This window comes from Triticum urartu, chromosome 7A, assembly GCF_056163025.1.
Source record: "Triticum urartu cultivar PI428250 chromosome 7A, HENAU_Tu73, whole genome shotgun sequence".
NCBI lineage: Eukaryota > Viridiplantae > Streptophyta > Magnoliopsida > Poales > Poaceae > Triticum > Triticum urartu.
The window spans coordinates 654331750-654403838 of NC_141879.1; the positions used below are offsets into that span (position 1 = coordinate 654331750).

Sequence of the window (72089 nt, forward strand, 5' to 3'; positions counted from 1 at the left end):
TAGTTCTATATAATAAAATGTTAATTAGATAATGAAATCTCATATAACTAAATTAAATATATACCTAAATTTTCTTACTAAAAATAAACTTGTTCTATTAATTTTCATACTAAAAATAAACTAGTTATATTAATTCAACTAGTTCAAATCTCATATATATACCTAATTAATATCTAGCTATACTAATTCAACTAGTTCAACTTGTTCTAATTCATCTAAAATTGACATTAATATTTAACATCTTTTCCATATAATTCATCTAACATTAATCTAAACAACAAAAAATAGAAAATAAGTAAAAAACAATGTGTGTGTGTGTATGTGTGTGTGTACGAGCGGGGGGCGGCGGCGTACGGCGGCGGCGGGCGATGCGACGAGGACAGGCAGCGGGCGAGGCGGCGGCGACGGGTGGCGGGGGCGACGGCGGTGACGGCAACGACGGGTGGCGGGGGCGACGACGGTGACGGCGACGACGGGCGACGGGGGCGGCGAGGGCGGCGCGTGATGGGCGACGGGCGCGGCGAAGAAGTTGGATCGAGAAGAAGTGGTGGTCGATGAAACTGATTTTTTTCATAAGTGCCATATATATAGGAGGGGTGTTTAGTACCGGTTGGAAATTTTCGCTAGGCCAAGGGGCGGGAAACGGCCCCTTTAGTACCGGTTCGTGCCACGAACCGGTACTAAAGGTCCAATCATTAGTACCGGTTGGAGCCACCAACCGGTACTAATGGTTGTGCGCTGCTACCGGCGGTGCACAATGTTTAGTCCCACCTTGCCGAGCGAAGGGCAGCCGCACTGGTTTATAAACCCAGCCGCGGCAGCTCTTTCGAGATTCTCTATATATCTGTCTTCTGGGCCTAACTAGGGCGCGCTGTCCTGTGAGTCTGCTGGCCCTTCTGGGCCTGCATTTGCACACCCTAGGTTTGGCAGGCCCACTGGGCAGCGCCCAAAAAAATTTTCTTATAGTTTTTTCTTTTCTGCATTATTTATTTTCTTCTATTTATTTTTGAGTAATTTTTTATATAGTTTTTCTTTTCTGCATTATTTATTTTCTTTATTTATTTTTGAGTAATTTTTATATAGTTTTTTTCTTTTCTGCTTTATTTATTTTCTTCTATTTATTTTTGAGTAGTTTTTTTGTGACTCTCTCTACTCTGATACTCCGAAATGATAATATCATTGCAAGTTTCAACATTTTCAGAATTCATTTTATAGTGATTTTCAATTTCACGGTCATTTAGCTCTCTAAACAATTAGGTAAATGACCGAAAAACAACAAATGATGTCAGAACATGTTGGAAATTGATGACGTCACTTTGAATGCTACATACTGAACACAAAAGAAGTCCGGAGTTCAAATAAGTTTAAAAAACATTGAAGTGCCCGTGTAACAGATGAGTTCTCGTCCGAAACCCTGATACTCCGAAAGAGTTTGTCCAGTTTGTACACGACGTGCGTCCAGTTTTTGCCGTGACCCTCTCTACTTTTTCGCACATGCTATGTGGGTAAAATGATGATACCATGCCAAGTTTCAACATTTTCAGAGTTCATTTTATAGTGATTTTCAATTTCACGGTCATTTAGCTCTCTAAACAATTAGGTAAATGACCGAAAAACAACAAATAATGTCAGAACATGTTGGAAATTGATGACGTAGTTTTGAATGCTGCATACTGAACACAAAAGAAGTCCGGAGTTCAAATAAGTTTAAAAAACATTGAAGTGCCCGTGTAACAGATGAGTTCTCGTCAGAAACCCTGATACTCCGAAAGAGTTTGTCCAGTTTGTACACGAAGTGCGTCCAGTTTTTGCCGTGACCCTCTCTACTCTTTCGCACATGCTATGCGGGTGAAATGATGATACCATGCCAAGTTTCAACATTTTTGGAGTTCATTTTGTAGTTGATTTTCAATTTCAGGTCATTTAGCTCTCTAAACAATTAGGTAAATGACCGAAAAACAACAAATGATGTCAGAACATGTTGGAAAATAATGACGTCATTTTGAATGCTGCATACTGAACACAAAAGAAGTCCGGAGTTCAAATAAGTTTAAAAAACATTGAAGTGCCCGTGTAACAGATGAGTTCTCGTCCGAAACCCTGATACTCTGAAAGAGTTTGTCCAGTTTGTATACGAAGTGCGTCCAGTTTTTGCCGTGACCCTCTCTACTCTTTCGCACATGCTATGCGGGTGAAATGATGATACCATGCAAAGTTTCAACATTTTCAGAGTTCATTTTGTAGTGATTTTCAATTTCACGGTCATTTAGCTCTCTAAACAATTAGGTAAATGACCAAAAAACAACAAATGATATCAGAACATGTTGGAAATTGATGACGTAGTTTTGAATGCTGCATACTGAACACAAAAGAAGTCCGGAGTTCAAATAAGTTATTAAAAATAAAAAAGTGGTGCAATGCTGGTTAATTTGCTTCAAGCCTTTCGGAATAGTGTAGACTGCACTGCACATAGCTCAGTGCAATTTATGCTATTCCAAAAGGCTTGAAGCTAATCAACGTGCAGGTGAGCATTGCGCCTCTTCGTCATTGTCTCTGCACTCACGGCTTATAAACCGCTCATATTGCCTCTCTCTTGGCGAGGTGGGACTAAAAATCAGCTTACTAAGAAACTCTAGTACCGGTTCATGCCATGAACCGGTACTAAAGGTCTTCGTGGGGGCCCCAGCCTGACCACAGCCGCACTGGCCTCATTAGTACCGGTTCGTGGCATGAACCGGTACTAAAGGTTGCCCACGGACTGGTACTAATGATGCCCGCCCGCCTAGCCGTTGGAACCGACACTAATGGTCACATTAGTGCCGGCTCAAATTCAAACCGGCACTAATATGCTTCACATTTGACCATTTTTCTACTAGTGACATGTATCATGTTTTCGATTAATACAATTCTAGCATGAATAATAAACATTTATCGTGATATAAGAAAATATAAATAACAACTTTATTATTGCCTTTAGGGCATATTTCCTTCAATAATTAAGCTTGCTCAGTAGAAAGTAATCTTTGCAACATTAACGGTCTAGTGGCTTGGAATTTATTTTGTTTGCATGTAGTAGTCCTTTTGGGAGCATGGATTTTTCCTAAATTCATATTTCCTTGCACTTTATGAATAAGCTGATATGCTTCTTTTATACTCTTGTTTAAATAAAGTATAATATGATCCTATTTAAAAACGCACACCACGCCCCGCATTGCTCTCATGGAGAGCTTGGGAGACAAACCTAGTTGCCGCAGACGACAGCCCACTATCCTCCTGATCCTCCCTCACAGCAGTCGGATGAAGCATGCGGGCCAAGTTCACACAGTCGGCGGTGGCAACAGGGCCTCCTCTCCTTGATAGTTGTAGTGGGTCGTGCGGCTGCAGCGATCTTCTGTCTGCAGTTGTAAAGGCATGGTGATGCGCTCGTGGTGGCAATGGCGACATGAGCGGCGTTACATGTAGACGACGTTTCCCATCCAGTCATCGGTACTTTTGTCCCTAAAGCATCTGACGGTGCAGATTATTTATCGGCTGTACGTCGGGCACAAAGTGTCGTGTGCACATCCATTCCATTCTCGGCAGTAGGGGTTGCTCGGGCAGGCCGACGCTCCTAGGTTGTGTCGTACTTGTAAATGAGAGCCTAATCCCCTGGATCTGGATGCTCTCCTCTGGCTGGCTGAGACTCTCACTACGTGTGTGGGCTGGATCCGGGCCTGCAGGGTGGTAGCCCAATTTGTTGGTGGGGCGCGTGGAAATGGAGCCGGCGTCATGTGGGTGGTGGCTCTAGCAGGTGACCAGGGTGTGTTGCGGCGGTGTGGCTGTAGGTCTTTCCTGAAGGTGCAGATGATGAACTCCGCCATGCAACATTTGTGGCTACGCTACATGGGGAGGCTGTAGTGGGCAAGTGTTCTGGCTGGAGTCACTATTGGTTGGAGGAAGTTCAACTGAATCCGGATAAAGGTCCAGCTCTAATCATGATACGAGCCTTTAACGGTGCCATCCGTGTATGTTGTGCCTTGTTGAAGGCATGGATAGGGTGCTACCTCATCCATTTCATGTGATAGCACCAGGGGAACCACTAGAACCGCGGGTCAGTTGTTGGCGGCACATTGGCGGCGTTCCCTTTTGAGGGCATTGATTTGGAGTTTGATCCAGCTTTTGAGACCAGTGGATGTGTTTAGAGGTTGGGTCTAGCATGGTATCTTGTGTGGCAACACTGACGATGCCAAGCGGTGTTTGGGTCATGATATGGTTTTGTAGTCGGCTTTCCAGCGTGTTTGCATTTCTCCTTGCTTTGTTCCGTTGCTAAGGAGTCGGAGCTTTGGTGGTGGGGTCCGAGCGGAGACAATGACGAGCGATGACTGTTGGCTGCAAAGATCCTCTCTGGCAAAATCGGAGCTGCCTTGCGACTTGTGCATGTGGTTGGTTGTTTGTCGTAGGCCGGCGAGGACTCGGGAGAACTGTTTCATTGGAATCCTTGTGGATGGTTCAATGCAGTGAAGTCGGAGTCGCTTGCTAGGGGACAAGCAATGATTACTACTCTTGCACACAACCTTGATGGTGGCCTTCCTTTTGAGAGTTTGTGTCGAGTGCATGTTGGTGAGGCCGTTCAGTTGTGCCTCGTGTTTTGAGGTGTGTTGTAATGGTTTTTGCCTGGTTATCAACTAATTAACCGGGCAACTGTTTTCTTTGTCTATGGATTGAGGCCAAAGGGCCCCGGTTTGAAAAAATGAGCCTAATTATAAAGTATACTTTTATATTTACTAGACAAATGGAACCCCTCCAGTCCATAACCATGATCCACCTTTTAGACATGGATGGTGCATGCGCGTACAGTTCATGGTGTGTCCATGTGTTTGACCTATTGGCGCGGTATGGAGGTTGTTTGTTGTGGACATGAGGGGCAATTGTCCTACTTATGAGGCTAGTGAATCTGCAAGGCGGTTGGAATGTTGGATTAATCCGTTCGTAACCTTACATATAGCATCCCTCCCTCTCCCGTTGACGACAGTCGAAGGAGGTGCAAAAGTGGCCGAAAGCGAGCAGATGATGCTCTAAAGATGCGTCTAGTATTTTCTCCTGTGGCGTGGGCAGGCTTGGCTCTCTCATCGCCGCCATCTAGCTAGTAAGAGGTTGTCAGCTAGTAGAGAGCCTGCCGATTGTGAGAGGTCGAATACAAATATGTATGCACTCTTGGGTGAAAACTCAACTAGATCAGGCAATCGCAACATGCGCGCCTCCTGTCCTTGTTGAGGATTTTGCTCAAAGTGCAACTTCGGAGATGAAAATCCCAAGTTCAGCCTTAGGTTGGACCCATGAAGATGAGCACAAGTACAATGGTCCCTTCCTGAAGACTTTGTCTAGTGTACCGTATCTCGGTTGTTTAGTTACATGCATGCCACTCATCTGTTTGGTATATGGTCTATGGTCATAGGACTTATGGTAGATAGCGGAGATACTTTCATGATGATGTTCGATCTAGATGGCCTTGAGGGTTTTTCTTTATTTGTTTTTGTAAGTCGATTTATTTGACATCGATATATGGTTTTGCGCCGAATAATTAATAATATATGATGCAGACATTAGGGATTATCCTCCTCATCGAAAAAACAACATTATTTACTCCTGGTGCATCTCAAGCTGCCTAATGGAGAAGCAATGAGCTTAGCAACCCAAGCATCACCATCTTGGTTGTCCACCTGTATAGTCTCAATTGGCATAAAATTGAAGTATATATGTTAGAACTTAGAACTACCATGTGTGGTTTAAGATTTGGTAGATGAAAAGGATGGTCAGCCGGCTTGCAGAAATAAAAAGGGTAAGTGGTTTTAGAAATTATGTAAGTAAAGAGGGGTAATTAATGAATACTTCCAGCAGTTTCTTTAAGCAAGTAAAAATTGATACTGGCAAAATTGAAGTGTAGTGAAACAAGAAGTGAGTGATAATGATAGTGGTAAAAACATGGAAGAAACTGCACGAAACAACATCGCTTGACTGACTGAACCAAAGTCTAACAACTAATCGAATTAACGGATATGAAAAGGTTTGGATATATATGATGTCGTTCATTAAAAAGGAGAAAGATAGATGAACTCCTATGTATGGTACTCAGTATACCGATAATATGTAAGACTACTGAGACAAGTAATTTGGGATGCAGGGAGTACACAACAAGAACGGTAGTATTGACTGAAGTGGGTTGCTAGAATTTCAAACTAGATATGGGTAATTCAAAGATATAAGCGCAAGGGAAGATAATGCTAGTACAAATGAACTGTGCATGTCTTTCGTCCTGACCAACCAACGCGCTTGGTCTAGAGCAGCTGACGATGCTGCCCATAACCATTTGCTCTTACCGGTCTACTAGCTAGCTCCTCAGTTCTCACCTAACAGACATCAACTATGCATCAATCCTGTAAGCATTTTCTTCTCGGCGAATATTAGTGACTGGAATCTTTCGCGCGATGAGAGAAAGCCAGAGATCAGAGCACTGGATGTCATGTCTCAATTTTCGCTCATCTGTTACAGGGACCGAACGGAGGCAGAGCAAGGTTGCGGAGAAGGGCTCAAGTCCGTCAGCATGGAGGCGGGGTCGGCTGAGACGAGAGTCCAGTCTTGAAAAGGTGCAAACCGCAACTGCACTGACTGGCTATAGGCACGTGTGCACACGCCACGCTGAGGACTTGCACGGCCAAGGAGATACATTGATGGACATCTTCTTGTCCCAATGCCTCTCAAGCCAACTAATGGACATGTCAACGAACTACCAAAAGAGAATATTGGTTTCATCATTTTGATTTTCAATCAAACTACCTATATCGATAGGCCGAAGCAACTGAAGTTCCTATTTTGGAACTGTCATATGGTTTCAGATAAGAGGGTCGGAGAGGATGGAGGGCTTACATAAATAAGAAGGCAAGTAGAGTTGTAGAGGGTAGGGAGGGGCATACAGTAGTTAATTCACGGTTAACATAAGACCCTAAAGCAAATAAAAATTGATATGTTAAATGGAAGCATACTGAAGAGAGAAGAAAGTAAAGGCAACAGTAGCGGGACTATGGAGAAAACGAATCACCTAATCTTTTTTTTTTACGAACAAGGCAGGAGCTCTGCCAATTTCATTAAGAGAGAAAAAGGCAAATACAGATTTAACCGGTTTATAAGGAAAACAAGGACGAAAACCGATGTAAGCCAACACTAACAACACAAACAGCCAAACACCACCTAACATGACCATGATCCGGAGCGATTTTGAGCAAGATCTTCGAAGACATCTTCATGAAGGAAAAAACGACGCCCCCGGGTGCCGCCGTCACAATCATCGAGCCCATCGATCAATAAGCTTTCGCCCAGACCCGCGCACGACCACCCCACCGAACATTGGGAAAGGTCCGGCCTAGCCATCAGCCTCCAACGCCACTCCTCTCTGACCGGCCACAGTTCAGTGTGAAGAAGTGCTCTTCGACAATGCCTCCAAGACGGTGAGAACGCCCACGGGCGCCAACATCATGGGCAACGACCCCCATCGAAGAACAAAGCTTTCGCCCAGAGCCTTATGCCTCGCCACCTCTAACCCAGGGTAGGAGCCAGGCCGCTGCGAACATCAACAGCGACAAACCAAACCAAAGGAAGAAGAACGACCATGGCCTCCACAACACCATGAAGGGCTGCCTGCATCAGCGCCGACACCACCACTGCAGCCACCACTGCCCAGAACGGGCCTGCAGCAATACCGCACAACCACCGTTCGAGGCCGCCGCCCCAACATCTAGCCGAGAGCCGCCCTCCTACGTCGTCATGACACACGCCTTGACACCGCAACTGCCGAAGATGGGGAGGTCAGGTCTGGCCAATAGGCCAAGCCCAGCCGCCACCCGCACAAACTCGGCATCGATGCTCTCGGATCACAACCTCCACCACCAGCACTGTGGACGGGGGAGGCCAGATCTAGCCATGTGCGGCCATATCCGGCCGCCACCCACTTGGAGACGCCCACCGCAGCACTCCGAGCGGCTCGCCGGCCCGTCGCCCACCGCTGGTGCCAACCGACCGCAGACCCACCAAGGAGTCGTCGTGCTCACCTGGCCAGGGCACCCCCCACCGCCCTCGAAGGCCTTGTTTGGCAGGAGAGTATAATTTGGGATTACAAGGGATTATCCCCTCAGGGATTTGATGAAACACCTGCTGTCACCCAATCCCCTTTTTTCCGCTTCAAACATCATGCACCTGCGGGGGCGTGCGAGCCGCGAGGTCTACCTCGATGCTCAGAAACCCCATGGGACCTAGGGAATAGTGAGGGGATTGTAGGGGCTGGCCCGTTCAAGCCCTTTGTACCAAACGCCACTCTAGGGATTTTTTGGGCTTTTTAGCACAACAGGGAATATCCTATCAAAGCCCCTCAAAGCCCTGTCTACCAAACAAGGCAAAAAGGGGAGGGGGCGCCGCCACCGCGTCACCTGCAGGCGACGGCAGCGGCCCGGGGAAATCTCCGAGAGAGGGGTAGTTGGGCGGCTGGATCCCATCGCCCCCGGTTCACCCAGGCAGCACAACTTAGGAAAGGAAGTTAGGGGAGCTAGAGTAACCTGGCATTTCTTCTCTGTTGTTTCATGATCTGTGCTCATTTCAAATTTTAAAAGAAAAAATTTAGTTTTTAAAAGATCCATTCTAATCATTTTGGAGATCCATTACAAAGTAAGTGTCGCTGATTCAGTAGTAAGTGTCGCTGATTTAGTACACAGTTGTACTAAATAAGATTTAGTAATAAGTGTCGATAATTTAGTACAAAGTTGTACCAAATCAGCAACATTTATTTTGAAAAGGAGGGAATATAATACTAATTTCAATTCTGAAAAGATCCATTTTGATTTGAGATTTCTATTTTCATGCCCTTCCTTTCTTAGTTGTGAACAGTTTTGCCTATGGCATCTAAATTTCCTCACTTATCCCCTCTACCACTCACTCCATTCTCACGAATCCCGAACGGAGCCTTGCCGTCGGTTCAAAGCAGTTGACTATTACTTGCTTAGTTACTAAAGACTGGGATCGGATATCATATGACATGTGAGTAGCGTATGACAGGTGGGTCGTGGCCTTCCCGCTTATGATGAGTGGGACCTAGGCTGGGTGAGCTATCACTTTCTGTTGCCTAAATTAGCCCGAGCACGAGCAACCGCATTACCCATGTAGCCCCACCAAACCGAATGCAGCCGCCGCCATAATGCCCCTAGCACCCCCCCCCCTCCGACCCATCTGCAGGAACCACCTGAGATCGTTGGTCGGCCGGTACGTTCTTAATCGAAACCCTAAGAATTAGGATTCCTTTATAAGTTGATTGAATGGGCGATTGACCATTTGAATTGTTGTTCACTGAGTTGCTCGAGTTTGCAAATAGGATCGACGCCAATTCAGGATTGGATTTGTGCCTGTGGTAGTCGTGGCAGCTAGTTTTGAAATAGAAAACCCTAGAAATTAGGATTCATTGACCCCATTTTAGACTATGTGATAATTTTCATCTGAATAATCGAGTTCTTTAACTCTTTGATTTGCAAATTTGGTCTTTGATTGATGGGTAGAAGGTCCTGGATGAAAGAGGGCGATGGAGGAGGAGGGGGGCGCCTAGCGGCGGCTAGGATTCCCTCCCATCGCGGGCGACTCTGGACGTCGGACTCAAACATCATCAGATGATAATGATCATATAATATGAGTTTGGTGTCCCCCAAAATAAGCATACAAAATCCATCTCATTTCTCATGAAATTATTGATTTCACCACTAGAAAATTTGGTCGAGTTGCTACAGATTTCAAGGGGTGTGAGAGTATTCATGCACGGCATGAGCATTTGTGCAAAGCCATGTAGCAATCCCCGTGCTTTTCTCCGTCTCTCGTCATGTCAGCCACACGGAACAAAAGCTTTTTCCAGAGCATTTTTCATGTGTGCATGCGTGTCTGATGTGACACTCATGCCACAAGCTTAACCAAGAACCCCAAAAAAAAGAAAAAAGGAAAAAGTACACATGAGAACATATAATACAAAAAATGTTAATCATTTGTTTAGAAAATGTTAAACATGTATAAAAACTGTTTCATATATATATGAGAAATGTACATGTACGAAAAAAGTAGAAATCAGAACGTCTAATCTAAAAAATTTAATCATGTATTTAGAAATGTTAAAACATGCATAATTGGTTTTGATACACATAAAAGATGTACATTATGTGTGAAAAAGGTAGAGATGTGTGGGACAACCTACAAATCAGAAGAAAACCATGAACCACAATGAAAAGCAAAGAAAAAATAAAAACAAGAAAAAAGAAACAAAACTAAAGAAAAGAAGAAAAAGGAAAACCCAACGAATACCTAGGAATAACTCCAAAGAAAAAAATTGGAAAATGAATATGAAGAAGAGAATCCAAATAAAACCGATAAAACCTAGAAAGAAAGAAATAATAACTGAAGAAAAACAAAAACAGAGAAAAATGAAAAACAAACCTGATGAAACTAGGCGAACGATGGAACTAGCAGCGAAGCGAAGGCCAGCGACAGTTAAGGCAATACCAGGCAAATCAAATTTTTTTTCTTTTGCTGGTTTTTTGGTTTTTCCTATTTTCCTGTTTCCCTTTTTATTTTTACTATTTTTTTATTTTTGCCTCTATTTCTATTTATTTTCCTTTTATTTATTTTACACATTTTATTTTCCATTTTTAAACTTTTTTTTCAAAAAATGTTTGGAATTCAAAATTTTGTTCACGATATCAAAATTTGTTCAGGGTTATCAAATTTTGCTCACTTTAAAAAAAATTACAGTGCAAAAATTGTTCAATGTATAAATTATTTTTTGCAATATGTATTTAAATATTGTTCAGTGCATATCACAGTATGTTTAATGTGTACTTAGAAATTGTTCATTGTATACCACAAAAATGTTCAGTGTGTATTTAAAAATTGTTCAGCATATATCACAAAAATGGACATTAAAGCTTCATTCTTACTGTGTTGTTAGATTGTTCATCTATTTAATATGTTTGTATTTCCATTATATTTGGTTGCTATGTTTAGGATTATATAAATAAATTTTGGTACTTTCGATGAAGAAGGACGTGGAGTTTCTACACCTAGGAGCAAATGCTCCTGGTGTGAACAATAAAATATAAAAAAACTGAAAACAAATTCAAAAAAATCTGAAACTGTTTTTGGCATACTTTCACAAATCTTTGTTATGCATGCAAAATTTCATCGCAAAATCACATTGGTGGAAGGCATGGTAAAAAAACAAAATTGATGCTCTAAAAATGTTACTTACAAAAGCATTTTGGAGCTCCAATTTTGTTTTTTTGGAACGGCTTCCACCAATGTGATTTCGCCGCGAAATTTTTCGTGCACGACAGACATTTGTGAAAGTATGTCACAATTTTTTTTAGAATTTTTTAATTTTTTTCTATTTTTTTTATTTTCCTGTTCACAACAGGAGCATTTGCTCCTGGGTGTAGATTGGCACTTTCGATGAAGCATGTGCTATTCTTGCAGAAGGGGACCTGTCGGAGGAACAAAATGTGTTTTTCGTCAAAGAGAATTCAGAATGACAATGATCATATAAAATGAGCTTGGTATCCCCCAAAATAAGCATGCAAAATCCAGCTCACTCCTCGTGAAATGATTGATTTCATGACTAGAAAATTTGGTCGAGTTGCTGTAGGTTTCAAGGGGTGTGAGAGTATTCATGCGCAACCCAAGCATCTGTACAAAGCCATGTGCAATCACCGTGCTTTTTTTCTGTCTATCGTCATGTCATCCACACAAAACAAAAGCTTTTTCCAGAGCATTTTTCACACGTGCACGCGTGTGTGATGTGATGCTCATGCCACAAGCTTAACCAAAAACCAACGAGTCATCCATGCTCTAACCGTGTAGAATACCGCTTAGGAAAATTGTTTGTGTCGTGTCGGTACTGTCGACTGCCCTTCATTTTCCTCTAGGTCTACCATGAGATTGTTGATTGCAACTTCAAAGGCTGAGACCAAGCTGGGTTGCTTCATATCAAGGCGGACCATGTAAAGCGACGGGGTTGCCTTTATTCTGCAAAGAAAGCGCCCACGAGATGCTATTCCCTCACTAGTCCTGACAAGGAGACCGTGCTAATTGAACTGCCAAATTAATCTTACCCTGTGCGATACAAAGAACGTGCAGCATATTCACTTTGTTTCCCTAAAGTAGGTTTTCCGTCCATCAGCTACACTGCAACTAGAAAAGAACTAGTAACTGAACTGCATACTCCTGAAACATCTCCTCTCTTGAATGCATATAAATCTGCTGTACTACCTCTCTCTCAGTTTATAGGGCGTGCGCGTACCCCTGGGTCGTCAATTTGATCAACCTAATACAAGTCATATGTTACGAAAAATATACCAACATAAACTTTGGAGTTTCTACTTTCAAAAGGTATAATTTTTGTGTTATATAGTTTATATTAGGGTGATAAAATTGGCAACCTAGGTATACGCGTAGGACTTGTAAACTGAAACGGAGGTATACGCGTAGTACTTCATCTAGTTCTTCTATAGGAAATAACAGGCCATCCTCTTCAAAGTAACTCCATACATTAATGATTCTTGAGCTTATAACTTTTAGAAAACTTCCGATGTTACAAAAAGAAATACTTATGCGATGCATTAAGTGTTCATTACAAACGTCATGACGCCAAAACTCCGAGAAGTAAAACATAATGGTAGCATCCCTAACATAAAGCCAAATTATTTATCCTTTTAGAAGTTTTCACACAAAATTGTTTTATCCTTCTAAAAGAAAAAGAGATGTTGATATTTGTAGAGGATGCCGTGGAGATTTCATGTCGCTCGTTCCTTCACGGAACTTATGTGACGCATGCAACAGATATATAAACCTAGTGATGCGCACTTCTCTGGTGTCCAATCCTCTCTGTGTTTTCTCTCGTCGCATCCACAAGACGTTGGACAGTGGCAGTGAAAGGGAGATGTGGGACAAAGGGTATTTTCGGTTGGTGATATCCGTGCTAATCTCAGTTGTGTTATCGTAGCCTGTAGCCATAAGCTGTCTTTTGCTTTGGGGAGAATCTGCAAAAGAGACTTTTCCTGCTGATTAGACGGCTAAAGATGTGATTGCTGTGGGTCAAGAAAAAATGGGGCGGTTAAATTCAAAATCATATCAAAACTTGAAGAGAACAATTCTTATATTTAATTATTAAGCAGAGTATACAAAATAAAGACAATAACTATTGAACTATTACAAGATATGAAATTAACAAATATGACTAAGTCGACCTTCTCTGTAGCAACGCTTTGAAGAAAAGATAAACATCCTCACGCCATCGTCGCCACGTCCGGCCGCAGGCGGCCTAGACAAGGATTTTCATCCTGATTGTTAAGATCAGCCAATGAAGACACAACAAGAAGTAGACAACATCTTCAACAGGGTAATAGCGCAGGGTTTGAGTCCAACCAATAAAGATCACGACAAGAGTTTTCACTCCGAACATGAAGTGCTCCAGTTAGCATCTTGAAAACGGATTGTTACATAGTCACTTTTGCTAGTACTCCATATGAGAGCCAAAAGGCACTAGTCGACAGGTGGATGCCCATGTTTCGGTGTGGAATTGGCTATGGCCACTTGCCACGCAATCACCACCATGACTGCCATGGATACAAAGTCCCATCTCATTTCTCGTGAAATTCGGTGGAGGTCTTGTCGAGCATTTGTCGACCCAAATTGGCACAAAGCCATGTTGCAATAACCATGCCCTATTTGTCTCTAGTCATACCATTCACACAAAACTAAAACTCTGTTCAGAGCATGTTTAACCAAGAATTATGCTTGAATTGGAAAGAATAATATCAAAGCTACCTTTTTCAAGAATATATCAATAGTGTTTTCAAGAATCGGGGAAAAATATCGAAGCTACCTTCATTGGTTGCAACTTGAAAAGTCGAGACAAAGATGGATTCATGTCAAGACGGTCCTTGCAAAAGCAATGTTGTCACCTTTATTCTCGAAAACACCTTCTAGTTGCTATTCCCTTGTTAGTCCTGACAAGGAGAACGTGTCGATTGATCCTGTTGCTCGATGTTTCTTTGTGAAAATCTTACCCTGCACGACACAAAGAAAGTGCAGCAGCATCTCTTTGTCTCCCTAAAGTTACGTTTCTCATTCTTCAGGCACAGTTCAACTAGAAAAGAACTAGTAAGAATGAATACTTCTAAAACCTCTGCTCCCCTGCATGTGCGTGAATCTTCTGTGTTTCTTTCATCTAGTTATCATTTGCCTGAAGGTTGAGTTCCTCTCTCCCTCCCCTCAAATTGAAACCTTATTCGAGTTCAAAATAGCATTCCACGTTGGCCGAGTTTTCATGCATTACATAATTCAAAAAAGCACAACTTGTTTTCGTACAAAATTGTTTTACATCCTTGAAAAAGAAACAGAGATGTTGATATTTGTGGAAATGTCATGGAGCTCTCATGTCACCTGGGCTGTCAGTGTATGATGCACGTAATAATAGATATAAAAATCTTCTCTGGTGTCCAATCGTCTCTGTTTTCTCTCGTTGCATTCACAAATATTTGGTATATAGGAGACAATAACGTCGGACAACGAACGGAGACGTGGGACAAATGGGATTTTCTTCTGGTGGCATCGCTGCTGCTACTCTCGTTGTATTAGACGGCCCAGAGATATCAGAAAAGCATAATCTTCTGCTTTTGTGAAAAATATAAAAGTGAGTTTTGTTGATGATTAGATGGTTCATATGTCCCTGTTGATGTGATTCTAATGGGTCAAGCCAAGAAAAAGACACGGTTACTATCTTGAAGAAATGAGTACGTTTTTTCAGTGCTCAATCTTTATTAGAGTTCACCCTTAATTGTCTGCATGACTTTGGTCCCTTGTTCTGAAAGCGGATATGTTTGGACTAAACCTGGGTATTCCTTGCGCACGGCCTTTTTGGACCGGGTTTTGAAAAGCCTAAAATTGGGAACCCGAGCCTGACCAGGCCTAGCCGGAACCAATTAAATAATGAACTTCTCATATTAAATAATATTATTGTAATCTTTTTTGGATATAAAAATACAGTATTAAAGCTATATTTTTGTTAAAATCCTATTTTAGCTAGTGCGGACTTATTTTAGGTTAAAACTAGAGCCCGAGCATGACCAATCATTGGGCCTTGAGTTCGGGCCATTGGACCTGGTTGGCCATCCACAGGATTTATTTTGGACCATCTCCAAACCATAGGAATGGTGTTCTCTTTGTTTGTGGCATGAGTTTTTCCTAAATGTGTGGCATGGGTTTTGATGAGCGCTAACCCGAACTTCACAGGGCTCTCCGCCTTGCTTCTTCTTTCCCTCTTGGTCCTCATTTCATTAAATCAGTCAGTGCTTTTCTCTACTTTAACTTTTGTGAGGTCAAACTCCCCACGACCCCATATGCCTCACTAGTGTTTCTCCTCTACCTCTCCCTGTCTCTATGTTTCTAAGTCATATATTGACATGGCAATTACATGTGTGTGAGTGTAGATGAACACATGACACGTCAGATGAAAAACGCTAGATAAAAAGGGATACCACACATAACAATAATGAGTCTTGCATTTTTCACACAAAGAGCCCAAAGACCTAGTGATGGAAGAAAAATCAAAGGTTCACGATGATACCTCCAATGGAAAAAGAACACACAAGGGAGCTATCACCACCAAAACAAACCGAGCTCGGAGCGAATTCTCCATTCGGAGCTTTGCCAGTCCGATTTAGACTCATTATCAGTTTCGACCCAAGCAGATGGTGCAGAAAGCAGATTCCAACAGATAGATCACGCAACATGGAACCTCGCCATCATCTACAGCTTTAGTGTGCTTGCCCAAACACCGAATCCGCAAAAAGGAATGTTGGATTCACTTCGCTTCTATCATCTCGAAGTGACGATTCGACAACCATGCCATCCACTCCACAGCACAACACCGCCGAGACTACCGCCAACGAGCGACATCCCTTGCATGGCCTACAAATCTCCATAACGATCACCGTGTTCCCCCGGAGCACGTTTGATCCTGGCAGCACCGGTGCCAAATACGTCGCGCCCTGTGACCACCCCGATGCCCGACGGCGCTCTTCCTTACGCCGCGTGATGGCAAGCGCCGCCGCCGTCATGTATATATCTCAGAAAGAAAAATTAACAAATTCAACCACATAAGACAACTACAAGAAAACAAATTTCTCCATGACACGACCCTTCCTGGGTCTTGAGGCCACCGGATGGATGGATCTCAGGTGATTTTCGTGGATAACCGCCCCGATGACCCCCAAAAATATCATCTCTAGCGGCGAGAGGCGACCACCCGGAGTGCCCGCGGGAAAGAGGAATGAATTCCTTCCCCTGCCCCCGTCGCCATCCAACAGTAGCTGTCTGAGCGTCTCCGCCTCCCCTCCTCCCCCTTTCCGTTTCTCCATGTGATGCACACACGCAGCAGCGCCTGCGGCAGCGCACGCACCGCACAACACGCCACAGTCGCCCCGTTGGTGGACTCGCTGCTACTCGACGATTCCCACGCCGCCGTCAAGCTTTCTTTCTTTCTCCCTCCCAGCCCCAGGCCCAGGCCGGAGGAGGAGACGGAGACGGGGACGGGGAGAGCTCTGCCCCAGCTCGTCCTCTTCTTCTTCTTCCCCCCTGCCACGCCCGCCTCAAAGCCATCGTCTTCATCTGCGTCACCTCACCCCACTCTCTGAGCTGTTCCGTTCTTGATCCAACCGTCTCCTCCTACTCTGCCGCTCCTCGGCCCTCCTGCGAGTTCCCCCGCCCATTCCGGCCGCGGGCCGATGCGAGCCGCCCCGGGGCTCCGCTTCTCGGGCAGGGCCGCGCTCTAGCGCCGCGCGCGCTTCCGGGTGGCGCCTTTGGGGACGGGGGCAATGGGCGCCGGCAGGCTGCTGGTCCTGTGCCTGGCGCTCTGCGTGGCGGCGGCGGCGGCGCAGCGGCCGAATCGGCGGCCGAGGGCGGTGTCCGTGGGCGCGCTCTTCACGTACGAATCCACCATTGGCCGCGCGGCGCGGCTCGCCATCGAGCTCGCCGTCGACGACGTCAACGCGGACCGCACCGTGCTCGCCGGAACCACCCTGAATTTGATCAGCCAGGACACCAACTGCAGCGGGTTTCTTGGAACCATCGAAGGTTTGTTATTCCTTCACTTCTTTTATCACCCTGTTTTCTTCTCTTAGACTATTATTACTCTGTTTTTAGCACTAGCGTTGAACAGATGAGTTTCTTTCCCCCACAAGTAACGGATTTGATTGCAACTTACCTTTCACGACCCCAATTCCTGGCTAATTCGAGTGATTCGGCGACTTTTCCACTAGCCATATCTGATTGGGAAGCATGTGCTGCTTTACTCCAACTGGTTACAAAGTGAAGTTGTTGATGGAGAAAGAAAATTCCTGCTTTAGTAGTTGCACATGAGAAAGAAAGTTTTTCTACTGCGAGCGGCGATAGCTCCTTGAGTTAGAATCAGTTCTTTCCGGGTCGACGTCGATAGCTTGCACGGTTCTCGTATTTGCGTCAAATTGTTCTTACTGGTAACATAGAAATAATTATTTCTCAATCGGCCCAGAAATAACAAAACCGTATTTTCATTCGCACGTAGAAGGGATTTGCCATGACCCAAGATAACTAATCTGAGAAGTGCTCAATTGTTTAACAACAGCTTCATTTTTCTTTTTCTTTACTGAGATCTCAGCATGAGCTACTATTAGTAGTGGCAAAGATGAGGCCACGAGGGCACCACAATCTGTCCAGCATATCTGTTCAAAGTGCCCTGGGCCTTGTAAATTATTGCATCTCAATCTGCTCCCATAAAAAAAGAGCAAAGTAGTCGCCACTTGTTACAAAATGACAGAACTTACACGTCAGAGTTGATGAGTAGCTTTTCTTAGTTTCTTTGATCCAGGCCTTCTGGTGCATATATGAAGAAACCTGTTACTTCATTTATTTATTTATTTTTACATAAGAATCTTCGTTATTCTTCCAATCATACTTTGTTTAGTTAATTGCTGCTGTCTTTCTGTCTGAGATTCACTTCTTAGATTAGGTGTCATAAATTTGGGGTAATTAATTGTTGACTAGCAACGAAACAATTGAGCTGCAGTGTAATATCACTATATCTCAGTGCATTGATGTCTTAGTCTGAACTCTGAATTAGGTCAAGATTCCTTGGATAGTATGTCTCATATTTCCTTTTTTATAGGGGTGGCCCATTCCTTGAATATTTTACTTAGTTTAATACAATAATTGCCTAGCTCGTGTTCTATGAGATGATTCAATAATGGCTTGATTGGGAATGGAGAAACCAACTGTGCTTAAAGTACTGTTGCTCTAAACTTCCATGAGGATCGTGCCCTTTCTTGAGAATTGTGCTAACCTGATTATTTTGGCAACAAAAGAGGAACAGACAAAAAGCATACTGGTACCATGGATCAAAAAATGGCATAACTTGTGATACTAACTACAGCATCCCTTAAGGTGCAAGAAACATGTATTGAAGAGCATCCAATTCTTCACTTTCTTATCATGCGAGATTCCTTATTCTCTTTGTGGCATGTGTGGACATCACCGCAACAGAGTGACAGATTTGTCACCATATGTTTTGTACCATAACTAATTTTCTCATATTGTTGGAAACTTGGAATAAAATTTTCTGAACAATAGTTAAGTACTAGCATAAATTTAGAAGGATCTTATAGTAGCTGATTTAGAAATTTAGCTTTAGTTCGTCAATTACTAGTCATTAAACCAATGGACCTGCATGGCCTAGCGTGTACAGTATTTTCCAAATGCATTCAGTACGGATAGCCACCCCTCTTTTATGTCCCCCATCTGAGGTATGTTTTTGGATGAAGAGTTTAAAATCTACATCCTGCCACTACATACTTTTTTTCCATTGATAAATAATTTGTGCTGTTAGTAACACACTTTATCAGATACTTCCATAGACCAGCCTATTAAGGCCCTAGAACTGGTATCACCTATTTAGTAGATTTAATTCATATAAATATACGTACATACCATCTCTTGTTCCCGAGATAATTTATAGTTATTTTCCTAATGCAATATTCCTTGCCTTATAATCTCCAGTTAGTGTATGTAAGACAGTTGCTAATTGCTTCAATAGCCTATGAACTGATTCATAAAACGGTACTTTGTTGCAGCACTGCAGCTCATGGAGAAAAACGTGGTTGCTGTCATTGGCCCTCAATCCTCTGGAATAGGCCATGTCATCTCACATGTTGTTAATGAGCTACATGTTCCACTTCTATCGTTTGCAGCAACTGATCCAACCCTATCTGCATCAGAGTATCCTTACTTTTTAAGGAGTACCATAAGTGACTACTTCCAAATGCATGCTGTCGCTAGCATTATTGATTACTTTCAGTGGAAAGAGGTGACTGCTATATTTGTGGATGATGATTATGGCCGAGGCGGGGTGTCAGTCCTCGGTGATGCACTTGGAGCAAAGCGGGCAAGAATTTCACACAAAGCAGCCATTCCTCCAAACTCAGACACGGATTTGATCAATGATGTACTGTTTAGAGCAAACATGATGGAATCAAGGGTGTTTGTTGTGCATGTCAATCCTGATGCAGGGATGAGAATATTTGCTATAGCGAACAAACTCCAGATGATGGGCACTGGCTATGTCTGGATAGTAACAGATTGGTTAGCTGCTGTCCTGGACTCCTCAGGGCCTGGAGATCCTAAAGCCATGAGTTATATACAAGGATTAATTGTTCTTCGCCAGCACACTCCTGATTCTGATGCCAAGAGGAAGTTCGTAGCTAAATGGAATAATGCAGCTAATAATAGGAGCATTGCTTCTGGCATGAATTCGTACGGTTTTTATGCTTATGACTCGGTTTGGGTTGTTGCCCGTGCTATCAATGAATATCTCAATAGTGGGCAGCAAATTACTTTCTCTGCAGATCCAAGGTTGCACAATTCAAATGGAAGCAGTTTGCGTCTATCAAAGCTTAAAATATTTGATGGTGGTGATCAGTTGCTACAGCAACTTTTGCTCACAAACATGACAGGGCTAACAGGTCTGGTTCAGTTTAATGCAGACCGCAATTTGGTGCGCCCAGCTTATGATATCCTTAATGTTGGTGGTACCGGGTCCCGTTTGATTGGCTATTGGAGTAATTACTCTGGTCTTTCTGTTTCTGCTCCCGAAATTTTGTATCGGAAGCCACCGAATACGTCAACAAGTGCCCAACAGTTGCATAGTGTGGTGTGGCCAGGCGACACAACTACTAAGCCGAGAGGATGGGTTTTCCCTAACAATGGCCAGCCTCTGAGAGTTGGTGTTCCAAATAAACCAAGTTTTAGGGAGTTGGTTTCAGTTGGCAAGGGCCCTGATAATGTGACGGGTTACAGTGTTGATATATTCAACGCAGCAATTAAACTTCTTCCGTACCCAGTTCCTTGCCAGTTCATAACAATTGGGGATGGTTCAAAGAATCCTAACTATGACGACATTATTAGTAGGATTGCCACCAATGTATGTTTGCATGCTTTGCTCTGCTTCTTTGATCATTTTGCTTCTCATCATCTGATTTTTTTTTTCTCTAGGCCCTTGATGCAGCTGTAGGTGACTTTGCTATTGTGAGAAATAGAACGAAGATTGCAGAATTCACACAGCCTTATATCGAAGCAGGGCTTGTGATAGTAGCGCCAGTGAGAAAAGCAAATTCAAATGCCTGGGCTTTCTTTAAACCTTTCACATTAGAGATGTGGTGTGTAACAGGCACTCTTTTCATTTTTGTGGGAGTGGTTGTTTGGATTCTTGAACATCGGACTAATGAGGAGTTTCGAGGCTCTCCACGACGACAAATCCTGACAATATTTTGGTAAGTTCCTTTGCTACTCCAAGGATCTGTTCTATCTTAGGTTTTCAATCTGGCTTGAATAAGAATTCAGAAATAATGAAGAGAGCCAAAGTGATTATTTTTGTTTCTTTTATTTCCTTTGTTCTCACCAATTGTTTTGTAACTTTATGATTTTTGTATCTTTGTAATTTTTCTAAATGTTAGCTATAAGAAGTTAACTGACAGTTCATGCTTCTCTTTCAGGTTCAGTTTCTCAACGATGTTCTTTGCACACAGTAAGTCCACTAAATACATCACATGATATTATGTTTAACTCCTGTTTTGTATTCTTTTCCCATCTGGATGAAAATGTCTTACTGAAAAAACTCACCACAGGGGAGAACACCGTAAGTGCTCTTGGGCGTTTCGTGCTGATAATATGGTTGTTTGTCGTGCTGATCATCAATTCAAGTTACACTGCTAGCTTGACGTCGATCCTCACAGTACAGCAGCTAGCAACTGGAATAACTGGACTTGACAATTTGGTTGCTAGCGCTTTACCTATCGGATACCCAGCTGGAAAATTTGTCCGAAATTACCTGATTGACGAGCTGAATATTCCCGAATCCCGGTTAGTACCACTGAGCACGGTTGAGGAGTACGCCAATGCCCTTAATCGTGGGCCGAAAGACGGCGGTGTTGCTGCAGTTGTTGACGAGATGCCATGCGTTGAGATCTTCCTCTCAACCCACTGCAACTTCAGAATAGTCGGTCAGGAGTTCACGAAGGAGGGATGGGGATTTGTATGTTCAGCATCCGATGAATCGTTATGTATTTACAGTTACACATTTGAAAAGGAGAGAATTATATCTGCTCTTTTTTTCCCCTTCTTTACAGGCATTCCAGAGAGATTCCCCCCTTGCTGCAGACCTATCAACCGCCATCCTTCAACTTTCAGAGAGTGGCCAGCTCCAGAGAATTCACGACGAGTGGCTCACAGATCCGACCTGCGGCGATGATGACAGTGGGTTGGGAGCAGTCAGGCTTGGCCTGGGAAGCTTCTGGGGCCTTTTCCTGCTGTGTGCTCTGATATGCGTCTTTGCTCTCATGGTTTACTTCGCAAGGATCTGCTGGCAGTATAGCAGGTACTCCAGCTCCGAACCTCCCAGTGAGCCAAGCGACTCTGCTGCTGCCGTCACCGCTGCCACCATTGCTCAAATACGGCCAGAGAAGCCTAAGCCAACGCGCCTTGGCAGCTTCAAGGAACTGATACAGTTTGCGGACACGAAGGAGGAGGAGATCAAGAAGGTGATGAAACGGAGATTGAGCGAAAAAGATACTCGGGCCACCGGATCTGCGCACTCGGTCTCGTCAGCATAGAAGAGGATCTTTCATTTCAGGTTACACAGCCCCAGGTTCTTCTTACACAGCCAAGATACGTAGCATATACTGAAGTAGATAACAGCGGTATACTTGACACTTGTAGGATTCATAAATCTTTTTTTTTGCGGTCATTTGAATTCCGTCTCGGATATGCGGTATATATGCAGCAACATTGTCCCAACTATTAATATTCCAAGAATTATTTTCTTGACCGACATGCCTTATGATTCTAAAATGTACTTTTTTTCGGAACGAGGCAAAAGATTTGCCTCATATATTAATTAAGAGAGAATAGAGTGTTTACACGAGCCGAACAAATACAAAGTGGTGTTACTCTCCCAGTATTATAGTACCCAGCTTCTTAGCCCCGGCGGTGACCCAGGTGAAGGCTTCACTCTTGATGTTGCTTAGCAGAATTGGGGGTGGCATGCTCTTGTTGCGGAAAATGACATGGCTTTCCTGTTGGAAGTGCACAAACTCGATTGGCTGACCCACCAATACATAATGGAGTCATGAAGGTGCCATGTCGAAGTGTCAAGGTTGTCGCTTGACGAAGAGGTGTAGTCCAGACTCCGGCTCCCGTTTGGAGAGGGGGCAAAGATGGCAATTCGGCCATCCCCGACGTGCTAGGCGATCAGCGGTCCAAATTCGGTCCTGGATGGCAAGCCACGCAAAGAACTTCTCCACACCGTGTGATCTAAAATGTACTTTTCATCACTGTTTCCGAAGTGAGTCTATAGATGGCTTCTTTTTTTCAACTCTAGTACGATAGAAAAATAAACTCTGCCATGCATTTAATCTATATCTATACTTACTATATGCTACCTACTATTAAAGCAAGGTGATATTCTTGGTTTCGTCCCGCTTAGGTGATTATATATATTTTTTACTATATTCGAGGTGGTACTATTTTTTGCTACAAAACAGATTCATATTCGTTACCGTTACCGCTGTTTTTTGGGGTCTATGCACGCCAACGCTGCTCTGGGCCTTTTCTTGGTGTATGTCACAAACGTACTGGGCCATGGGCCTGCTCTTGTGCTTAGAAAAAGGATTCGCAAAAAATTGCCACTTCCACTAAGGATCGAGCCCACGACCTGGTATTTGCCTCCTTCAGGCTAGGACCAGCTAAGATTGCTCCTGTGTATGTTAACTACACCGCTCATTATGCATTTAAATAGTCTCACCTCGCTTTTTTACATGATCTTTTATCAGTTTATATAGCCCACAAGTTGACACAGAATAAAAAATACATCAAGAATAACGAACAGAGGCTGAAGTGTGGGTCCTATTTAACCTTGAAAGCAAAGGAATTTCGCAATATAAGAAAGAAGACAGAGAAGGACACAGTAAAAAAGTTGGGGTGTGAATATCAGTTAACTCGCGTGAAATGGAGGCTGGAAGGGAGGACCATGCCATCTCTTGTAATTAAAGGAAATTACGGTCGTACGAAGCAAATGGATAAAACGAAACCTCGATCAAATGAAAATATTGCGGACTCCTAGCTTTTCATTATGAAGACACCTAAGTTTGCGGACTCAATTGATCACAAAACTTTATTTCATTGATAGCATTGATTTTCATCAAAAATTAATATGCAGCTAACAAAAAATGTTAGAAATTTTGTGATCAATTGAGATTATATTCGGTTTATGTACATTAGAATTATATACATAGAAGGATGATCCGAATTTGTGAAAAAAATGTAAAAAAATAAGGGTAATAGAATTATATACACCTTTTGACGTAATGTTAGAAATTAGGATAACACTAAAACTGATTATGTGATATTTTCACTCTTTCCTCTTATGAACAGAAAGTGTACATAAGGAAAGAGGACGTGAATGAGGATATGTAACAATACGGGTGGGATGCCATGTTCAAATAGAGGATATGAACCAGGGTTTTGATCTCCCGTTGCAATGCACGGGCCTATGTACTAGTAGAAGAAAAAAATATAGACAATACTGAATTGTCCAACTAGCACGATAAGATATGACCAAATCATACAATTTGGGTTTCGGTTTCTGAATCGTACCAAACAGGTGTAAATGCAGCTGCAGATGGTATCATCCTGAACCCGGAACTGAGCTGTTGTGCTGTTTATCTGGATCTGGACAGTCTTGCGTGGGCGCAAGACCCATAATGATCCTCAGCTCCTTACATTTTTGGTCCTGTACAAAACAGTCTACTAAAACCAAATGTCTCCTACTCCCAGGTTAACAGACCGCTAGTGCTATACTATACTATTCTGGGATCAATGCTGAGGTGGAAAATGCTCTGTTTCTTTTTGGGATCACAAGGACTTGATCAAACTCGATAGTTATTGCTATGAAGAAGGCCAAAATGGCACTGCATAGCAGATTTGGAAGTAGAACATAGGTTAAAGAAGATGCATGAATGAGGGAGGTCGACATACTGAAAAAAGTACTCTCCCTGTCTTGAAATACGAGGCGCAATTTGATTTATATTGCTTGATTCATCAGATTTTCTTTTATTGCTTGATTGGTAACTGATACCACGATGACTCCATATAGGACTTGACCCCTAAGTTATGATCCGAAGGATATGGGTCATGTGCCATGTGCTGATGTGCTAGTGCCGACGAGTTTTTTTTTGAAAGATCCAGCATCACTAGCATTTCATTGATAATAGCAGGAAGCAGCGGAAAACAATGGTGAAGGTCCTAGGACCAGATCCGAAGATCAAAGAAAGAGAAAAGGGAAAGAAAAAAAACTACAACCCTGATAGCTGCGGCTCAACACTCCAAACCAATCCATACTAGGCAGCAGCTCCGACTCCGACGGTGAACTACTAAGGAAGCTAGGCAGGGGTGGCGTCACGGAGGATCACCGAATGAGCCAATCTGTTACGCGTCATCGTATACCACCGGCCCCCCACCGTGGCTTCGACTTCACAGCAACATGCAATCGAGAAACACCCACGGACACGCCGAAGAAGAAGAGTCGACTACCACGACGAAGGCCACGCCTCCGACATTGCTCACCGTCGTCATCGTTGCCACAGAACCCCAGTGCACGTCCAGTTGTTGGAAGCACCAAAGGGATCAAAGTCTTCAAGACGGTGCCCTAAAAAGGGGAACAACGTTGAAGACGACACCACCGCCCGACCCTGTAGCAGGATCTGGGTTTTCACCCGAAAGACTTGATCCGGGAGATCTGACTGTGTGATTCCCGACGACGCCTCCAAGGAGGATAGCGACACCCACATGCGCCGTCGCCGTCGGCTGACCAACACCGGCCAAGCTTTCACCCGTGGCAGCCACTCCCATGCAGCGGGTCGAGGTCGACCCGTGCCTCCACTGAACCGCGCACCCCACACACAACAAGCACGCCACCGCTGTGCCGGGCCACCACCAAGCCTCACCGACGACGGGCCTGCAGAAACCATATCGGGTCCTACAGCCCGCATCCAACCGCGGTCGGAGCCTCTCTGCTCCAGCACTGCCCGCGCTCGCCCGCTGCGCAGCCTCGGACCTCCTCCATTATGCACCGCAACCCCACGCGTAGCCTCCGGCCTGGACGGGCCCAGATCTGGCCGGCCATCCGCAGCCTCGCGCCTCGCCTCACCAACGCCAGCCCCAACATGCTCACCGCATCCGCGGCTGTCCGCTGCATCCCTGGCCACCAGCTAGTTGGATCTGCAAGTGCCCGCCACACCACCGCCAAGGGCGCTCGCCGCGGCAGCGAGCGACCTGCGCCCGCCCGGCCACTCAAGACACTGGTAGCACCGCACCTCCGCTCCGCCTCAAGCACTGGCGACCGCGCCAGATCGCGGCAGCCCCACGCCGTCTCCTTGCACCCGCCCGCCCGCTCAAGGGCCCGCATGGCACCACAGCTCCTCTCCGCCTCGTCCACCGGCGACAGCGCCAGATCCACGCAGCCCCGTGCCCGCCATGGCGCCAGAACCTCGCGAGCTTGCCCCACTCGCGCTCCTCAGTGCACCTCGCCGTGCCAAGCTTCCATCCCCGCCAGATTGAGCCGCTCGAGCCTGAGCAGAAGGGAACAACAGCCCTGCCGCCGCCGACGCTGCACAAGCTTTGCCCGGCTGCGCACACTGGCAACGGCGAGGGGAGCAGGTGTGGTGGGTGGTCTCCCGGCGGTGGCTAGATTTTCCTCTCCCGAGCTGCCCGCGAGAGCGGCCTTAAACTACTACAAATCCCAGAGCCCCGTCCATTTTTGTTGTCTTTGGGGTCTTATGCTTTAGGTATGAATTAACTACGAGTAACGCGTACAAACGAGTTACAAGCTTTTACAAAGAGGGTTAATTTGATTGGTCAATAGGTGGCGAGGCGGCCCACCCTCCCTGAAAATCAGGGGGGGGGCAAGTTTATGATTGGTCAGTAGATTGGAAAAAATCCTAGTCAGCGTGTAATTGCGTGTAACTCTTTGTATGTTTAACATTATTGATTAACTACCCATCATTGTTGGCCGAGTAATGCTACACGTACAAACGAGTTACAAGCTTTTACAAAGAGGGTTAATTTGATTGGTCAATAGGTGGGGAGGCGGCCCACCCCTCCTGAAAATCAGGGGGGAGGGGGGGGACAAGTTTGTGATTGGTTAGTAGATGGAAAAAATCCCACTCGGCGTGTAATTGCGTGTAACTCTTTGTATGTTTAGCATTATTGTTATTGGCCTACCCTTTACTTGGGCTTCTTATTTATAGAAGCCTCCTTCCCCTTCCTTTAATCTTTAACCATACCCACTGGTAGAAAAAGGGCCTATAGTCCCGGTTCGTAAGGGTCTTTAGTCCCGGTTCAGGAACCGGGACTAAAGTGTCGGTACTAATACCTCCCCCCTTTAGTCCCGGTTCAATCCAGAACCGGGACTAAAGGCCCTCCACGTGGGCAGTGCGCAGAGCCCAGCCAGGAGACCCTTTGGTCCCGGTTGGTGGCACCAACCAGGACCAATAGGCATCCACGCGTCAGCACTTCTGTGGCTGGGGTTTTTGTTTTTTTTGAAAGGGGGGGGGGGTTTGGGGGTTTTGGGGGGTTAATTTAGGTGTTTCATATATTGTGTTAGCTAGTTATAATTAATAGAGAGAAGTGTCCTCTGTTATGTCCGTGCTTGGTCGACGCTACGTACTATACATACGTATATAGAGAGGACTAGACACGCTAGCTAGCTAGTAATTAAGCAAACGAAGGAAATAGAAAGATCGTCATGAACATATATGCATATATACAGAGAGAAGTGATATCGACCACCTCTCCTTCTCCGAGAGATTGGTCGAACAACAAGTTCTCGTATATCTATCTGACCGGCTACATATATACAATAATTATCTCTTACAAATATAATCATACGGACTCAGGGTCCACATAGAATTCTCCGTCTTCAGGGATCACGTGGTCAAGAAAGAATGCCGCCAATTCCTCTTGAATTCCTCGCATGCGAGCTGGTGCTAGGAGTTCATCCCACTTCCGAAACATCTAATTTAAAGAAGGGGGTCAATACATATATATATATATGAATGAATGAAACTCAACACAAATGATGGTAATAAAATAAAATTGTGAATGTTGTTATTTACGTACTTCATATTGTTCGTCAGTGTAGCCCCGCTCACAGGTCGTGTGGCGGATGGACTCGCAAACATAGTATCCACAGAAATCATTCCCTTGTTGCTGCCACAACCACTTTACAAGAAATAGAGGTTAATCAAACTGATAAGCAAGAATGCCAAATGGTATTGATGAAACTAGCGCTTGAATGACTAGTAGATGCGCTTAAAATGCTACTATAGCTAGTACTTACTTTCGGGTATCTAAATTGCAGCTCCTTCGGCAGTCCCGGAGCTTTTCTGGTGAATTTTCTCCAAACCCTGCCGGACAAAGAAAACAATTACTTGATATCGTCACGTGCATCACGTCGATTGAGGAGCGGACCTCTAGGTCTTTCCAGTAGGGTAGGTCCCAAAATATAGATTTCTTCTTCCACATGGGTGCGTGTCCCTCAGCGTCATTCGGAATAGCTAGTCCACCGGGACCCTTTCCAAAGATTACGTAGTGTAAATCATTGACCATAGCAAGCACGTGAACACCGGTGCGCATGGCGGGCTTCTTCCGGTGATCTGCCTCGCGTTTGAAATGCTTGCCTTTCTTTCGACATTGATGGTTGGTCGGAAGAAATCGACGATGGCCCAGGTACACATTCTTCCTGCATTTGTCCAGGTATGTACTTTCAGTGTCATCTAAACAGTGCGTGCATGCGTGGTATCCTTTGTTTGTCTGTCCTGAAAGGTTACTGAGAGCGGGCCAATCGTTGATGGTCACGAACAGCAACGCCTTAAGGTTAAATTCCTCCTGTCTGTGCTCATCCCACGTACGTACACCGTTTCCATTCCACAGCTGTAAAAGTTCTTCAACTAATGGCCTTAGGTACACATCAATTTCGTTGCCGGGTTGCTTAGGGCCTTGGATGAGAACTGGCATCATAATGAACTTCCGCTTCATGCACATCCAAGGAGGAAGGTTATACATACATAGAGTCACGGGCCAGGTGCTGTGATTGCTGCTCTGCTCCCCGAAAGGATTAATGCCATCCGCGCTTAAAGCAAACCATACATTCCTTGGGTCCTTTGCAAACTCATCCCACTACTTTCTCTCGATTTTTCTCCACTGCGACCCGTCAGCGGGTGCTCTCAACTTCCCATCTTTCTTTCGGTTCTCACTGTGCCATCGCATCAACTTGACATGCTCTTCGTTTCTGAACAGACGTTTCAACCATGGTATTATAGGAGCATACCACATCACCTTCGCAGGAACCCTCTTCCTGAGGGGCTCGCCGTCAACATCACCAGGGTCATCTCATCTGATCTTATACCGCAACGCACCGCATACCGGGCATGCGTTCAGATCCTTGTATGCACCGCGGTAGAGGATGCAGTCATTAGGGCATGCATGTATCTTCTCCACCTCCAATCCTAGAGGGCATACGACCTTCTTTGCTGCGTATGTACTGTCGGGCAATTCGTTATCGTTTGGAAGCTTCTTCTTCAATATTTTCAGTAGCTTCTCAAATCCTTTGTCAGCCACAGCATTCTCTGCCTTCCACTGCAGCAATTCCAGTACGGTACCGAGCTTTGTGTTGCCATCTTCGCAATTGGGGTATAACCCTTTTTTGTGATCCTCTAACATGCGATCGAACTTCAGCTTCTCCTTTTGACTAATGCATTGCGTCCTTGCATCGACAATGACCCGGCGGAGATCATCATCATCGGGCACATCGTATGGTTCCTCTTGATCTTCAGCAGCTTCATCCGTGGCAGCATCATTGGGCACATCGTCTGGTTCCTCTTGATCTTCACCAGCTCCCCCCGTTGCAGCATCACCGTATTCAGGGGGCACATAGTTGTCATCGTACTCTTCTTCTTCGCCGTCTTCCATCATAACCCCTATTTCTCCGTGCCTCGTCCAAACATTATAGTGTGGCATGAAACCCTTGTAAAGCAGGTGGGAGTGAAGGATTTTCCGGTTAGAGTAAGACCTCGTATTCCCACATTCAGTGCATGGACAACACATAAAACCATTCTGCTTGTTTGCCTCAGCCGCATCGAGAAACTCATGCACGCCCTTAATGTACCCGCGGGTGTGTCTGTCACCGTACATCCATTGCCGGTTCATCTGCGTGCATTATATATAATTAAGTGTCCAAATTAATAGAAGTTCATCATCACATTAAAACCAAAGTGCATACATAGTTCTCATCTAACAACATATAGCTCTCCAGAGCATCTAATTAATTAAACCATACATTGAAACTATGTAAAACATTTCAATGCGAAAACAAATGCGATCATAATCGCAACCAAGGTAACAATTGATCCAACGACATAATGATACCAAGCCTCGGTATGAATGGCATATTTTCTAATCTTTCTAATCTTCAAGCGCATTGCATCCATCTTGATCTTGTGATCATCGACGACATCCGCAACATGCAACTCCAATATCATCTTCTCCTCCTTAATTTTTTTATTTTTTCCTTCAACAAATTTTTTTCTTCTTCAACTAAATTTAACCTCTCGACAATAGGGTCGGTTGGCATTTCCGATTCACATACATCCTAGATAAATAAAATCTATGTCACGTTGGTCGGCATAATTTTCATAAACAATAAATGAACCAATAGTTATGAAGATAATATACATACCAAATCCGAATCATAGACAGGACGAGGGCCGACGGGGGCGGATACCAAAACCATCGCACTATATAAGATGCAATAATAAATGTAAGAAAATGATACAAGTATCTATCTAAACAGACAAGTAAGAATATTTTTCCTTTCAGAAAGAAGATAAGAACAAGAGGCTCACCACGGTAGTGTCGGTGATGAGATCAGCGCGGGTGATCGACGGCGGTGAAGACGGGGACGGGGCGTGACGGACCGCTAAATCTAGACAAATCTCGAGGAAAATGAAGCTTGGAGGTCGAGCTTCGAGAGGAGAAAGTTTAAGTAGTGTGGCTCGGGCATTCCATCGAACACCTCATGTGCATAGGAGGTGAGCTAGAGCACCACAAACCCCTCCCCTCGCCGGCCAGAGAAAAACAGAGCACTGGAGTGCTCTGCTCGCGGGCGAGGGTATATATAGGCACCTCATTGGTCCCGATTTGTGGCAAGAACCGGGACTAAAGGGGAGCCTTTGGTCCCGGTTCAGGCCACCAACCGGGACCAATGGTGGTGGGCCAGGAGCGAGGCCCTTTGGTCCCGGTTCGTCCCATCAACCGGGACCAAAAGGTCCAGACGAACCGGGACCAATGGCCCACGTGGCCCGGCCGGCCCCCTGGGCTCACGAACCGGGACCAATGCCCACATTAGTCCCGGTTCTACATTGAACCGGGACTAATGGGCTGAGCCGGCCTGGACCATAGCCCTGTTTTCTACTAGTGACCGTAGTTAACTTCTTATACAGATACTTCAGTTGCTCAACGCATAGAGCCTAGTTTGATTGACAACCAAAATGATGAGAGTGCTTTCATTTGCTAGCTCGTTCCACTGTCCATTGGTTCGGTTTGGGAGACATGGGGACAAGCAGATGCACAGTTGTGCATAAGCTGACTTAGCTATGACAATAGAAGAGTAAAAAGGCTCTCATAGACATAGGTCCTATGCAGATACGTTGCATGCTCATGGGTTTTATGTCCACAGCCATGCCTCATGAAATTCCTTCATACGATTTTTACTGGGTTTTAGAGCAACAGGGGCTAGCTTTCAGATTAGTCTCTTTATTGATATGTGATGATTTTGCTAGGACGCTCTTCTAGAAGTTTGACATCGCAGGGCAGAATGTATACAAATTTCTTGCATTTTAGAGCTGCCAGATGCTTCATATAGAGCTGGACACGCTTCTCCATGAAGTTGATATAGCTGCTCAAACCTGCATGCTTTTGAATAAACTGATTTTCACATAAGATGATCAATAATCACTGTTTTATCTGTTTTTGCTGCACGTAATTAGTGATTTTGCCATGATGAAGATGCTATACCACATCTAGTTATTACATCCTAGGCATGAGGTGCACAATTCACGATCTTGGTCTGAACGCGTGCATATTGATGATGCCTTGCGTTTAGCGATGTAAACTGGGTCCCTTTAAGCCCATTTGTGGGCCTAACATTTCAATAAAAAAATCAGTGAAAATGAACTATCAAGCTAAGTAAAACTAACTAAACAGGCCCTGCGGTTTATTACGCCATTTACATCCCTACTTGGGTCCCATGCTTAATGACCATGGATGTACTGCAAGCTAGCCAAAACCACCACATGTGACCCAAGTTAATTCCCGTGTTTTTGAAATCCACCTACCATTGTACAGCTCGGTGCTTTTATGATTCACTAGATGATTCCCTGCGTGTTGCTGCGGAAAATTATTGTGAATTTTGAATAAATAAAATGGTAGATTTCTTACATAGGCAATGATAAAAAATTACTGTTGGTACAAATATGTACTCCCTCCGGTCCTTTTTAGTTCGCATATAAGAGTTCGATCCGTTCTGTTACCGAATCCCGGCAGCCGACAGCGGCCGTGGCGCCGTTGCCGGCGGAGCGGCCGATCGGGATCGCCCGCTTGCGGGAGGCGCGTTTGAACGAGCTCCTGGGCCGCGAACTCGGAGTGCCAGGGGGTGGGCCGGTTCTGAGTGAACCGGGCCCGTGCGATGACGGGCCTGTGTTAACCGGGTATGAGGCCCAGTGTAACCAGGCACGTTCGACGCACCCATCTATACCCCCATGCACGATCAACGTTACTCCTGAGAGGCTTCGTTCGAAACTGTCTAGGGTTTGCGGTGGTGTGCACTGGCCGAGATTCTCTGATCGTGGTGTGGGGCGTGCTAGGCGCATCCCCCCTCTCCGCGACATGGCTGGTCGAGGTTTGCCCTCTGGCAAATCCGGCGGCTCGGGTGGTGCGGGCCGTGGAGGGCCTGTGCTGCCGGCAGGGGGTGGCCGCATCGGTGATGGTGTGCCACTGGGATCTGGACGCGGTGGCGCGGTGTCGCCGCTCGGGGCTGGCCGGGGGACCGTCCCCCCGCTCTCGGGTGCTGGGATCGGCCGGGCGGCGCAGGACGCCGGCGGCCCTAGGCCACCACAAGCAGGTGGCGCGCCCGGGTCGACAGCAGTTGGCCGCGGGCCTAGCTCTGCGGGCACTCGGCCCCCACGCCGGTGACTTCGCCAGTGCCAGCTGCGGGTCGGGGTGGCCTTCGGCCACCGGTGCCGAGCCCTGCGGCCGGCGCGGGCCGAGGCGTCCTCACTCCGAGACCGCCTCCTCTAGTATCTAGTAGCCAGCTACGTCCGGTGGCGATACAACCCGGGGCCAGACCGCCGCATTTCGTGGCAAGGCAGGCGCAGAACTCGGCGGCGTCGGTGTTGCAGCAGGCTCAGTTGCCACAAGTTCCGGCTAATGGGGGAGTTTCATCTGCGCCTCGTGGTCAGTGGGGTGATGACGGCATAACGCGTATGGAGATGGACAACACCGGGGATCCTCGTCCACGGGTGGTGGTCGGGGGCATGCCTGGCAGAGCAATGGCTCGGCCGAGAGGCCTTTCATGGGGCCAACAGGCGGCTTCGTCGAAGGGGCGTCTGGACCGGCGAATCGTAACCGCGGTGGTTTCCGTGGTAACCGTGGTGGCCGAGGTGGCCGGGGTGGCCGCTATCGTCCACGACAGCATCTTGTTGTTGTGGACCAGACAGTTGTTGGCAAGGATACTGCGGAGAGTGGGTTGTCTTGCCAGGCTATGGAGGTGGTGACGGCACTGGCTGACGTGGTGGTCCCTGCTAATGGTGAGGTTGAGTCAATGTCGGTGGAGGGTTCTGACAGGGTTGAGCTGGACAGGCGGCCAAGTATGCGCGCAAGAAAGAAAGGATGTTATGTTACCGCTGTGGCGATAAGGGCCATTTCATTGCTGAGTGTGTGGCTGTGTTATGCGATACATGTGGCAAGCCAGCCCATGAGTCGGGGATTTGTCCGCTTTTGAGGGAGCAGGTACCGACTCTTATGATGTATGGAGTGTACTGTGCTGAGCTCATGTTTTTTGAGTCTCCGACTGAGAGGGAGGTTCCTGATGAGGTTCAGAGTGTGACAACTGGGGTTGTTAAAGTGACTAAAGGAGAAGTCTCTGAATCCTAGATTGTGCAGCGGCTCTAGGAGCTGGCCCCAGGGGACTTCCATTGGGAGCTTGTCAGTCTAGAGGCTAACTTGTTCAGGGTTGAGTTCCCGCCAGTGCAGGATTTACAGAGGCTGTTGAGTTTCGGATGTGCAAAGTGCAAGGTACTGAGGGCATCCTTGAGTTTCACGAGTGGAAGTTGGTTGAGCCTCAGGGTAAACCTCTTACCCAGGCTTGGTTACGTTTTTCGGGAGCTTCTTCCAAACCTATGCAGGATGCTAGGGTCGTTGCTAGTTTGGGCATCATGGTGGGAAAGCCTGAGAGAGTGGATATGGCATTTACTAGAGCCCATGGGGTTGCTCGCTTACTTGTCAGTATTTTGGACATCGAGTTTGTGCCTGATGTGGTCAAGTGGGCTTATCGAGGCCAGGTTTACAACCTTTAGATTGAGTTTGAGGATGACAGCCTGTTTGCTGAGGCACCTGCTGACACTGATGTTGATATGCACGAGGATGATGAGGGTGCGGGGGTTAAGGAGACTCCGACCGCTGATCCTGGACGAGAGATGTCCGAGAGACCGGGGTCTGTTCCTTAGACGACCGGAGATAGGACGGCGCCTCCCTCCTCACTGCCGTCGACTACTCTGAGATTTGGATCTATTGAGGCCGCTTCTGCACCTTCGAGACTTTAGAGCGAGTGGGTGGAGTCTATGGAGGATTTTGAGCACTCTTTACCCGCGTTGGACTTTGAGGGTCTGGGTGGGGAGGGCCCTTGCGCGGAGGAGGGTTTGGAGATAGTGATCTCGCCCCCCCTCAGTTTTTGTGGAGACGGCAGAACTGCAGGTGGTGGCTCTGAGCTGTGCAGGGGGGTCGAGGCAGGTGGCCTCGGTGCCCCCTTCTCCTCTCGCTCCGGTCGGTGCTACCATGAGGGAGGTGTCACCTTCGGGAGGGGGGCCGGGGCAGGTGGCCACGGCGCCCCTGAGGGAGTCCTGGATTAGGGGGTGTTCGGATAGCCAGACTATACCTTCAGCCGGACTCCTGGACTATGAAGATACAAGATTGAAGACTTCGTCCCGTGTCCAGGAGGGACTTTCCTTGGCGTGGAAGGCAAGCTTGGCGATACGGATATGTAGATCTCCTACCATTGTAACCGACTCTATGTAACCCTAACCCTATCCGGTGTCTATATAAACCGGAGGGTTTTAGTCCGTAGGACAACGTACACATCAACAATAATCATACCATAGGCTAGCTTCTAGGGTTTAGCCTCCTCGATCTCATGGTAGATCTACTCTTGTACTACCCATATCATCAATATTAATCAAGCAGGACGTAGGGTTTTACCTCCATCGAGAGGGCCCGAACCTGGGTAAAACTTCGTGTCCCCTGCCTCCTGTTACCATCCGCCCTAGACGCACAGTTCGGGACCCCCTACCCGAGATCCGTTGGTTTTGACACCGACATTGGTGCTTTCATTGAGAGTTCCTTTGTGTCGTCGCCGTCAGGCTCGATGGCTCCTACGATCATCGATAGCGATGTAGTCCAGGGTGAGACCTTCCTCCCCGGACAGATCTTCGTCTTCGGCGGCTTCGCACTGCGGGCCAATTCGCTTGACCGTCTGGAGCAGATCGAAAGCTACGCCCCTGGCCGTCAGGTCGGATTTGGAAGTTTAAACTACACGGCTGACATCCGCGGGGACTTGATCTTCGACGGATTCGATCCACTGCCGAGCGCGTCGCACCGTCACGATGAGCATGATCTAGCTCTGCCGCCGAACAGTGCCCTGGAGGCCGCACCCGCATCGGCTCCGACCCTTAATTCGGAGCTAACTGCGCCGATCGAGGATGGGCGGTTGGACGCCACCTCGGGGGCTGCGACCTCAACGGCGATTGAGCCGGACACCAGCCCCGTACTCTGCGAGACTCGTGACTCCAAGGAGCCGGACTCCTCTCCGGACTCCGAACCCTCCACACCCCTGCCAATCGAATCCGATCGGGCGCCGATTATGGAGTTCACTGCCGCGGACATCTTTCAGCACTCGCCTTTTGGCGATATCCTGAAGTCACTGAAGTCTCTCTCTTTATCAGGAGAGCCCTGGCCGGACTACGGTCAGCAAGGTTGGGGTACGAATGATGAAGAAATTCAAAGCCCACCCACCACCCACTTTGTAGCCACTTTCGACGACTTAACCGACATGCTCGACTTCGACTCCGAAGACATCGACGGTATGGACGCCGATGAAGGAGATGAAGAACCAGCGCCTACTAGGCCCTGGAAAGCCACCTCGTCATATGACATATACATGGTGGACACCCCAAAAGAGGGAGATGGCGACGGAACAGCGGAGGATGACCCCTCCAAGAAACAGCCTAAGCGTCGGCGTCAGCGGCGCCGCTCAAAATCCCGCCAAAACAAATACGGCAATTACAGCACGGGAGATAATAATACTCCGGAAAGTGCCGAAGAAAACCCCCTCCAGCAAGACTTAGCACAGAAGGATGGAGAAACCAGCCCTCATGAGAGAGCGGCAGACAGAGAGATCGAGGACGATAATTATATGCCTCCCTCCGAAGACGACGCAAGCCTCAACGACGACGAATTCGTTGTGCCAGAGGATCCCGTCGAGCAAGAGCGTTTTCAACGCAGGCTTTTGGCCACGGCAAGAAGCCTCAAGAAAAAACAGCAACAGCTTAGAGCTGATCAAGATTTGCTGGTCGACAGATGGACTGAAGTCCTTGCGGCCGAAGAGCATAAACTCAAACGCTCCTCCAAGAGCTACCCAAAGCGCAGGTTGCTACCCCGATTAGAGGAGTAAACACTTGATGCGGCCGACCGGCCACCTCGTGGCCGCGACAGAGAGGCCTCCCGATCCTCCACTCAAGCCGCACCCCGTACCAAGGCACGGGAATATGCGCCGGACTTACGAGACATGTTGGAGGACAAGGCAAGGCAAACACGATCGATCTACGGATCGCGTGTGCGCCCCATGGCTCGAGACGGTAACCGTCACGCCGGCCACAAATTCGGCAGGGCCGAACACAGCTCATTGGAGCTATGTCATGATATCGCCCAGTACAGAGGCGCCACACACCCACTATGCTTTACAGACGAAATAATGGATCATCAAATCCCCGAGGGTTTCAAACTCGTAAACATCGAATCATACGATGGCACAACAGATCCTGCGGTATGGATCGAGGATTATCTCCTTCATATCCACATGGCCCGCGGCGACGATTTCCACGCCATCAAATACCTCCCACTCAAGCTTAAAGGACCAGCTCGGCATTGGCTTAACAGCTTGCCAACAGGATCAATCAGTTGTTGGGAGGACCTGGAAGCCGCATTCCTCGACAATTTCTAGGGCACTTATGTGCGACCCCTAGACGCCGATGACCTAAGTCACGTAAGTCAGCAGCCAGAGGAATCAGCCAGTTAATTCTGGACATGGTTCCTAACAAAGAAAAATCAAATAGTCGACTGTCCGAACGCTGAGGCCCTAGCAGCCTTCAAGCACAATATCCGTGACGAGTGGCTAGCCCGGCACCTTGGATAGGAAAAGCTGAAATCTATGGCAGCACTCACGACACTCATGACCCGCTTTTGTGCGGGAGAAGACAGCTGGCTTGCTCGTAGCAACAATATGACCAAGAACCCTGGTAATTCGGACACCAGGGATAGTAGTGGTAGGTCGCGTCGCAACAAGCAGAAGCGCCGCATTAACGGCGACAATGCTGAGGATACGACAGTTAATGTCGGATTCAGAGGCTCTAAATCCGGTCAGCGGAAAAAGCCATTCAAAAGGAATCCTAGGGGCCCGTCCAGTTTGGACCGAATACTCGACCGCTTGTGCCAGATACATGGCACCCCCGAAAAGCCGGCCAATCACACCAACAGGGATTGTTGGGTGTTCAAGCAGGCAGGCAAGTTAAACGCCGAAAATGAAGACAAGGGGCTACATAGTGATGACGACGAGGAGCCCCGGCCACCGAACAACAGTGGACAGAAGGGTTTTCCCCCACAAGTGTGGACGGTGAACATGATATACGCAACCCACGTCCCCAAAAGGGAGCGGAAGTGCGAGTTAAGGGACGTATACGCGGTAGAGCCAGTCGCCCCAAAGTTCAACCCATGGTCCTCCTGCCCGATCACCTTTGATCGAAGGGACCACCCCACTAGCATCCGTCATGGAGGATTCGCCGCATTGGTCCTAGACCCAATTATTGACGGATTTCATCTCACTAGAGTCCTCATGGATGGCGGCAGCAGCCTGAACCTGCTTTACCAGGACACAATGCGGAAAATGGGCATAGATCCCTTGAGGATTAAGCCCACCAAAACGACCTTTAAAGGCGTAATACCAGGTGTAGAGGCCAACTGTACAGGCTCAGTCACACTTGAAGCGGTCTTCAGATCTCCGGATAATTTCCGAAGCGAGGAGTTAATCTTCGACATAGTCCCTTTTCGCAGTGGTTATCATGCACTGCTCGGGCGAACCGCATTCGCTAAGTTCAACGCGGTACCGCACTATGCATACCTCAAGCTCAAGATGCCAGGCCCTCGAGGAGTAATTACGGTCAATGGAAACACCGAACGCTCCCTCCGAACGGAGGAGCACACGGCGGCCCTTGCAGCGGAAGTACAAAGCAGCCTCTCCAGGCAGTTCTCCAGTCCGGCCACTAAACGACCGGACACCGTCAAGCGCGCCCGGAGTAACCTACAACAAGACCGCCTGGCATGATCCGAGCAGGCGTAGCAATGCGGCCCCAACCCCAACCCTCGCAAAAAGGCGACGCCAGTACTTCGCGTACATAACTACGCTCTAGAGATACCATGGGTACAGGGGGAGGGGCACCATCACGGCACACCCAAAAATACGGCTTAAACCAGGGGCTGCCGATTTTTTTAATTTTCTCTTACTTTTAGGACTCCATCCTTCGGAAGGCCTGTTCAGCAGTTCAATTGCCGCACAAACAATGCAAGAACCAGGGAAGCAGACAAGCCACGCCGCAGCACGGAACTCCCAGGTGGTCTCTATCATGAGCAGTATACCTATTCCGCATACTATTCCGCAGCTTGCCCCTGGAACGGACATGTTAACTAGTCCAACCTCCCACTTATCGCATTATTTGTATCCTTCTGCTTTAATCGCAACCCTTTTTAATAAACAATGCATAGCTTTCGTCTATTTTTGCATTACATTTTTTCCTTATATATGTTCCTTAACGACATGTTGCACCCGTACACGTTGGTATGGCCAAAATACGCCAGGGGCTTTAGTACCCCTCAATATGGTGTGAGAAGTCCGAACACTTTAACAAGTGTGGCACCCCGGACTTATAGCATTATATGCATCGGCTCCGAATCATGTCTTGGGTCAATAGTTGGGTTTGCACGGCTCCTATGTTTTGGTGCCTTACGTTCCGCTATATCGGCTAAGGTAGCACTAGGAGAACCACTACGATTGTGCCCCAGTTGAGCTGGGTCGAGCACCTCAGTGGAGAAAGCTAAAACTGACTGTCATGATGAAGCGAGAGCTGGTCGCCGTTCGAGAGGTTTTTCGAGTCCCTAAAGACTTATGCCGCTTAGGGCGAGGAGCCGGCTCTGTCCGGCCAAGGCGTGGATAGCGCCCCGAACTCAGTCTTCCGAATACCAGGGGCTTCGCCGAAATTTAAAATTATAGAATTCTATGGCTAAGTGAGAGTGTTCACGCATTATAGTCCGATTGCCTTGTTCGTTGGGCTGAGCGCCTCCCTCGAAGGACCCAACCATGGGAAAAAGAGCGCTCAGGTTTATCCCCGAACACCCCAGCACTAGCGGCACGGGGGCAGAAGCCGATGACTCACCATCTCTCAGAATTGATAAACAGCCGCACAGAAGGTAATATTTTAAATTCCAACAGCATTGCTTAGCGCATATAAACAAGTTTTCAGCGCACAGGACAAAACGAGCAAGTTTCACTCAAAAATTACATCCCTAGAACATTCATCCGCCACCAGGCATGCACCCTTCAGAACATCCTTATAGTAATTCTCGGGCTTGCGATGCTCTTTCCCCGGCGTTGCCCGTCCTTCACTAGCTTCTCAGCATCCAGCTTGCCCCAGTGCACCTTAGCACGGGCAAGGGCCCTACGGGCACCTTCAATGCAGACGAAGCGCTTGATGACTTCGAGCCTTGGACAGACCTCCACCAACCGCCGCACCAGCCCGAAATAGCTCCCAGGCAGAGCCCCTCCAGGCCACAGCCGAACAATGAGGCCCTTCATGGCCTGTTCGGCCGCCTTGTGGAGCTCGACCAGTTGCTTCAGCTGGTCGCTCAGGGGCACGGGGTGTCCGGCCTCAGCATACTGAGACCAGAACACCTTCTCTGTCGAGCTGCCCTCCTCGACTCGATAGAATGCGGCGGCATCGGACACACTCCGGGGAAGATCTGCGAACGCTCCTGGAGAGCTCCGGATTCGGGTAAGTAACAAGTAACTCACGTTTATGTGTCTGCTTTGCATAAAGAATGCCTTACCCGCCGCTATCTTCTTCACCTCATCCAACTCCTGGAGGGTCTTCTGGGATTCGGCCTTGGCAGACTTGGCATTTTCAATAGCCACTGCGAGCTCGGACGCTCGCGTCTGTGAGTCAAGCTCCAAAATCTCATGTTTTTCCATGAGAGCCTGGAGCTCTTGCCGCACCTTGCCAACCTCGGCCTCATACTTCTCCCGCTCGGTGCGCTCCGAGGCCGTCCTCTTCTCGGCCTCGACCAGCGCTTGCTTAAGGGTCGCCACTTCAGACGTGGCCCCTAAAATAGCCACGATAATCCTGTCATTCTTTGCAATTACACCTTTTTCTATATATTGAAAAACAAGGTATTTCTTACCTTCATTGTCCTCGAGCTGCTTCTTGGCACGACCGAGCTCTTGCTCGGACCGCTCGAGGTTCTGCTTTAGCGCGTCCACTTCCGCAGTCAGTGCGGCGGACGCAAGCAGGCAAGCCTGCATATGCATATTGACTCATTTTTGTTAGACTCCTGCGAATTCTATTTGATTCTCTATTCGGCTTTTCTTCCTGAACGCCTCCTCCCGGCTTGGAACCTGTTGGGACAACACTTCCGTGTCGTCCGTAGGGCGGGGGGAGGAAGCCGTCGGAAGCGAGTTCATATCCGACGAGTCCAGTGAGCCGCTCGACGACGCGTCGAGCCGGTCTTTGGGTGGGCTGCATAAACATATTCGACGTAAGGGAAAGCTGTGCAATAAATGAATATTATGAATTACTCTGGTATCCGTATAGTTACGATTTCACCAGGGGCTTGGCCCTGGGCTGCCATTCCTCTCCGCCGTCGGCGTCGGTGGAGTAGTCCGGAGGAAGGGTTTTCCCCTTCTTGGACCCTTCGGCCTCCCTAGAGAGGGCGGTCTTCCTTTTCTTCTCTCCTCCAGCTGGAGGGGGAGAGTTCTCCTCTTCTTCCTCCTCGTCTTCACGGGAGGAATGCGCCTCGGAACCATCGGATGATGGATCCGACGCCTCCTGGCGCCGGGCACTCTTTCGAGTCCCCGCGGCCTTTTTTGCAGCCTTCTTCTCCGGCACCACATAGGGTGCCGGAACCAACAGCTTCACCAAGCGAGCGTCCACTGGGCCTTCAGGCAAGGGAGCCGGACAGTTGATCTGTCCGGACGTCACCTGCCAATCCTGTCAAAGGTAAGGGAGCTTAAATCCCGCATGGAGTCAAACTATGAAAAACTGATGGCCTGTAAAAGGAAAATAATAGCTTACCACGAGAGCGTGACGCTGCGCACTAAATCCGCGATCCTCGGTAGCGGACGCGGGAGCCTCGGCGCCTTTGAAAAGCATCTTCCAGGCATCTTCGTACGTCGTGTCGAAGAGCCTGCTCAGAGTTTGGTGCCGCGCCGGGTCGAACTCCCATAGGTTGAAAGCCCGTTGTTGACACGGGAGGATCAGGCAGATGAGCATAACCTGGACTACATTGACAAGTTTGAGCTTCTTGTCCGCCAGGGTTTGGATGCATGTTTGGAGTCCGGTCAGCTCTCCTTTTTTACCCCAAGACAGGTCTGTCTCCTTCCAGGAGGTGAGACGCGTGGGGGGTCCGGATCGAAACTCGGGGGGTGCGACCCATTCGGCGTCGCGCGGTTCGGTGATGTAAAACCACCCCGCTTGCCACCCCTTCAGGGTCTCCACAAAGGAGCCCTCGAGCCATAGGACGTTGGCCATCTTGCCCACCATGGCGCCTCCACACTCCGCTTGGTTGCCGCGCACCACCTTCGGCTTGACGTTGAAAGTCTTGAGCCATAGGCCGAAATGGGGGCAGATGCGGAGGAACGCCTCGCACACGACGATAAACGCCGAGATGTTGAGGACGAAGTTCGGGGCCAGATCATGGAAATCTAGGCCGTAGTAGAACATGAGCCCCCGGACAAATGGGTGGAGAGGGAAGCCCAGTCCGCGGAGGAAATGGGACGAACACCACCCTCTCATGGGGCCTAGGGGTGGGGATGAGCTGCCCCTTTTCGGGGAGCCGGTACGCGATGTCGTTAGACAGGTATCCGGCCTTCCTCAGCTTTTTGATATGTCCCTCCGTGACGGAGCAGACCATCCACTTGCCTCCCGCTCCGGACATGGCTGGAGAAGGTTGAGGTGGGGAGTGCGGACTTGGGCGCTGGAGCTCGAGTGCGCAAGAATGGATAGGCGAAGGAGGAAGAAGGCGTAGGTGAAAAGGTGGATCCTTATCCCCTTATATGGGTGGACGCAACTACATGTCCCCACCAGTCTGGTAAAACTCGCTTATCTCCAAGCGCCGTAATCAATGGCGCGGTTGGGTTACCCACGCCCGTATTGATGAGAATCCCGAAATAAGGGGACACGATCTCTTCTTTAACAAGACGTGCTGAAGAAACCGCCTCGCATAACGCGCTGAGGTGGGATAATGAAACAACTCGGATAAAGGCTTGGCCGTGGTGTGACACGCTACAGAATACGCCAGCAGATTAGATTGGTGTAAATATTATTTTCTCTATGGCAATATGTGGAAACTTATTTTGCAGAGCCGGGCACTACCTTTGTGTTCAAAATCTTCTACGAAGTACTTGGAGGAGGAACTCGCCTTGCAATGCCGAAGACAATCTGCGCGCCGGACTCATCGTCATTGAAGCCTGGTTCAGGGGCTACTGAGGGAGTCCTGGATTAGGGGGTGTTCGGATAGCCGGACTATACCTTCAGCCGGTCTCCTAGACTATGAAGATACAAGATTGAAGACTTCGTCCCATGTCCGGGAGGGACTTTCCTTGGCGTGGAAGGCAAGCTTGGCGATACGGATATTTAGATCTCCTACCATTGTAACCGACTCTATGTAACCCTAACCCTATCCGGTGTCTATCTAAATCGGAGGGTTTTAGTCTGTAGGACAACATACACATCAACAATAATCATACCATAGGCTAGCTTCTAGGGTTTAGCCTCCTCGATCTCGTGGTAGATCTACTCTTGTACTACCCATATCATCAATATTAATCAAGCAGGACGTAGGGTTTTACCTCCATCGAGAGGGCCCGAACCTGGGTAAAACTTCATGTCCCCTGCCTTCTGTTACCATCCGGCCTAGACGCACAGTTCGGGACCCCCTACCTGAGATCCGCTGGTTTTGACACCGACAACCCCCTTCTCCTATCGCTGGGCCGACGCTGCAGGAGGCAGGCCCAATCTTTGGAGGGGGCTTGGGGCGGTTTGCCTCGGGGTCCTCTCCTCCTTCCGCGCCTAGGGGGACCGCCCCACCGTTGGCGCCGGCGACCACTCCTGGCCTACAGTCCGGGGTGGGCGGGGAGCGAGGGCAGGAGGCCCTTGGTTCCCCATCAGCTGTCTTGGCGCCCTCTCCTAATCATGGAGACCGGTTGAGTGTTCGGGGGGAGACAGGAGGTCAGTCCCTGGGCAACTTCACTCGGGAGGAGGTTATTCAGTTCGTCGGGATTCCGGACCAGGCGTCTAAGGGCCGACGGTTGAGCTGTCGTCTTCAAGGCCGTCCGAAGGTGGACGACATGCAGCAGCGGTGCGCCGTGAGGGCGGCCAAGCTTCGTGACGTCCAGGTCACTACTGGTATGTCAGTGAACACTTCTAATTCCATCTTGCATTTTTCGAACGATGAGATTATTGATAATGCAAACCAACTAGGAATTTCTCTAGGTAGTAACGATGGTGAAATTTCTAATTCCATCAATGATTTGCTAGATCTAGAAGTTGAGAGGGCTTTAGATATGATTCGAAACTTAGCTGCCATCAAACCCATGAATGATTCTGAGATTGATGCTTTGGGAATCCGGGTGCTCGATGATTTTTGTGCCGATCTCGCGCCTCCCCTCCCGGAGCCGGAGGAGGAGGATGAGAGTGTCAAGATGGATGCTGTTAGACCCCCTGAAACGGGGAGAGTGGACCGGGCGGACGCGCGGACCAGCCCTAAGCGCAAACGGAAGCACAAGATTTACCCAATGTCCGCAGTGCGTAGGAGTGCTAGGATCCACACGGCTAAAAAAATTCCATGACGAGATATGAGAGGAATCTTTTGAAATAGCAGAGGTCTTAAGGACTTGGCTAAAAGAAGGTTTCTTGCAGATGCATCCATCGAACAGCGTCTGGATTTTATTGCGCTGTCGGAAACTGGTAGAGCGAATTTCTCGCCATAATTTCTTAACACTCTTTCATGGGGTATTGAGTTTGACTGGCATTGTCTGCCACCGAGAGGGAGATCGGGAGGAATCTTACTTGGTGTTCGATGCGATTCTCTCGAAGTTTGAAGTGTGCTCATGGGAGATTTTGCTGTAAAGTTCAGGGTGCGGTCTAAGGTTGACGGTTTTGACTGGGCTCTGGTGGCGGTGTATGGGGCCGCGCAGGCAGAACTAAAACCGGATTTCTTGGCCAACCTAGTTAGAGTTTGCGGTTCTGAGCAGCTCCCCATTCTCGTTGGGGGAGACTTTAACATTATTCAGAGACGTGATGAGAAGAACAATGATAATTTTGATGGGAGATGGTCGTTCATGCTCAACACTATCATTGAAATCTTGGATCTGAGAGAGATTGAGCTTTCCGGTAGGAAGTTCACTTGGGCTAACGCCTTGCCAAATCCAACGTTTGAAAAGTTGGATCGGATACTCGCTAGTGTCGAATGGGAACAGAAGTTTCCCTGTGTAACAGTCCAGGCTCTCTCTCGCGGGATTTCTGATCACACGCCTCTTTTTCTTGACTCTGGTGGGGCTACCTACTCGGGCAAGAAGAATTTGTTCTCGTTCGAGCTTGCGTGGTTTGAAAGAGAAGGCTTCCTGGATCTCGTAGCCAGAGAATGGGCTAAGGATGTAGGTGGTAGGAATGCACTTGAGCGTTGGCAAATAAGATTAGGCATCTGCGAAGTTTCCTACGTGGATGGGCTAAACATCTCAGTGGGATCTATAAGGTTGAAAAGGAACGGCTCCTTGCCCTTATTCAGTCCTTAGATGTTAAAGCAGAAACCACGGTGTTGCCTGCCACCGAGCTTCATACCAAGCTTGACGCTGAGATGAGGCTGAAAGAACTCCTTCGTGAAGAAGAATTAAAGTGGGCTCTGCGGGCCAAGGTACGAAGAATGGTCCAGGGGGACGCGAACACTCAATTCTTCCACATGATTGCCAATGGCAAACATAGGAAGAAGAGAATCTTCCAGCTAGAACAAGATGAGGGTACGATTATAGGTCAGGAAAATTTGAAGCTTTACATTACTGAGTATTACAAACGATTGTTTGGACCACCAGAGGAGAACTGTGTGTCTCTGGATGAGTCTAGAGTCGATGATGTACCTCAACTTACGGCTGTGGAGAACGATATATTAACCACCCCTTTTTCGGAAAAGGAGGTGTTCGAGGCCGTAGCCCAGATGAAAAATAATAAGGCACCTGGTCCGGATGGTTTCCCGACTGAGTTTTATAAGAAGTGCTGGCACATTATTAAAGGGGACCTATTGTCGATGTTCCATGATTTGTTCTCGGGACATTTGCAGCTTTTCCAGCTAAATTTTGGAACAATAACCCTGCTCCCTAAGAAAACAGAGGCCGTGAGAATCGAGCAATTTCGTCCTATCTGTCTTCTGAATGTCAGTTTCAAGATTTTAACCAAGATTGGGACGATTAGGCTAACACAGATTGCGCACGCCGTGGTGCAGCCTACTCAAACAACCTTCATGCTGGACAGGAACATCCTGGAAGGGGTTGTGGTCCTTCATGAAACGCTCCATGAGATCCACACGAAAAAACTTGATGGAGTTATTTTCAAAGTGGATTTCGAGAAGTCATATGATAAAGTCAAATGGCCGTTCCTTCAACAGGCCTTACACATGAAGGGCTTTGATGAAGCTTGGCGACGTCAGGTGGAAGCATTCACGCAAAAAGGGAGTGTTGGTATTAAAGTGAATGACGATATAGGCCATTATTTCCAAACACATAAGGGGTTGAGATAAGGCGATCCTATGTCCCCAATATTATTCAATATTGTGGTTGACATGTTGGCGATCCTGATAGGGAGGGCAAAAGAAGCCGGTCAGGTGGGTGGCTTGGTGCCTCATCTGGTCGTTGGTGGTGTGTCCATCCTGCAGTACGCTGATGATACAATCATCTTCATGGAACACGATTTGGCTAAAGCGAGAAACATGAAGTTATTGTTATGCTTATTTGAACAATTGACGGGGCTTAAGATTAATTTCCATAAAAGTGAGCTGTTCTGCTTTGGTAGAGCCAAAGACGAACAAGAGACATATAGACAATTGTTTGGTTGTGAAGTGGGAGCTTTACCTTTTACGTATCTAGGTATTCCCATTCACCATCGTAAGCTAACAAACAGCGAGTGGAAGTGCATAGAGGATCGGTTTGAGAAGAAACTGAGTTGCTGGAAAGGAAAACTCATGTCTTATGGAGGCCGGTTGATTCTTATTAACTCGGTGCTCACGAGTTTACCTATGTTCCTATTATCTTTCTTTGAGGTCCCAGTTGGGGTTAGGAAAAGACTGGACTTCTATCGATCCAGATTTTTTTGGCAGAGTGATGAACTTAAGAGAAAATACCGACTGCCAACGCTGATATTATCTTTCGACCAAAGGACCAGGGGGGCCTTGGTATTGAAAATTTAGAGGTCAAGAACAGATGCCTGCTTAGTAAATGGCTGTATAAGTTGTCACTTGAGACGGAGGCAACATGGGCGCAGATTTTACGTAGTAAATATCTGCAGTCCAAGACCCTATCCCAGGTCACTGTCAGACCAACTGATTCGCCGTTCTGGAAGGGGCTCATGAGAGTCAAAGCTACCTTCTTTAACAGAACTAGGTTTATTGTCGGTACTGGCAACAACACTCGATTATGGGAAGATATGTGGCTTGGTGACGCGCCTTTGGCGACCCAGTATCCGTCCCTTTATCGTATTGTTCAGCGTCGTGAGGCTCTTGTTGCTACGGTCATGCAGTCCATTCCACTTAACATTTAGTTAGGAGAGTGCTTGTGGGTGATTGGTGGGAAGAATGGCTTCACTTGGTTCATCGACTGATGGAGGTTCAGTTAACTCCTCAGCCCAATCAGTTGTGGTGGAAGCTTACTAGATCTGGGGAGTTCACAGTTAAATCGATGTATATCGATATTATTAACTCTAGTGTTATTCCTAGTTCCAAAGAGGTTTGGAAAGTCAAGGTCCCTTTGAAGATCAAAGTGTTTATGTGGTTTGTTCATAAACAAGTAATTTTAACAAAGGACAATCTAGTTAAGACAAACTGGACAGGCTCTACTAGGTGTAGCTTCTGTGATCGGGAAGAGACTATCAAGCACCTCTTCTTTGACTGCCCGTTGGCACGAGGGTTGTGGCGCTCTGTGCAAATTGCCTTTAACATTACTCCTCCGACTTCGGTCAACACGTTATTCGGGACGTGGCTTGCTGGGATAGAGCCAGAAACAGCTAGACACATTCGTGTAGGAGTTTGTGCGTTGTTATGGGAAATTTGGAATTGCAGAAATGATTTGGCATTTAACAGAACACCAACTATTCATTTTTTGCAGGTTTTATTCTGGGCTACTGCACTGATCCGTATGTGGTCCTTACTCACTCCGACGGAGGCCAGGGAGCGTTTGGTTACTGGATCTGTCCGGTGGGAGATGGTAGCGCGGGATATCTTCAACCGGTTTGGATGGCGGTCATGTAATAGGATAGGCGATTAGTTTACCTATCTGTTATTTTGCCAGCCGGTTGTGGCTTGTCAGGTTTTCTGTTTTGGCGTTGACGCTTTGTGTGAGCTAGCCAATCTTTTTTGTTCGCAGACTTAAAGACCTTGTTGAACCTTTTTACTTGCTAATAAATGTGGCCTATGCATCGTTCTGATGCAGAGGCCGGGGAGTCCCTCTTTTCGAAAAAATAAGATTTGACTGAAGTCAAGCCTCGTAAAGTTTGACCAACTTTATAGAAAAAAGTATCAACATTCACAATCTGAAATCAATACCAATAGATGTGTCATGACTTAAAGTTTCATATTGTATAACTTTAGCATGGCAGATGTTGATATTTTTTCATATAAATACGGTCAAACTTTGTGAAGTTTGACTGTAGAGAATTCTAATATACAGAGTAAAAAGGACCGGAGGGAGTACTGTATGATTAAACTGTAGCAGTTTGTAGCATGAACCATATTCCTACAGGATATATTTGATGTTGTTTGTAGGTGTGCCTTCTGCAGTTACTATGACCTGGACATATGATATGCCATTCTCTTCATACTCAACAGTGTATCCAACAGATGAGAATGGATGGTCACCAGACAGTGGGTTAGTGGTATGTTGAGGCTTGGGATCCCGTTTAAAAGTTATAAACAGTGGGTCTTTTGTGCTCTTCATCTTTGCAATGGCATCTGTGTATTTCTTCTAAGCTTTTCTTATTGAACCAGTGGTAGAACATGGCAAATAATTGTTTGCAGAATTAGGTGGTATCATTAGAGAAGATGGGTGTATGTTGTCAATCAGGGTAAGAAGTGAAATGAAATATAGATCAAACCAATTACAGCAGCAGTACCTGCTACTTCGGTTGTCCATTTGTACTTTTTAGCGACCCGAGATTGAAAAGATAAGTGGTAAGCTAAAAATGTGACAGGATTATGTTATATAAATATGTACTGCTGTAGTAGTAAGCTATTATGCTACTTAACAAATGAGGCTAAATCCCGGCCCACATCATCAGTCAACTCGGCCGCTACCCTTGCTTCCTCGCTCAAAAAATCATGGGCCGGCCTAAAAAAATGGGCACGTTCACGTATCCCTATTCCTCTTCGTGAATCTCGTTGCAAATCTGCAATCGCCGCCTTAGACCATGCTGAAGAATCAAGGGCTCTCTCCTAGCCAGAACTCCTCACTCGCAAGATTATCATCTCAATCCACAAATGCACAATCCAAGCAAAAATGACTTACTGGAGATGGCGTGCTAAAGTGTCATGGGCCATCCACGGCGGGGAAAACACAAAATTCTTCCACATGTGTGCCTCCCAACGTTTGAGAAAGAACAAAATCTTTACACTCACACGCGACGGTAACGACTTCACTTCTCACCACCACAAAGCCGAGATTCTAAGGGATTTCTTCGTTTCCCTCATCGGTACTCTAGCCAATACATCCTAGGCTTTTGATCTGAGCGCTATATACCCACAGCCTGTGGCCGGCCTCCACGTCTTGATGAGCACTTCTCTGAAGAGAAAATCAAGCTTGCCTTCTTCCAAATGAACCCCCAAGCCAGCCCTAGGCCAGACGGTTTCGGGCCATCCTTTTATAGAACTTACCGGCCCTTTGTCAAACAAGTCGTTCTACCTTTCTTCTCCCAATTTTACCAAGGCGTGGCAGATACAGAACATTTAAACCATGCTCACATCATCCTCCTTCCAAAGAAGGATACGCCAACCTCACCCGACGCCTTCAGACCAATCTCTCTACAGAACTGCCCAATCAAAGTTGTTGCTAAAGTCCTCACGTCTCGTCTCAAACCGGTCATACCTATGCTGGTTCATGGTAATCAGACTGGGTTCATCTCCAGTAGGAATATTGCTGAGAACTACGTTTTTGCTGCTGACCTCATTAGCTCTTGTCACAGTCGCAAACGACAAACCATGGTTTTTAAGCTAGACTTCCGAAAAGCCTTTGACTCCGTGGCTTAGCCTGCCCTTGACAGGATTCTATCCGTTCGTGGTTTCTCCCAAACCTTCCGCAACTGGATCCAAAACATTCTTCATACGGGCGAAGCTGCCATCCTCCTGAATGGTGTCCCAGGCAACTGGATACAATGCAAGAATGGCTTGCGGCAAGGTGACCCGGCCTCGCCCTACCTTTTTCTCATCGTCGATGACCTGCTCCAATAGCTCATCTTCCAGAACTCAGAGCATGCCCTCCACCACCCCATCGTCTCCCACCTACCTCCCACCGTTCTCCAATACACCGATGATATGCTCATCATTGCAGCCGCCTCTCCTGTCGCCGCCGCAACCCTCAAAGTAACCCTAAACAACTTCGCGCAGGCTACGGGCCTCACCATCAACTTCTCAAAAAACCACTCTAGCCACTCTTCATACAGATGATACCATGCCCACTGCCACTGCCCTTGCCATGGGCTGCTCCTGTGCACCCTTCCCTCAAACGTACCTCAGCCTACCCCTGGCCCCAACTAAACCTCCTTCCAATGCCTTCACGTCATTGATAGAACAATCTTGCAAATTATTGACAGGCTCGTGTGCTAAATTGCTTGACAAAGGTGATAGCCTCATTCTCATCTCTGCGGTCCTAGACTCCCTCCTTACCTACTTCATGTCGGTGTTTCGCATTCCAAAAAAAAACCCTCAAAACCATCGACTCCCTAAGAAGGGCCTTCTTTTGGGCGGGGGACGATGCTTGCTCAGGAGCTCAATGCCTCATTGCATGGAAAAATCTTTGCTTACCTAAAAAATTTGGTGGTTTAGGGCTAAAAAACATGCATGTCCAAAACAATTGTTTACTCATGAAATTTGTAGCCAAAGCCGTCTCTTCTGCACAGGCACCTTGGCTAGAATGGATAGACCTTCAACACCCAAACGCTCTAGTCTCCTCGTCCCCTCAAACCTATTTTCTTTGCCGCACAATTTCTCAGCAAATCCGCACCCTCGAGACAATTTCCTTTGTTCTAACAAACAGTGGCTCTCATACGTATTTCTGGCTTGGCACCTGGTTGACCACAAAACCTCTAGCCACCACCTTCCCCCACCTCTTCTCACACTCCAACCTAGAGCTGGTTAATGTGGCTAGTATCTTGCGTTTCGGTATCAAAGCTGACCTCCGTAATCGTCTTTCTCTTACGGCAGAACAAGAGCTTGTTTCGCTTTTGTCTATTTTGCAGGACTTCGTGCCTTCGGCGGAGGAAGATCAAAGGTTCCTACACCGAGGTCATGACTTCTCCACCAAGCATGCGTACGACGCCCTCATGGCTAGGCCAGACAACAATCCCATTGCCCCTCTCATCTAGGGCACCAAGGCACCTCGCAAGCTAAATTTTTTTGCTTGGCTACTCTTCAAGGACCGCCGCAACACTAGGGTTAACCTTGCCCACAAGCATATCATCTCCTCAGGAATATGCCCCCGGTGTGCTAGGTTACCCGAAGACTCCATGCACCTCTTCGTCACATGCCCACTTGCCAACAGGATATGGCAACGAATCGGTGTCCTGCCACAGACCGACGACATCGCAGAGCTTTGGGATACTCCTTGGCCTCATCACCCCCCCCCCCAAAAAGCATGGTCCTTGGTCCTCGTATCACTACTACGAAAGATATGGATGGCACATAATGATATGTTGTTTAGGAGTGTTGATCAATGTTCCGTAATAACCCTCAGTGCCCTTATTGTTGATTTGGATCTTTGGTCACACTGTCTCATGGAGACATGTGACAAGGAGGACGTCTTCTGGTGGCATTCGTACCTCTCTGCACGCCGCGTCGTGCCTATGTAATTCTATACTTACTGCTTTGGCAACCTTTGAGTAATATATTCAGGTGGGGAGCTCCCCCCACCCCCCCGCGCGGTGATTCTAAAACAAATGAGGCTAAATAAAATGCACTCTTGCTGGTTACCAAACAAAGCTAAATAAAGCGCACACTTACTTTGTTGCTGGCCGCTACAAATTAAATTATAAATGTGTGTGTAGTAGTCGTAAGGTATTCTGCTACTTACCAAATGAGGCCAAATAAAATGCACTCTTGCTGCTTACCAAACAAAGGTAAATAAATCACACACTTACTTGGTTCTAGCTGCTACAAATTAAACAGATGGTGTACCTCCACGATTTTCTATACGATAGAGAGGAACAGTTTAATACATCGACAAAACAGAAAATAGTGTTAATGCTAGAATAATTAAGAAAGATTTTCAAATATACGGTAGTACTAAAATTTCACAACCTCCTTGCGTCGCTCCAAGTCTGTGTTTTCAGTACACCAAACCACTCACAAAATAGGAAGTAGGAGAAGTTTTAATACACCAGTCTACATTTTCTTAATGGAACCAAATTAAGGGGACTGATTATGTTGAATAATTATTTTATTTTCCCATCCTAGCCACCTGGGCATCAGGCATCAGGCAGTGTAACACATGTTTATGCTTTAGTACTAATATTATTATCATACGTCACTGGAACCCTTCTAAAGGTGACTGTATACGTCTTGCAAAATGTAAATAAGTTCCATGAGCCAAGCAATTTAAGCCCAAGTTTTCTCCTGGCTATATCGGTGGTTGTGTATCTTTTCCCTCTTTTACACATCTATTTTTATCAGTTCACTTATCTAACGTTTATAGTAAACTATTATACCATATGGATAATTCATACTGTTAGAGACAAAGCTTGAAGCAACAACACATGTAGACCTGTCAAGTGTATTATTTCCAATAGATACAATATTCTAGGCTAGCAAAACGTATACATGTCTATTTGTTGCATGTAATTATATTTGATATATTGATATGGATAATAATTCCTCTCTGTCTCCAAATTATCGATGTAGTTCCTAATGTTCGTCAGACATGAAAAAAAGCTGCTAGTCTGCAACTTAAATAAACTGCATCATTTATTTGTTCTCGAGTATGTGACATGGCTCAACTGATAGATAAATATACAGGGAAAATCAACTAACTGACACAATTTGAGGGCATGTTTGAACATGGAAAATTGAAGAGCAAAATTTCGTTATGTTTCTGTATAGCAGCCAGATTGCATCAAGCTTTCATCAGCCAAGACATTAAATTTCCAAGATAAATGGGGGAGATGACAAACTGGTGTAGGAGGATGTACTGCAGCAGGAATATTTTTGGCTCGATCAGTCAATGGGTTATGGCTGCAACAGTAGCCAAGCGAGGGATGAGCACAGACAGGTTCTGTACTCTGTTCTCATGAAAAAAGTTCAATGAACAGAGTACAGAACCTATCGTGCTCAGAAAGTCGCTACCCTTACCGCAATCCCATGACGAACATACAGGAGCAAATAAAAAATCAATCGCTCATCACGGAATCAATGATCCAACCAATGATCTATGGTTGATGAATTTTGTTGGAGTAATGGGCCACGGATAGGCCGACCCAAGGCCTAGAACCTTTCAAGACATCGGCGCAGGCTGCGCCCCTCTAGACCCCAGGACAAAGAGCCGCCTTCAAGAAGTCGACGGCAGGATGGCCGACTGACCACTCACGGCCGAGTCCCAGGGACGACTTGAGGGAAAGCCGACTCCTGACTGGCGACTTCCAGAGAAGCCGGCTTTTGGGAATCAGCCTGCGACTCCAACAAACCCCATGACCTCATCAAGTGGGACGGGGCAGGGGAGTGGCTACAGTGAAGCCCACTCCCGCCCCTTACCAAGGGCAGGCATGGCCACAGCACGCCGTACCCCGGAAGATCTCCGTGCGGCGTGGCCCTGTTGCCATGCCGGCCCTGACATCTGCACCGCAGGACCGAATCCTGCACCCACGACGGATTGTCTGTACGGCCTAGAGGCTGCGGGTCCCACCAGTCAGTGAGACCCCAGGAGACGACAAGAGGACCACGCACCATTAATCAAGATGTGATGGAGAGTGGCAATAGTGATCGCCCGCCAGGCGGCGGGGCTGTTGCCACGACCCCATGATCAAGCCCACGTCATCAGAAGCACGGCTACAGTAATCAGCAGCCGGCAAGACCCGCCCGCGGCGGACGCGGCCTGTCGGCTCCGTACCAGGCCAGTCGGCAGGGCCCACCAGTTGGCGGGCCCCAGCGGTCGGCAGGGAAGACGGAGGCCAGAGGCGCTGACGGCTGGGCCCGTGTCCAGCCGGATTACCATTGTACCCCTGGGGGTAGGCCTATATAAACCCCCAGGGCACCCATACAAGGGGTTGGAACCCATTAGCTCTAGGCCAGATCATATAAGAGGGAGAGAGCTAGCCTTGCCCTCTCCTACCTCCAGGAAACAGCTCAAGGAGCAACCGTATAAACACTTTGCCATAGTGATCATGCGGAGACCCCGCAGAGCATCAGTAGGGGTATTATCTCCCCGGAGAGCCCTGAAGTTGGGTAAGATTCGCCGGCGTGCATGTCTTCGCCTCATCCCGTTTCCAGGCACCGGCGACGTTCTACTCGCCCCCACCATGATAAGCCATCCTTTGGCATATGTCGCACCTAACCCCCGACATTTGGCGCCCACCATGGGGCATGGTGCACCGCCGTCCGGAGACCTGTTCTGGATGGGAACCCTTTTCCTCCCTGGCGAGCGCAGCTAGCCAGGCACGCCAGACGGGTTTTGCGTCGACGTGCTGCGTGGCGTTAAGATCGCCTGCGCAGCCAGCTGCCTGGCCGAACTTGTCGGCGAGGTTCGCCTCTCCGACGAACCTGCATCCAACGCAGGCACGGGCGGCTCCGAGAGCCTCCTCGATCAACTCCATGTTTCCGGCGAGCCAGCTGTAGACTTGGAGTCTGTAGGCTCCACTGACCCGATGCTGGTCGACTCCGACACCGCGTCGCTCGACGCGTTCCCCACTAATGTGGTGGTCTACGACGAACCTCTCCCTCGCGCGGAGAGCGACGGAAGCACCGTCACCGAGGTGCTCGTCATCAGTCATGACGAGCTCCCCGGCGGAGGAGCGCACGACTCACTCGGCGCGGCGCTACAAGACCTAACTGCGCCCATTCCGGAAGACACTAACGCAGAGACGTTGGAGGTGCGCCGCCTTCAGCTCGTTGAAGGCGCGAAGAAGCTGGCCAGCATGAGACGCTTGTCAGAAACCTACCAGCAGGAGATGGATCGCGCCGTCGACGGCTCGCCGGCCCCGGCGGGGCCCAGCCGCCTTGGCGCGGTCCAGTAGCGCGGCGTAGCCATCACCAACCTGTTTGGGGCAAGCCGCCCTGTGTACGCTACACCAGCGGAGAACATCCGAGCCGCCCAGGCAGCGGCGGACGAGCTGGACAATTTCGAGGGCGAAGAACGCCGCCTCATGATGGAGCGAGTCCAGCGGCTCCTCGACGCGGCTGCCGCGCAGAACGAGGCCGGCTGCCGCACGGAGGCGCCGCAGCGGCAAAACGACGACCTTCGCCGAGATCAAGGCGCGACGTCTCGGACGCTGACTGGCGGCGCCCGAGGAAGAAGAGACAAGGATCCGGCTGTCAGCCACAGTCGGACTTGCATTCCCATAGAGCGCGACCGAGACGGCCGCCCGAGAGCAGTGGAACGACGGGACGACTGTCTGCCTCCCCCTCCTCGCAAGGAGAGGCGAGTCTCCCCGCCGTCTGTTGACCATCCGACTCTCGGCAACCGCCTTGGCCGCCGAGAGGGAGTTGGAGAGAATCACACCCGCCACCGGATCGACTGACTTCACCGATCCCTAGCACTGGAAGAAGAAGACGAGCTGGGTCCGCCTTGTTTCGAGCCCCGCATTCGAGACGAGCCCTTTCCCAGAGGGTTCACGCTCCCAAGAGACACACTCAAGTATACCGGCTTCGTGAAGCCAGAAGACTGGCTAGTGGACTACTCCATGGCTGTCAGCATAGCAAACGGCAACAAGCGTGTTGCCGTAAAGTACGTTCCGCTCATGCTCCAGGGCACGGCCCGGACATGGCTGAACAGCCTGAAGCCCTGCAGCATCAACAGCTGGGTCGACTTCACCGAAGCATTCGTCCGCAACTTCACCAGCACGTACAAGCGTCCTCCCAAACCTCGTCAACTCTCCTTGTGCGTGCAAGACCCCGACGAGTCGACTCGCGATTACCTCACGCGTTGGGCTGAGCTTCGGAACTCCTGCGAGGGCGTGCATGAGGTGCAGGCCATCGAGTACTTCACAGCCGGGTGCAGAGAAGGCACCCTCCTCAAGCACAAGCTCCTCTGCGACGAGCCAGAAACCCTTGACGAGCTGCTGATCATAGCGGACAAGTACGCCACGGCCGACTCCTCCATGAAGGCGGAGATTCAAATCAGCACAACTGGCAAAGTGGCCCCTCAAGCTCCAAGAACTCCGGCGGGAGACGCCAACCGGCGACAACAGCAGGGCGACCACAAGCGCAAGGCCCTGAGCCGGCTTCCAGCAGCCGGCAGGTCGCGACCGTTGAAGCCCAGCAGCCGGATGGGCAGCCTCCACCCAAGTGACAGAAAGGCGGCAAGCCAAACTGGTTGCCGGCCTTCTCCTACGAACAGACCCTGGATGGACCTTGCAAGTTCCATAGCGGTGCGAAGCCGTCGAATCACACCACCCGGAAGTGTCACTGGCTCGCCAGAATCGCCAAGGGAGACGGCCTCTTGCCACCCCCGCCTGCTGGGCAGCCGCCTCCGCCTCCGCCCCAGCAGCCGGCTGTCGGGCCAGTCGGCGCAGTACAAGACGAATACCCTGAAGAACACGGAGCCTACGTGGTGTTTACCAGTATGGCTGATGATCGACGTAGTAGGCGGCTGCAGCGACAAGAGGTGAATGCGGTAGGATCAGAGACGCCAGAGTTCACGCACTGGTCCGAGAAGCCCATCATCTGGAGCAGGGCTGACCACCCAGAGGTGATGCCAAGTCCGGGCTCCTATGCCTTGGTCTTGGATGCCACCTTTGCTATGGATAGACGAGCCGCGCGTTTCTCGCAAGTTCTGATAAACGGAGGCAGCAACATCAGTATCCTGTACAAGGACACCATGAAGAAGTTAGGAATCAAGCAAAGACAGCTTCAGAACAGCCGGACTGTGTTCCACGGCATTGTTCCTGGGCTTTCCTGCTCACCAATCGGCAAGATCCTGATGGACGTCCTCTTTGGAGACAAAGATCACTTTTGCCGAGAGTCTGTTTGGTTTGAGGTGGTGGACCTCGAGAGCCCATATCATGCGCTACTCGGCCGACCCGCCTTGGCCAAGTTCATGACGGTCCCCCACTACGCCTACCTCAAGATGAAGATGCCCAGTTCCAGGGGAATCCTGACTGTGGCCGGCGACTACCGGAAGTCGTCTGCCTGCGCGACTGAGAGCAGTCGGCTGGCCGAGTCCCTGGTAATCGCAGCCGAGAAGCGGCTCCTTGAGCGAGTTGTGGCGATGGCCGGCAAGCAGCCAGAGGTATCGCCCAACCCGAAGGAGTCGGAGGCTGAAGGTTCGTTCAAACCGGCCAAAGAGACAAAGAAGATACCCTTGGATCCGGAGCACCCAGTGAGGTACGCTGTCATAGGTACAAACCTCGACAGCAAATAGGAAGGCGAGCTGGTTGATTTCCTTCGTGAGAATCGAGACATCTTTGCATGGTCCCCCAAAGACATGCCAGGTGTACCGACGGAATTCGCCAAGCACAAGTTACATGTCCGATCTGATGCAAAGCCGGTCAGGCAGCCCCTGCGCCGCCTATCAGAAGAGAAGAGAAGAGTTGTCGGAGAAGAGATAGCCCGACTCCTAGTAGCCGGCTTCATTATGGAAGTGTTCTTTCCAGAATGGCTAGCAAATCCGGTCCTGGTACTGAAGAAGAACAAGCAGTGGCGAATGTGTATTGACTACATGAGCCTCAACAAGGCCTTCCCCAAGGACCCATTTTCTCTACCAAGAATCGATCAGGTGATAGACTCCATAGCCGGATGCGAGCTGTTGAGTTTTTTGGATGCATACTTAGGATATCTCCAGATCAAGCTGAACCCGGCTGACAGACTAAAGACCGCCTTCATCACGCCGTTTGGAGCCTTCTGCTACCTCGCCATGACGTTCGGCTTAAGGAATGCCGGCACAACCTTTCAGCGTTGCATGCAGAAGTGCCTCCTCAAGCAGCTCGGCAGGAACGCCCACGTCTACGTGGACGATGTAGTGGTGAAGACGGAAAAGCGTGGAACACTGCTGGAAGACCTCAAGGAGACCTTTGAGAACTTGCGTTGATTCCAGATCAAGCTCAATCCTGAGAAGTGTGTCTTCAGAGTACCAGCCGGCCAGCTCCTTGGTCTCTGAACGCGGCATAGAATGCAACCCTGTAAAGATCAAGGCCATTGAGAGAATGGAGGTACCCAGCCGACTGCTGGATGTGCAAAAGTTCACCGGCTGCTTGGCGTCCATCAGCCGATTCATCAGTCGGCTGGGCGAGAAAGCTCTCCCCTTATACCAACTCATGAAGAATACCACTTTTTTCGAGTGGAACCATAAGGCGGACGAAGCTTTTCTCCAGTTGAAGAAGATGCTAACTACTCCACCCGTCCTGGCGGCTCTGACTCCCAAGGAGCCTATGCTCCTGTACATCGCCGCCACTAGCCGGGTAGTCAGCACGGTCATTGTAGTGGAACGCAAGGAGGACGGCAAGGCACTACCTATCCAGAGACCGGTATATTACCTAAGCGAAGTACTGTCGACCTCCAATCAGGACTACCCCCACTACCAGAAGATGTGCTATGGCATACACTTTACTGCCAAGAAATTGAAGCCTTACTTTCAAGAGCAGACAATCACAGTGGTCTGCACGGCCCCGCTTGCCCAGATCATTGGTAGCCGAGATGCTTCTGGCCGAGTGGCCAAGTGGGCCATAGAGCTGGCTCCCTATACCATCCAGTACCAGCCCCGCACCGCTATCAAATCACAAGCACTGGCCGACTTCCTCGTCGACTGGGCCGAGACCCAGTACCTACCTCCAGCGCCTGACTCCACCCATTGGCGGATGCATTTCGACGGCTCCAAGATGCGCACTGGCTTGGGAGCCGGCGTCGTCCTCACCTCTCCTAAAGGCGACAAGCTCAAATACGCACTGTAAATCCATTTTTCCACCTCCAACAACGTCGCCGAGTACGAGGCGCTCATGCACGGGCTCCGGCTTGCCAAAGAACTTGGCATCCCCCGGATCTTGTGTTATGGCGACTCGGACTTAGTGGTCCAGCAGTCATCTGGAGAATGGGACGCGAATATGCAAACATGGCGAGTTGTCGTTTCCTCGTGCAGCAACTCAGCGGGTATTTCGAAGGGTGTGAGTTTCTCCATGTGCCAAGAAACGACAACGACCAAGCAGACGCCTTGGCACGAATCGGCTCTACCCGCCAAGCAATACCATCCGGCGTCACCCTTCAACGCCTCCTCAAGCCTTCTGTCAAGCCTTCACCAGAATCAGACTCCATTTTTGTGCCGGCTCCTCCCGAGGACGTCGGATCCGACTACAGAGCTCCGGCAGACGGTACGGGGATTTTGGCAGATGGCTCCAAAGCCGCCACAGTCGAACCCGGCCCGGGGACTGCGGCAGCGGACTCGAAGACTCCAGAACTCGACCCAAGGGCCCGCGCCAGTCGGCCTGGGGACTTCATTAACCCAAGAAGCGGTTGTTGACTCCAACCCGCCGCCTCCCAGCCCAACCGCCCTCGTCCAAGTCGCAGTTCTGGCAGTCGAAGAAATAGCAGCACCCTCATGGGCCCAGCCCATCCTCAAATTCCTGGTGAGCAAAGAGCTGCCGACTGATGAGACCTCAGCTCGGCAAATACAACGCCGAGTGGCAGCCTACACCATAATCAACAGAGAGCTGGTCAGGCGCAGCGTCACTGGTGTCCACCAGCGCTGCGTAGAGCCAGAGCAAGGCCAAGCAATTCTCAAAGACATCCATCAAGGCGAGTGCGGCCACCATGCGGCTTCAAGAGCACTCGTCGCCAAAGCCTTTTGACACGGTTTCTTCTGGCCGACTGCCCTAGAAGAGGCCAAGGAGTTGGTCCAAAAATGCAAAGGGTGCCAGAAGTTCAGCTCCAAGCCGCACCAGCCGGCTTCTACACTCAAGACCATCCCCATTGCCTGGCCTTTCGCAGTTTGGGGTCTAGACATGGTGGGGCCATTCAAGACAGCACGAGGTGGCTTAACTCACTTACTTCTCGAAGTGGACAAGTTCACCAAGTGGATAGAAGCGAAGCCAATCAAGAAGCTGAACGGTCCGACTGTCGTGACTTTCATCTCCGATATCACAATTCGGTATGGCATACCACATAGCATCATCACCGACAACGGCATAAATTTTGCCAAAGGTGCCTTGGCCCGTTTTTGCGCAACACAGGGCATCCGACTGGACCTAGCGTCCGTCGCCCATCCGCAGTCAAACGGCCAGGTGGAGCGAGCAAACGGCCTCATCCTGTCCGGCATCAAACCCCGGCTGATCGAGCCTCTGGAGCGCTCGGCTGGCTGCTGGCTCGACGAGCTACCAGCCGTCCTCTAGAGTCTGTGCACGACACCAAACAAGTAAACCGGCTTCATGCCTTTCTTCCTCGTCTACGGTGCCGAAGCCGTCATCCCAACGGACATAGAGTTCGACTCCCCACGAGTCACCATGTACACCGAGGAGGAAGCAGAAGAAGCACGACAAGACGGCGTCGATCTGCTGGAAGAGGGCCGGCTGTTGGCACCCAGCCGGTCCAGCATCTACCAGCAGAGCCTGCGCCGATACCACAACAGGAAGGTCAAGCCAAGATCTTTCCAAGAAGGCGACCTTGTGCTCCGCCTGATCCAGCGAACAGCCGGCCAGCACAAGCTGTCGGTGCCTTGGGAAGGCCCTTTCATCATCAGCAAAGTACTGGGCAACGACTCCTACTACCTGATTGACGCTCAGAAGCCCCGAGCACGCAAGAGGGATGACTCTGGCAAGGAGACAGAGTGGCCATGGAATGCAAATCTCCTCCGAAGATTTTACAGTTGATGCAGTATGTACCACGCTACCTTTTGTATTAAAGCACCAAGACTTCGGGCCCCCCGAGACGAGCTCGGGGACTACCTCTTTTGTCTATATGATAAAAATTATGCCTACAACTATGTTACTCTTTGTTATGCCGCTTGGCACTGGGCTCGACAAGTCGGCCCGGGGACTTGCCGCCTTGCACTGTGAAAATGCTTCCTGCAGCCGGACAAGTAGTGTGTAACACCTAAACCGTCTCATGTCAGAAGCCGCAGCTCGCAAAAGCGACTGTACGGTGGACAGAAGTAAGGTAGAATGGGCGTTCGCATGAAAAATGGCTAAGGACTCAAAGCATAAAACATAGCTCAAGACGGCTTCTAGCCTTTTTTCACAAACCGACTCTCGAATAGTCGGATTGCTGCCTTCTATTCAACTTGCTCAAAAACTCTCAAAAACGGCTCAGTACTTGCCTTCCCAAAGTAGCCAAGCATTTGATCCAGCGGCAGTCCGCAGAGCGGCTGTCCAATTAGCAAGGCAGGCAACTAAGAGAAAGCGGCAAAGGAAAAAAAGCCAAAAGAGCAATGAGCAAGAAAAGATAGAACTCGGATAAATATATTTACATAACGTAGGCCCTTGGCCGAATCTTCGAGCAGAAGTTCAAAATACACCCCGCGGGTGGAATTGTGCGAATTAACAAGTTCTTCAAAGACTACTGAAGCAGATAAAATAAAGGTAAAGCGACAGCTTAGGAAGCAGCAGACGGATTCAGAGGGTCGGAGGAGGCGGCAGTTTCAGGCGTCGGGGTGGCTGGCTGGGTAGTCTCGGCTTGATCGCCTCCGGCGGCAGTCGGGTCGGTCGCACGCGGCTCATTGCTGGAGGCGCAGTCGAGCTGAGGCTGGCCGTCTGCTCCGTCTTTTGGTGCCTCCGTCCTCCGCCTCGCCTTCCTCCTCGACGCTGGAGCCAATCACCTCCGCCGAGTCCTCGCCGTAGTCTGGGTTCATCCCAAACCACTCCGGCGGTACCTCCTCGCCGTCTTCAGACCGCTCGGGGACGAAGATGCTGGTGTAGGTGTACTCAGCGATCGCTGCAGCACGCTTGACGAGGGCGTCTTCCGTAGCTGCCAGTTCCGGCTGGGCCTCCGACCGAAGCATGGCCAGCCGGTCTAGATCCAGCCCTGGATACCACGCCTTGACGAACTCCAAGGCCCGGTGCGCTCCAGCCTGGGCCAAAGAACCCTTCCAGGCCTCAAGACGACAAGCCGCCACCTCTAGCCAGTCGGCCGTCAGGCTGGGGGTGTGTGGAGCCTGCATGTTCGGCCACAGGGCAGCAATCGCCTGGGCACAGACACGCTGAAGCCGGCACACACTAGTAGAAAACAGGGCTATGGTCCAGGCCGGCTCAGCCCATTAGTCCCGGTTCAATGTAGAACCGGGACTAATGTGGGCATTGGTCCCGGTTCGTGAGCCCAGGGGGCCGGCCGGGCCACGTGGGCCATTGGTCCCGGTTCGTTTGGACCTTTTGGTCCCGGTTGGTGGGACGAACCGGGACCAATGGGCCTCGCTCCTGGCCCACCACCATTGGTCCCGGTTGGTGGCCTGAACCGGGACCAAAGGCTCCCCTTTAGTCCTGGTTCTTTCCACAAACCGGGACCAATGAGGTGCCTATATATACCCTCGCCCGCGAGCAGAGCACTCCAGTGCTCTGTTTTTCTCTGGCCGGCGAGGGGAGGGGTTTGTGGTGCTCTAGCTCACCTCCTATGCACATGAGGTGTTCGATGGAATGCCCGAGCCACACTACTTAAACTTTCTCCTCTCGAAGCTCGACCTCCAAGCTTCATTTTCCTTGAGATTTGTCTAGATTTAGCGGTCCGTCACGCCCCGTCCCCGTCTTCACCGCCGTCGATCACCCGCGCTGATCTCATCACCGACACCACCGTGGTGAGCCTCTTGTTCTTATCTTCTTTCTGAAAGGAAAAATATTCTTACTTGTCTGTTTAGATAGATACTTGCATCATTTTCTTACATTTATTATTGCATCTTATATAGTGCGATGGTTTTGGTATCCGCCCCCGTCGGCCCTCGTCCTGTCTATGATTCGGATTTGGTATGTATATTATATTCATAACTATTGGTTCATTTATTGTTTATGAAAATTATGCCGACCAACGTGACATAGATTTTATTTATCTAGGATGTATGTGAATCGGAAATGCCAACCGACCCTATTGTCGAGAGGTTAAATTTAGTTGAAGAAGAAAACAATTTGTTGAAGGAAAAAATAAAAAAAATTGAGGAGGAGAAGATGATATTGGAGTTGCATGTTGCGGATGTCGTCGATGATCACAAGATCAAGATGGATGCAATGCGCTTGAAGATTAGAAAGATTAGAAAATATGCCATTCATACCGAGGCTTGGTATCATTATGCCGTTGGATCAATTGTTACCTTGGTTGCGATTAGGATCGCATTTGTTTTCGCATTGAAATGTTTTACATAGTTTCAATGTATGGTTTAATTAATTAGATGCTCTGGAGAGCTATATGTTGTTAGATGAGAACTATGTATGCACTTTGGTTTTAATGTGATGATGAACTTCTATTAATTTGGACACTTAATTATATATAATGCACGCAGATGAACCGGCAATGGATGTACGGTGACAGACACACCCGCGAGTACATTAAGGGCGTGCATGAGTTTCTCGATGCGGCTGAGGCAAACAAGCAGAATGGTTTTATGTGTTGTCCATGCACTGAATGTGGGAATACGAGGTCTTACTCTAACCGGAAAATCCTTCACTCCCACCTGCTTTACAAGGGTTTCATGCCACACTATAATGTTTGGACGAGGCACGGAGAAATAGGGGTTATGATGGAAGACGGCGAAGAAGAAGAGTACGATGACAACTATGTGCCCCCTGAATACGGTGATGCTGCAACGGGGGGAGCTGGTGAAGATCAAGAGGAACCAGACAATGTGCCCAATGATGCTGCCACGGGTGAAGCTGCTGAAGATCAAGAGGAACCATACGATGTGCCCGATGATGATGATCTCCGCCGGGTCATTGTCGATGCAAGGACGCAATGCATTAGTCAAAAGGAGAAGCTGAAGTTCGATCGCATGTTAGAGGATCACAAAAAAGGGTTATACCCCAATTGCGAAGATGGCAACACAAAGCTCGGTACCGTACTGGAATTGCTGCAGTGGAAGGCAGAGAATGCTGTGGCTGACAAAGGATTTGAGAAGCTACTGAAAATATTGAAGAAGAAGCTTCCAAACGATAACGAATTGCCCGACAGTACATACGCAGCAAAGAAGGTCGTATGCCCTCTAGGATTGGAGGTGGAGAAGATACATGCATGCCCTAATGACTGCATCCTCTACCGCGGTGCATACAAGGATCTGAACGCATGCCCGGTATGCGGTGCGTTGCGGTATAAGATCAGACGAGATGACCCTGGTGATGTTGACGGCGAACCCCTCAGGAAGAGGGTTCCTGCGAAGGTGATGTGGTATGCTCCTATAATACCACAGTTGAAACGTCTGTTTAGAAACGAAGAGCATGCCAAGTTGATGCGATGGCACAGTGAGAACCGAAAGAAAGATGGGAAGTTGACAGCACCCGCTGACGGGTCGCAGTGGAGAAAAATCGAGAGAAAGTACTGGGATGAGTTTGCAAAGGACCCAAGGAATGTATGGTTTGCTTTAAGCACGGATGGCATTAATCCTTTCGGGGAGCAGAGCAGCAATCACAGCACCTGGCCCGTGACTCTATGTATGTATAACCTTCCTCCTTGGATGTGCATGAAGCGGAAGTTCATTATGATGCCAGTTCTCATCCAAGGCCCTAAGCAACCCGGCAACGAAATTGATGTGTACCTAAGGCCATTAGTTGAAGAACTTTTACAGCTGTGGAATGGAAACGGTGTACGTACGTGGGATGAGCACAGACAGGAGGAATTTAACCTTAAGGCGTTGCTGTTCGTGACCATCAACGATTGGCCCGCTCTCAGTAACCTTTCAGGACAGACAAACAAAGGATACCACGCATGCGCGCACTGTTTAGATGACACTGAAAGTATATACCTGGACAAATGCAGGAAGAATGTGTACCTTGGCCATCGTCGATTTCTTCCGACCAACCATCAATGTCGAAAGAAAGGCAAGCATTTCAAAGGCGAGGCAGATCACCGGAAGAAGCCCGCCATGCGCACCGGTGTTCACGTGCTTGCTATGGTCAATGATTTACACTACGTAATCTTTGGAAAGGGTCCCGGTGGACTAGCTGTTCCGAATGACGCTGAGGGACACGCACCCATGTGGAAGAACAAATCTATATTTTGGGACCTACCCTACTGGAAAGACCTAGAGGTCCGCTCCTCAATCGACGTGATGCACATGACGAAGAACCTTTGTGTGAACCTGCTAGGCTTCTTGGGCGTGTATGGGAAGACAAAAGATACACCCGAGGCACGAGAGGACCTGCAACGTTTGCACGAAAAAGACGGCATGCCTCCGAAGCAGTATAAAGGTCCTGCCAGCTACGCTCTTACGAAAGAAGAGAAAGAAATCTTCTTTGAATGCCTGCTCAGTATGAAGGTCACGACTGGCTTCTCGTCGAATATAAAGGGAATAATAAATATGCCAGAGAAAAAGTTTCAGAACCTAAAGTCTCATGACTGCCACGTGATTATGACACAACTGCTTCCGGTTTCATTGAGGGGGCTTCTACCGGAAAACGTTCGATTAGCCATTGTGAAGCTATGTGCATTCCTCAATGGAATCTCTCAGAAGGTGATCGATCCAGAAATCGTACCAAGGCTAAGGAGTGATGTGGCGCAATGTCTTGTCAGTTTCGAGCTGGTGTTCCCACCATCCTTCTTCAATATCATGACGCACGTCCTAGTTCATCTAGTCGACGAGATTGTCATCCTGGGGCCCGTATTTCTACACAATATGTTCCCTTTTGAGAGGTTCATGGGAGTCCTAAATAAATATGTCTGTAACCGCGCTAGGCCAGAAGGAAGCATCTCCATGGGCCATCAAACAGAGGATGTTATCGGGTTTTGTGTTGACTTCATTCCTGGCCTTAACAAGATAGGTCTCCCTAAATCGCGGTATGAGGGGAGACTGACTGGAAAAGGCACTCTTGGAAGAGACTCAATAATATGCAGGGACGGATATTCTTGGTCTCAAGCACACTACACAGTTCTACAGAACTCTACCTTGGTGACCCCGTATGTCGATGAACACAAGAACAGTCTGCGCTCCAAACACCCGGAGCAATGCGACGACTGGATTACATGTGAACACATCAGGACTTTCAGCAGTTGGTTAGAAACACGTCTCAGAGGTGACAACACTGTTTGTGATGAGTTGTACTTGTTGTCCAGGGGACCATCTTTGACTGTATTGACTTACAAAGGATACGAGATAAATGGGAATACATTTTACACGATCGCCCAAGATCAAATGATACCATGCCAAATTTGTAACAGACGAACATGCTACCATTGTCCGTTTTGTACATGCACATGCTATGTGGGTGAAATTATGATACCATCCCAACTTTCAACTTTTTCAGAGTTCATTTGAAATGCTTTCATGTCTTATGGTTTGAAACTTTGATACTTCGAAAGTGATTGTCCATTTTGTACACGAAGTGCATCAAGTTTTTGTCGTAACCCTCTCTACTTTTTGGAACATGCTATGTGGGTGAAATGATGATACCATGCCAACTTTCAACCTTTTCAGAGTTTATTTTGAAATGCTTTCCAATTTCAGAGTCATTTAGCTCAAAGAATGAATTAATAGCAAACAGAATAAACTACAAAACTTTTATGAAAATAAAAACAATCAATTAAAATATTATGTTATGATCAACTAAAATAAAACTATAATATTCTTCAATAGCAAAAAGAATATAATATTTGTGACCTAAAATCAAACTATAAGTATTTAATTGTAAGTATAAAGAAAAAATAAATAGCAAAGAAGAAAAAAAAATTCTATTTTTATAGTAAAGTTATTCATAAACTAGTGATTCACACAAATTTTATAAAATTCCAATTTAAACTATTCAAAATTTTAAAACTAATGGCACTAACAGAAAGTTTATAATTTTTGTGACCTAAAATCAAAAAGAAATCACTAAAAAACTATAAGTATTTAGTTGTAAGTATAAATAAAAAATAAATAGAAAAAAAATTCTATTTTTATAGTAAAGTTATTCATAAACTAGTGATTCACACAAATTTTTAAAAATTCAAATTTAAACTATTCAAAATTTAAAACTAATGGCACTAATAGAAAGTTTATAATTTTTGTGACCTAAAAGCAAAAAGAAATCACTAAAAAACTTTAAGTATTTAGTTTTAAGTAGAAATAAAAAAATAAAAAACCAAAAAAATGTAGAAATAAAAAAGAAAAAACCAAAAAAAAATTGCCACCTACTGGGCCTCCACGGCCGGAATACGACTAGAAACCCTACATGGGCCAGGATTCAGGCCCGCAGAGGCCCAATAGGCCCACAGGCAGTAGCAAGCTTAGGCCCGAAAGCCTGCATTAGAGAGGAGCTCAAATGGGGAGGCAGAGCAGCGCTTATAAACCAGTGCCGGCGCCCTTCAGCTAGCGATGTGGGACTAAACTTTTGGGCGCGGGGCGCACAAGGGCATTGGTCCCGGTTGGTGGCACCAACCGGGACTAAAGGGGGCATTGGTCTCGGTTCGTGGCACCAACCGTGACCAATGCCCCCCTTTAGTCCCGGTTGGTGCCACCAACCGGGACCAAAGGCCGCCGCTTCCCGCCCTTTGGGCTGCTGAAAATTGGCCTTTGGTCCCGGTTCGTGGCACCAACCGGGACCAAAGAGGGGCATTAGTCCCGGTTGGTTTCACGAACCAGGACTATTGCTCTAGCTATATAAGCCAACCCTTGCGAAATTTTCGCCAACTGCTCCATTCCCCATCGCCGACGCCGCCAGGCTGCTCGTCCTCCCCGTCACCGTCGCCGCCGCCGAGCCCTGCCCCTCATCGTCGCCTCCGCCACCGCCGAGCCCTGCCCCGACGCCGTCAGGCTGCTCCACTTCGCCGTCCTCGCCGCTGCCGTCGAGCCCTACCCCGACGCCTTCCCGGCCCGCTCCCACTGTGAGCCGCCGTGCTGTTCCCCTCCTCTCCTCCTCTCCCCCCGCCGCGCCCTGCCACCACCGCCAGCCGCGCCCCGACGCCGTTGCCCGCCGTGCTCTTGCCACGCCCCGACGCCACTGCCCGCCGTGCTCTGCCCGTCGTGCTCTGCCCGTAGGTGCTCCGCTTGCCGCGCCGCCGCTGGTTCGCCGCCGCCGCCCGTCGTGTTCTGCCTCGACGCCGCCGCCTGGCCGCGCTCTGCTTGCCGCGCCGCCTGGCCGCGCTCCGCTTGCCGCGCCGCCGCCCGCCTCTGTTAATTTTTTTGAGATATATGTATGCATGTGTGTAGTGTATATATATGTGTATGTATGTGTATGTGTGTGCAGTGTATATGTGTGTGCATGCAGATATGTATATGTATGTGTATGTATGTGTATGTATGCATGTGTGTAGTGTATATGTGTATGTATGTATATGTGTGTACCAGATAACTTCGACAAGCTAGGTCGGGAACTAGCTAGGGTAGAGGGTCGAGGGTCGCCAAGTGTTCGAGGGGGCGAGGGTCGGGAAGAAGAGGAGAAAAAAAGAAGAGGAAAAAGGAGAAGAAGAGGAGAGGAAGAAAAGGAATAGGAGAAGAAGAAAGGAATAGAGGAGAAGAAGAAAAAATAGAAAAAAATTCTATTTTTCTTCTTCTCCTCTATTCCTTTCTTCTTCTCTTTTTTTTCTTCTTTTTTTCTTCGATCTTCTCCCCTTCCCGATAGGAAAGTTTTATATAGAAAGTTACAATTTTAGAAAAGTTTTATATATTCTATTTTCTCTTTTCTCCACTATTCCTTTCTTCTTCTCCTCTTTTTTTTCTTCGTTTTTTTCTTCGACACGTGGGGGGGGGGGTCGAGAACGCCGGACATTCATGAGAGAGGCGAGGAAGAAGGGGAAGAAGAGGGAGAAGAAGAGGAGAGGAAGAAGAGGAAGTCTTCTCCTCTATTCTTTCTTCTCTTCTTTTTTCTTCTTCTTCTTCTTCCTCTTTATTTTATCGGGAACGAGGGTCGTCGAGAGGTCGAGGAGCGGTAGAGGAGAAACCCTAAATAAAAAGTATCGTCGGTGTGAGATACATGTACCGTTGGTGTCGGACACTACACCCACATCCCACAAGTGGTGCGGGCTTCGACGCCCACGTCACTTGTGGGACGTGGATGTAGTGTCCGACACCGAAGGCCACATGTATCTCACACCCATGATACTTGCTAGCTATTTAGGGTTTCCTCTACCGAAAAGAAGAGGAGAAATAAATAAGAAGAAGAAAAAATAAGAAAAAGAAGAGGAGAAGAAGAAAGGAATAGTGGAGAAGAAGAGAAAATAGAATATATTCTATTTTCTCTTTTCTCCTCTATTCCTTTCTTCTTCTCCTCTTTTTTTTCTTCTTTTCTTCTTCTTCTTCTTCTTCTTCTTCTTATTAGCCTGAAGTAGAGAGAGGTTTCCTAGTGTCAAAGTATTGAAGAAATCCATGCCTTCATCATTAGCCGGAAGTAACCAGGGCATGTTGGTACGAAGTTCTGCAAAGTTGTTTTGGAATGGAGTCCCGGATAGAATAATCCGCCTTTTGGTACCAATTCAGCAAAGGCCTTCCAAATAGCGATATTCGGAAGGCTCTTGCTGAACTTTGTACCAAAAGGCGGATTATCCTATCTGGGAGTCCGCTCCAGAACAACTTTGAAGAGCTTCGTACCATCATGCACATGTTACTTTCGCCTAATGATGAAGACATGGTTTTGTTGAATCCTTTGACACTAGGCAACCTCCCGACCCCTCGGCGATCCTCTCGAACATGATGTAGTGTCGTCGTTGTTGATATATACCCCCTCCCGATAGCTTACTATGATTAGGTAGCTAGTTCTACGTTTGGCACTAATATATCCATCTGTCATGTTTGAATAATAATTGCCATGTTGTAAATATTTGTAGAAACTATGGACACCGCCCTAGACGAAGCAACAAAAGAAGCGTTGTTGAGGGACATAATCGCAGAAGGAAGTGATGCCATCTCGTTGTTTCTCAACGAAACCGATGGTCTGGAAGGAGAGGGTGAACAAGCTGGCTACGGTGACCTAATGCCGGTGCAAGAAGAAGAACATGAGGACGGCTCCGGTGACCAAACCGAGTCCGGCCAGGTATATATATTAGTTAAGCCTATGCTGACTAGCTGATTGATGCATTCATTGTTTTGGTATGTACACATATTAATTAAGTCTTTGTTCTTTTTTCTAGCCCTCCGAATCGAGCACAACTTCGGTAAAGAGACGAGGCCCGAAGAAAAAGTTGAGCTCGGATGAAAAGTTTGAGATCATAGCAATCGTGCCCGACGGCCAACCTATTGAACCCCTCCGGACAAAGAGCGCATTTGTTGCTCAGTGCGGGGTTCTGGTTAGGGACAAGATCCCAATAAGCATCCAGCAATGGTTTAAGCCAGCTACAGAAGACCCTGAGGTGTCTTACGTCAATGATATGCAGAAAAATGATCTTTGGACTGAGCTGAAGTCAAATTTCACCCTACCGCCTGAGGAAAATCCAGAGAACCCAGTTAAAGAGAAATTAATCAAGTCTTTTGCTCTGAAGAGGATGGCAGAACTATTCAGGAGGTGGAAGAAAGAGCTGAATAAGTTTTTCAAAAATAATGAGACACCAGAATTCAAGGGCAGATATGAGAAGATCAGAGATCACTGGCCCGCATTTGTGGCCCACAAGACATCAGAAAAGAGTAAGAAGATGTCAGCGACAAACAAGCAAAATGCTGCGAAGAAGAAGCTTCACCATCGCACGGGGTCAGGTGGCTACCTCGTAGCCCGGCCTAAGTGGTCCAAGAGTGAGAATGATCTGGTTCATAAAGGGATCGAACCAGAGACAAATAACTGGCCAGACCGTTGCCGGACTTGGTTCTTCGGGGCTGGCGGAACCCCGGACCCTGAAACAGGGAAGTGCATTTGGACGAACGATCAAATGGACATACCAGTCAGTAAGCTTAAGCAGTATATCGAAGCAGCGCAGGAAGGGACGTTCTTTCCAGACAGAGAGAACGACGAGCTCACAATGGCCCTCGGGAATCCTGAGCACCCTGGACGGACACGAGGCACGCCAGGCTCCGTTCCGTGGAAGGTTGGGTTTCCGGATGCAGGCGGTTACAAATCCCATGAGAGGAGGAAAAAAGTGCAGCAGACCCAAATGGAGGCGCTGCAAGCAAGGGTGGACGCGATAGAGGAACGAGAAGCAAATCGCAGCAAACGTACTGCCGAAGCCTCCCCCGAAGCTACCCCGCCATCTCAGCGCAGAAGTAGCGTGGCTTCCACCGAGCTGCTTCAGCCAGAGCATGCCTTGACGGCTCCTGCCAGCTATCCCGTGGATGCTATCATGGAGTCTCAAAATTGCCACCTTATGACGCAATGGATGAATTTGAAGGTCAAGGCGGCTGTTGGCTCTGTTTATCCTACTGAACCCGGCGCAACTTTTCACTGCCGGCCGATTCCAGAAGGATATGCTAGGGTGATGGTGGATGAGATACCGGAGGGATTTGAGGACCTCCAGCTTGACCACCCTACCGGTGAAGGGGAGACTCGGCTGGGGTCTGCTTTGAAGACTCCATGCCTATGGCGGAAGGAGCTCATCAACCTTCCGAACTGGACGCCTCCGCCTCCTCCTGCTCCTCCGGCGAGTCAGGGCACTCCGCCTCCACCGCCTCCTCCTCCTCCGGCGAGTGACGATCAGGGCCCTCGGCCGGCTCCTTCTCCGGCGCGCGGCGGCACTCCGCCTCCTTCTCCGCCTGCGCCGACGCGCCCGAGCAGCCAGCCTCCTCCTTCTCCGCCTCGTCAGCAAGGGCGGAAGAGACCTGCCGCCCCTCCAGCTGCTCCGGCGCGTCATAGTCCTTCTCCTCCGTCGCTTAAGCAAGTGTAGAAGAAAACTGCTACGTCTGCTCGGTCGAC

The 72089-nt window shown here is 48.3% G+C and overlaps 1 protein-coding gene across 2 annotated transcripts; it reads left to right on the top strand.

Moving 5' to 3' along the window:
* The first annotated feature begins 16377 nt into the window (after positions 1-16377).
* Positions 16378-22467, top strand: LOC125521410 (glutamate receptor 3.5). 2 transcript variants are annotated; one of them, XM_048686468.2, is made up of 6 exons: positions 16398-17184; positions 19215-20560; positions 20632-20909; positions 21132-21163; positions 21264-21670; positions 21765-22467. In XM_048686468.2, exons 1-6 carry the CDS (start codon positions 16926-16928, stop codon positions 22245-22247), a joined length of 2805 nt encoding a protein of 934 aa, XP_048542425.1. In that variant the 5' UTR covers positions 16398-16925; the 3' UTR covers positions 22248-22467. The 2 variants fall into 2 exon arrangements, with proteins under 2 accessions (XP_048542426.1, XP_048542425.1); XM_048686469.2 differs by lacking the exon at positions 21765-22467 and having other exon boundaries at positions 16378-17184; positions 21269-21633.
* Positions 22468-72089: the final 49622 nt, after the last annotated feature.

Bases quoted from the DNA above. Each gene is read 5' to 3' on its own strand.
- LOC125521410 (XM_048686468.2), top strand. From the start codon at position 16,926: ATGGGCGCCGGCAGGCTGCTGGTCCTGTGCCTGGCGCTCTGCGTGGCG. The intron at 20,561-20,631 runs GTATGTTTGCAT...TTTTTTCTCTAG, and splicing joins TTAGTAGGATTGCCACCAAT to GCCCTTGATGCAGCTGTAGG. The intron at 21,164-21,263 runs GTAAGTCCACTA...AACTCACCACAG, and splicing joins AACGATGTTCTTTGCACACA to GGGAGAACACCGTAAGTGCT.